The 72,089-nt window shown below is 40.2% G+C and overlaps 4 protein-coding genes across 4 annotated transcripts; 1 reads left to right on the plus strand and 3 right to left on the minus strand.

The window, feature by feature from the left end:
- Positions 1-19,322: 19,322 nt before the first annotated feature.
- LOC138895968 (uncharacterized) lies at positions 19,323-19,781 on the minus strand. The gene has a single exon (XM_070180736.1). The coding sequence runs from the start codon at positions 19,779-19,781 to the stop codon at positions 19,323-19,325; it is 459 nt and encodes a 152-aa protein (XP_070036837.1).
- A 183-nt stretch (positions 19,782-19,964) lies between these two features.
- On the minus strand, positions 19,965-20,536 carry LOC138895969 (uncharacterized). Its single transcript, XM_070180737.1, has 2 exons — positions 20,298-20,536; positions 19,965-20,208 (listed from the first exon to the last, which is right to left on the minus strand). Exons 1-2 carry the CDS (start codon positions 20,534-20,536, stop codon positions 19,965-19,967), a joined length of 483 nt encoding a protein of 160 aa, XP_070036838.1.
- A 39-nt stretch (positions 20,537-20,575) lies between these two features.
- LOC138895970 (uncharacterized) lies at positions 20,576-21,547 on the minus strand. The gene has a single exon (XM_070180738.1). It carries the CDS (start codon positions 21,545-21,547, stop codon positions 20,576-20,578), a length of 972 nt encoding a protein of 323 aa, XP_070036839.1.
- A 22,610-nt stretch (positions 21,548-44,157) lies between these two features.
- LOC138895971 (uncharacterized) lies at positions 44,158-44,517 on the plus strand. The gene has a single exon (XM_070180739.1). The coding sequence runs from the start codon at positions 44,158-44,160 to the stop codon at positions 44,515-44,517; it is 360 nt and encodes a 119-aa protein (XP_070036840.1).
- Positions 44,518-72,089: the final 27,572 nt, after the last annotated feature.

The following is a 72,089-nucleotide window of genomic DNA, read 5'->3' on the forward strand; positions in this document are numbered from 1 at the left end:
GGTTGACATGTCCGAAGGATATTGCAAATGTGCTAATAGATCTCCTTGTGAGATACCCAGATGGTGCACTCTAAAATAGTACGGCTAAATATGAGTACTACAAAGATAGGCACTGGAAGCCTTGAAGGGATAAATATTATCTTAGTGTGGCTCCCGTCCCTAGTGGAGAGAGAATTTTAGGCAACCCGAAGAGCCAGTGGATGGAGAAAGGGGAGCTAAAAGCAAAAGAATGTCTTGTTGAAGCTCTCAGAATAATGTGATAGACAAAAATATTAGCAGAAAAATAAGAAGAGAGTTAGTGAAGCATTATGAGTAAGATGTAATACATAGATGACAACGGTAGATAAAAAAGATGACAGTATTACAGAGTCTATAGTCAATTGAAGGAAAAGACGAGAGGTGACAGGCCTTGAGACAACAAAAGAGTATAGGCCAAAACAATGGAGTGAAATTCAGTTGTACTTGACGAATAAAACATGTGTCTGAAATAAAGTTGAACCAAAATACTAAAAAGCCCATAAAAATATTTGTATTACCAAAAGTACCCTTCGTCGTACCATTCTATAGTTAAAGATAAAAAAGAAGTTGTGTTTCATTAATTTTATCATAAATATAAAATAACTGATCTTATTATCTAATATAATAATACTTTTCTTTTCATTGTTTACAATATAAAAGAAAAATAATTATATTAAATCAAATAACCCAAATTAAATTTGATGTGGCAGCAAAACAACTTGTTTATATATATATATATATATATATATATATATATATATATATATATATATATATATATATATATATATATATTACACAGTCGAATTAGTTATGTGCCAAATTAATTTCAATCAATATTGTTAGTGTATAAGGTAAAATATGATATGACACGTGGCTGACTAAACGGAGGACACATGGAATCCGAGATGGGATGGCTAAGGACCGAGCACAGCCACTCTGCTTGTCACCGGAAAGGATAACGTTCATGAAGGTGTATTAAATGCTCTGCGCCCGGTGGCATTTACTAAGGAATATTCTGCAGCATTAAGAGCGACGGTCCATTACAGAGAATTTGGCACCGTTTACATCTTCATCAATGACCCTCATAATTGGCATTAAAGGAGGGCACGATCCTAGGACCTCTTTCCCTAGGCATAGCTATAAATAGTGAGCTTAGTTACCATTGTAGAGGACACGAATTTTCTGACAAGAACATATACTATGTTCTTACAAAGCTTTATACAATTTCACTTTCTTGCTTTTTGATCTCATCATTGCTGTGTTCGGAAACCGTGTTCACGGAATCACCGTCTTCGCTATTTCATTTACATTCTAAGGCTAAGTATTGTGTATTTCTTCGATTATTGTATTATTTCAGGATTAAATTAGTTCACTTATCTAAAAACCACATATAAATTCAACTGTACTATTTTACGGGTAAACAATTTAGCGCACACTGTGGGGCCTAGACAGTCGTGCAATTAAATTGATCCTTGCCTTTTTTACTAACGTGTTTTGATTATTTTATCTTAGAAAAAATTGCAAAAAATGGCAGATAACACAGTTAACGAAGTACACAACCCTGAAATTCAAGGGGATCAACCTCTTTTCGTGGATTCAATTAGTGACACCCGCAATGAGGGAAATGACGCCACACTAGTGTATGACAGGCAGTACCCTTGACGGGTTCGGGAGATAACTCCCGATAATGCTGACGAGGAGCAAGTAACGGATGCTGTGATGATCCTGCAAGAGCAACAAGCAATCATTCTAGGCCATCTCATGCGACGGGATCATGTTATGACGGAACTAAAGTAGGCGCTATCAGGTGCTTCGAATAATGCAAACAGGCGTGATCCACTTCCTCCCGTTGTTCCCACAGACCAAACAATGCAGAGAGTCGACAACAACACTCCCAGAGGTGAAGTTGGCTCCGATGGGGCTGGGGGGAGCATATAAGGTTTTAACAACGAAAACAACTCATTCAAAGATGAGCTTTTACGGTTCATGGGGGAAGTAAACTCCCGCATGGACTAAATTCCGGGCGCACCACCAGTATTGAAAGGCCCGAACTCGAAGAAGTATGTTCAATTACCGTAAAAGCCAAGTGTGGCACCAGAACTAATTCTGAAGTATTTCAAAATGCCTGAAGTTCCAAAGTATGATGGAACTTCAGACCCACAGGAACATATTACCACCTACACAACGGCGGTGAAAGTAAATGATCTAGCTCTTCACGAAATTGAATATGTGTTGCTAAAGAAATTTGGCGAAACTCTCACGAGGGGAGCCCTAACGTAGTATTCATTACTGCCCGAGCATTCCATAGATTCCTTTGAGATACTCGCGGATTCTTTCATTAAAGCTCACGCCGAGGTCAGAAAGGTACAAGCCTGGAAGGCCGACATATTCAGAATCGCACAAGGAGAATCTGAATTATTATGAGAATTTGTTACCCGATTTCAGAAAGAAAGAATGTTGCTCCCGGCCGTCCCGGATGAATGGGAAGCTGAAGCATTCACCAAAGGATTGAATTCGAGAAGTTCAAATGCTTCCTGGAAGCTGAAGGAGAGCCTGCTTGAGTTTCAAGCAACAACCTGGGCAGATGTTCACAACCAGTACGAGTCAAAGATAAGGATCGAAGATGACCAGGTCGGTTCTACATCATCGGCCAAAGGACGGGAGAAGAACAGAGAAAAATCAAAGGATGACTACGACGCGTATAAGTGGACTTCGAAGGGTTGGTTTTTGCCCTACAAGCATACCAAAAGCCGTGAATAGAAATTTTCGAGCAGCAAACAAGTCCACCGTTGACAGAGGGACTCATCATGGTCAAAACAATAGATCACTTCAAGATGAAGAAACGTCGGGGTCTCGAGATTTTTCTTACCCCAGGTTATCAGAATATAACTTCAATATTAGCATAGTGGAACTGGTATCAGCTAGGAGGAACATTAAAGAGCACGGTTCCCAAGACCTATGAGGTCCGATTCCAGCCAAAGGGATCCCAATTTATGGTGCAAATACCACAGGATAAACAGTCACCGGACAGGGGATTGCCGACATCTTCGGGAGGAGGTGGCAACGCTATTGAATAATGGTCATCTCCGAGAATTCTTGAGTGATCGACTAAGAACAATTACGATCGCAACAAAGACAACGCGGAATCTTCGAAAGCAGGAGAAGAAACCCCACGCCAGACGATCAACATGATCTTTGGGGGGAATGAGATTAACGGGGTCACCTTTTCGGTGGCAAAAAAGATAAAAGTATCAATAACTCAGAGCAAAAGACTCCGGGAGGACGATATCACTTTCACGGAGGAAGACGCAGACGGATTGCTGTTACCACACAATGACGCACTGGTACTCTCTTTAAATGTGTTAGATTTCGAAATTAAGCGTGTTCTAGTAGATCCAGGTAGTTCGGCTAATATCATACAATGGAGAGTATTGGAACAAGCTAAACTCACCGGAAGCATTATTCTGGCAACAAAACTCCTCGCTGGATTCAACCTTGCGAGCGTGACGACCCGGGGAGAGGTCTTGCTGCTCACGAACGCTGAAGGAGTAATGAAAATAACTCTCTTTGAAGTAGTAGATGGTGATATGGATACAACATCATTTTAGGAAGGTCGTGGCTACACGAGATGAAAGTTGTACCTTCGACATATAACCAATTGCTGAAGTTTCCATCGCCCGAAGGAATCAAGCAAATAAGAGGTGACCAACCGGCAGCAAGGGAGATGAATGCAATCTCAGTTTCTAGTAGCAAAGGGAAGGAGCGCACGGCATAGCAATTACAGGAACTGGTGCCTACTCCCGAGTTAGAAGAGGTTATTCCAGAGGCAGAATCGTCAGAACAGTATCAGGTGCCTAGATATTTCTAAGTTCCGGAAGAGGCAGATGCAACGAAATCCATGGCAGAGGAACTAAAGCAAGTGGCATTGTTCGAAGAATTCTTAGAAAGAAAATTTCAATTGGGGATAGGATTGCACCCCGAGCTCAGGTCTGCTTTTATTGAATTCCTTAAAATTAGCGCTGATTGTTTTGCATGGTCGCACGAGGATATAACAGGTATCCCGACGGAAATAGCCTTGTACAAGCTGAGTTTGGATCCCAAAGTACCACCGGTACTACAGAAGAAGCGCCCTATTGCCGAGGCCAGGAATAAATCTGTCAAAGAAAAGGTAACCCGCTTGCTTAAAATTGGTTCGGTCAGAGAGGTAAGATATCCAGACTGGCTAGCCAATGTAGTAGTAGTTCCTAAGAAGAACAATAAATTTTGTATGTGTGTAGACTATAAAGATTTTAATAAGGTGTGCCCGAAATATTCGTTTCCACTTCCAAATATCGATCAAATGATTGATGCCACGACTGGGCACGAGTTGATGAGTTTCCTTGATGCTTATTCCGGGTATAACCAAATTAAGATGAACCCGGAAGATCAAGAAAAGACTTCGTTTAGAACAAATTTTAGTACATATTGTTACAATGTAATGCCCTTCGGGTTGAAAATACCGGAGCCACTTATCAATGGCTCATAAATAAGATGTTTGAAAAGCAAATAGGAATAACTATGGAAGTTTATATAGACGATATGCTCGTTAAGTCTTTGAATATAGGTGACCACCTTAAGCATCTGCAAGAAACATTCGATATCCTGAGGAATCATAACATGAAACTCAACCCCGAAAAGTGCGCGTACGGGGTCAGCTCCGGTAAGTTCCTAGGGTTTCTAGTCTCACAAAGGGGAATTGAGGTAAACCCCGACAAAATCAAGGCCATAGATGATATTCTGGATCAATTATCAAATGTGAAGTAAGTCCAAAGACTCAAAAGAAGGTTAGCAACTTTGAGTAGGTTTATTTCTTGGTCTCAGAAAAGTGTCATCACTTTTTTACATTGCTCAAAAAGAAGAATAATTTCGAATGGACGCCGAAGTGCCAGCAGGCTTTGAAGGACCTGAAGAAATACTTATCAAGCCCTCAATTGCTCTCGAAACTAAAAGAAGGCGAAACATTTCTAGTCTACCTCGTGGTTTTAGAAGTTGCGGTAAGTGCGATTTTAGTCCAGGAGGACGAAGGTACGCAATTTCCTATTTATTATGTTAGAAAATTTTTAACGGGAGCAGAAACTCGCTACCCACATTTGGAAAAACTGGCCTTATCTCTCGTAGTCACCGCTCGAAAGCTGAGGCTCTATTTTCAATGCCACCCAATAGCTGTGGTGACTACTTTCCCTTTGCGGAACATCCTTCATAAACCCGAGTTTCTCGGGCAGATTGGCCAAATGGGCCGTCTAAATGAGTGAATTCGACATAGAATATAAACCGAGGATTACAATTAAGTCACAAGTCTTGGCTGACTTTGTGGCCGATTTTCGTCCGGGACTGCTGCCTCTGGCAACCAACGAGACAGTAATGGTGTCGGAATCGACATCAGGGATTTGGACCTTATTTACGGATGGAGCCTCGAACGTAAAAGGGTTCGGACTCAGAATAATTTTAATCACGCCTTCGGGGGAAACCTTAAGGCAAGCCATCAACACGATCCCTTTAACTAATAATGAAGCAGAGTATGAAGCTTTGATTGCAGGGCTCGAATTGGCCCGGGGACATGATTCCGAGGTTATCGAAATCAAATGTGACTCACAGCTAGTGGTAAATCAGGTATACAGGATCTTTGATACCAAAGAAGAACGTATGCAACAATACGTGGTAAAGGTCCAGGCTCTTTTGGCACGATTCCGTGAGCGGTCAATCACTCATATCTCAAAAGAGGATAATGCAAAAGCGGATGCATTAGCGAACTTAGGTTCATCAACGGAAATAAAGGGACCAGAGTCTAGAATGGTGGTACAACTGATGAGCTCAGTCCTTGATACGGGTGGTTACTATGAGGTGAATTCGGCTAGTCTGGTCTGGGACTGGAGAAATAAAATAATCAACTACCTCGAGCACGGAAAGTTTCCTGACGATCCCAAAGCATCACGGGCATTACGCACCAAAGCTGTACGTTATAGCTTCAGGAAACTCCAATTGTATAGAAAATCTTTCCAAGGTCTGTTGGACCGATATTTAGGAGCTTCAGAAGCTGACTATATCATGAGAGAAATCCACGAAGGGATATGCGGCAATCCCTCAAGTGTAGAGTCTTTGGTGCTGAAATTGATACGGGCAGGATATTTTTGGCCTCGCATGGAACAGGACGCCAAAGTTTTCGTACGAAAATATGATAAGTGCCAACACTATGCATCACTAGTACTTCAACCGGCATAACCCTTACATTCGGTTTTGTCCTCATGACCGTTCATGAAATGGGGCATGGACATCGTCGGACCGCTGCCACCGGCTCCCGGAAAGGTAATGTTTCTTTTAATTTTGACTGATTATTTTTCTAAATGGGTGGAAGCAGGTTCTTATTAGAAGATCGGAGAACGCGAAGTGGTCGATTTCCTGTGGGAAAATATAATTTGCAGGTTCGGAATACCAAAAGAGATAACATGCGACAATGGGCCACAGTTTATCGGTGCAAAAGTTACAAAGTTCCCCGAAGACTTGAAAATAAAGAGAATCACATATTCGCCTTATCATCCAAGCGCAAACGGTCAAGAGGAGTCGACAAACAAAGTGATCATTCAAAACCTCAAGAAAAGGTTAGAAGAAGCAAAAGGAAAACGACCCGAAGAGTTGCCCAGAGTTTTATGGGCCTACTGAACAACGACCAAATCAAGTACAGTAAAAACTTCTTTTTCCCTCGTGTACAGTGCTGAAGCCCTAATCCCGGTTGAAGTGGGTGAACCCACTGCAGATATTCTCGGACAAATGAAGAATCGAACAACGAAGCAATGCTAATCAGCTAGGAACTGCTTGAGGGACGTAGGGACTTGGCGCATGTGAGAATGGCAGCTCAAAAGAAGAGGATGGAGCGATATTACAATCAAAGAGCCAACTTCCATTTTTTCAAAGTAGGAGACTTGGTTCTAAGGAAAGTAACACAAAATATACGGGAGCTCAACGCGGGAAAGCTAGGATTTCAGCTATCACTGGGAAAGGTTCATACGAGTTGGAGAACCAGAATGGGGACAAATTGCCCAGCAACTGGAACATGGCACGCCTCAAAAGATATTATTGCTGATGAACGACGCTTAAACAGAAAGTATGTGCTGCACTATTTTTCCCTTCGTTCCGTTTTTGTCCCAATTGGGTTTTTCTGGCAAGGTTTTTAACGAGGCAGTGACATAAAGTATACTACAAAGACAACAACAATAAGACCTTTGATAGCAAGGCAAACGAACAAGCTCCCACTCGGGGACAATTAGGTAATCTTTGATTCGATAGTAAATTCCCACTGGAAAGTTAAGTTTGCTACCGAATAGAGGTTACCCGAACGTTCACGGGCATAAACCGCCAGAGGACTGTTAGGTATTCTTTCGCTCGATAGCATGGATTCCTAAGGGAAACAAAATATGTTGCCAAGTGAAGGATTACCTAGCAATTCATTGGTGGGACACTCGAAGATACAAGACTTCCAGTGTTCCAATTCGCATTCTTCGCATTCGAACACTGAGAGGGGGATGATATGAGGATGCGATAACAATGGCTGCCACGTCAACTAGAAATGAAAATCTGGAAACAAAATGCATCATCGGGACTGGGGACTGCGCAACCAGCCCCGTAGAAACAAGTTGTACAAGATGGCCACAAGTAATGGCAATTTCTTTTCTACATAGCAAAATGCTTATGTAATTTCTGAAAATAGAAGAAATAAAATAAAATCCTTTTGCTTTTATCCTGTTTCTTGTCTGAACGATGAGCTAACTTTGTCATTTGAAAGTTAAACAAGTACTTCAAATGTTAGTGCCATAATGAACAGGAGACGTCCTCTTCAAGAGCACCGTAAACATAAGAGGGCCCTCTCTTATCAAAACCCTCATGTTAAAGTCTTGGTTCCGGAAGAATCAATGCCCGGAATCCAAAATTCCATCGGGGAAAAATACACCCGAAGTCGCATATGAAAAGGACGCAAAAAGCAAACTTGCGCAAATATTCATAGAAACCTTCATGTAAATGGGAAACTTGCACAAATATTCATAGAAACCCTCACGTAAAAGGAAAACTTGCGCAAATATTCATAAAAACCCTCGCGTAAAAGGTATAATACTTGGAACCAAAATTTTTCGAAGAAAAGCATCCGAGACTACACATAGTGAAGCGCGAATTGAACAACTTGCGCAGAATACTTGAGCAAATGCAAAAGTTAAAAGCTTGCATGGATATTTAAACAAAAGTAAGACTCAAACGACACTTGAACAAAAGAAATGTCTTTATTTACAAGAACGGGCCAAAACGTTATAAGTATAAAATGGGAAAATAAAGAAAAAGCTAAACTGCAGCGCCTCCAGAATCAGGAGGAAGAGAAGTATCCGCATTGTCGGGAAGAGTAGGTGGTTCCGCCGATGGCTCAATGCTTTCCCCAGTTTGGTCTTCGGCCTCATCGCTTTTCGATCCTTCTTCAGTTTTCAAAAACTCGGAACCGGAATCGGAAGAACCTGGAGCATCAGACTGCGCTGGGAGTCCATTTTTTGCAGCCAACTCAAGCTCTCGGGCCTTAGAAATTTCGGCATCAACATCAATAATACCAGCTTTGGCCTTTTCCAAGGTTTTCTCCTCATGCTATACATGGAATACATTTTTTCAACAATGAGGAAAGCCGCGCGGTGCTTAAGTTCTTAAGTTGAGTGACCTCGGCGGAAAGGTTTTCCCGGGCAGATCTAGCAGATTGGGGGCTGACGTCGAGCTCGCGTACAGTTGAACTAAAGAGCCTATTATGCTCGATAGTTTTCCGGTACTTCTCTTCTAGCTGGGCATGTTTCGCCTCTACGGCAGAAAGCTCTTCACTTTTGGAGTTCAAGGCTGCTTCCAAATTAATCACTCTTTCAGCGGAGGCAGCATCGCGATCTGTTGCAGCAAGAACGACGTTCTGGTCTTCTGCCCATTTGGCCTTGGCCTCATCAAATCTAACCCTCAGCGGCCCAATTTCTTGGCTAAGGGTTATCACTTCTTTCTCACTTTGCTGCAAACGAGCCTCCAAAATAACAACCTCAGCAACTCTGGTTTCCAGTTTCGAGAGGCGGAGAACAGTGTGGTCCCGTTCTGCCAAAAGCTAATCCCATTTATAAGTAAGTTCTTCCTTCTCACGAATCAACCTTTGAAGGCCCTCAGAAGCAAGAAAGTTGGCCTATAAAATAAGAAGAGTTAAAATTTACAATACATTCGTTCAAAGTAGAAGAAATAACAGAGGAAGGAAGGAACGTACCGGTGCGGCGTTATGCATAGCATTGTTCAACAAACACTCTCCCGAGAGTGTCTGAATCTTTTCCCAGTCTTTTTTTGAATCCAAAGGCTTCAGGTAATTAGCAAGTTCCACCGGGCGTGGTAGAGACCGAAAGATTGATGTTCCTCCTCCTTTGTGGATCTTCAGAAGGAGCAGCATAATTTTACCCCAAATTCCCATGAACTAGGGACTGTGGAAGAGGAACACCTTCTTCATGGTCAGGTGCGGCCGATGGAGATGATGTAGCAACCGCTGGTGGAAGAGTAGACGAAGATGGAAATGATGTAGCAGTTGCTGGTGTTGGTGAAGGTAAATATGAAGCTGATAGAGTTGAAGAGTGAGAAGCAACTGCATCAAATGCAATGCTGGTTGTTTGATGCTCGCCAACCAAAGACAGAAAGGACCTGGTACTCAGCGCCGTAGCACCGGTTGCAGAAATTGGGACCCGAAAATGGGAGTTAGCATATTCTACCAAATCACATTCTCCCCAAAGTGACGATACATCGTCTTCAGTTGGTGTAACTATCTCAATAGGTCGATCATCTTGTTGAGATGATGAGGATCATCGCCTTATGTATAAATAAGCTCCCTCATCAACAACTTCTTCATCATCATCAATTATCACGGTGTCTATGACCAGCCTAGAAGGAGGACCAGTCATCATCGCCATCGGAGATGATTCTTGGGTATCAATCTTTGCCCTTTTATTCTTTTCCCCGACTGCGGAGGAGCGTCTTCTCTTTGTTTGTTTATCCTCCAGCCGGGGACTCCGTAAAGAAATATTTGCTCCCGAAACAGGCCCGGAGATACCTGTTCGAGTAAGTGCTTCCTGAAGTAGCCTCGCTGCATCAGTAGGATCAACCAGAACATCCTCCTCGGTGATAGCAATAGAGCCCGCAAGTAGACCTAATTCCGTGAACAAGTCACAAGGGTTCAACTAAGTTCTTCATAAACAAAAATGGAAGCAAGGTAAATTAAAGTTATCATAATTTTTAACCTTCCACCCGTATTTAAGGGACAGTTCTTTCCACGAATGACTTTCAGGCGTTGTGACGTCCAAGATCTTCTAAACCCACCAGTTCAAACCTTCCAGCACCGGTGGGATCTATCGAGTTGTTGAAACATGCAAAGGGTGAAGAGATGATACAGCCATAGAAGAATGTCTAATAAGAGGAATACTATACGAAGAACTTATGAGTGCAGTTCCAAGCAACCAAAAAGAATGAAGCCGTTGTCAGAATGATGTCGTTGGTGGCACCTGCAACGAACCGTTCCATCCACCCACGGTCGTTGTCATCATCCATGCTAGAAAACAAAGCATGGTGGTTACGCTTGCAAAGGTTTATCATTCCCCCGCGGAAGATTTTGGGAGAATAAAGATCATATGAGCTAAGGTTAGCTCCTCTCCAGTTTCTTGGCACAAACGTCGGAGGCAGGTGACCATCCTCCACACTGAAGGACTTACTTATGCTAAACACACCTGGTAGCGAAGGCAAAACTCCGCAATCATGGAATCAAGCTCTCTGCTCAAAGAAAACGCACCCAAAGTAAAGGGATACATGAAAAAGTATGTAAAACCTTCCTTGGGAAGGGTCACTCGCTCCGATAGATCAGGAGCAATGATTTCCAACTCATTGCAGCGGCAATCCTCCTTCACAGCAGGAATACTGGAAAGATGAATAGAAGAAGGGTACCTACTAACAGCCCATGAACGAGGGTTAGCAGTAGGAAATTTCTTTTCAAAATCCTTCGAAGTACTAAGCCTTCTTGGGATGATGGAACCCACTGTTGGAGGAACGAAATCCTCGGTTATATTCTTATTCTTTGAAGAACCAGCACGTTTAGAGGAAGAAACCATTGAAAAAGGAGATGGAAAAGGTTTTGTGTTTGAAGAAAATCAGAAAAGGGATTGAAAACAAGGATGCAAATCAGAAGCTCAATCAATTGTGAAACGCAAAGGAAAAGGAAGTTGTGTATAAGTAAAATTTTGGCGGCTAAATTCATGGCCATGATTACCTCGATAATCGGCAAAAGTTGTGCTGAATCGTGGGATGACGCGTGTTCAGGGCATTAAATGCGGAGAGACGTGCGTCTAATCAACTGTCAGAGACCTTCAGAGGGATTTATAGTAATTCCCGTAAAATAAGGTGTTTCTACCAACTTCTCGGTAACACAAAGTTCTGTCACCGGAAAGCAGGAAAACTATCTATATAGGGTAAAATATGATATGACACGTGGCTGACTAAACGGAGGATACATGGAATCCGAGATGGGATGGCTAAGGACCTAGCACAGCCACTCTACTTGTCACCGGAAAGGATAACGTTCATGAAGGTGTATCAAATGCTCTGCGCCCGGTGGCATTTACTAAGGAATATTCTGCAGCATTAAGAGCGACGGTCTGTTACAGAGAATTTGACACCGTTTACATCTTTATCAATGACCCTCATAATTGGCATTAAAGGAGGGCACGATCCTAGGACCTTTTTCCCTAGGCATAGCTATAAATAGTGAACTTAGTTACCATTATAGAGGACACGGATTTTCTGACAAGAACATATACTATGTTCTTACAAAGCTTTATACAATTTCACTTTCTTGCTTTTTGATCTCATCATTGCTGTGTTCGGAAACCGTGTTCACGGAATCACCGTCTTTGCTATTTCATCTACATTCCAAGGATAAGTATTGTGTATTTCTTCAATTATTGTATTATTTCAGGATCAAATTAGTTCACTTGTCTAAAAATCACGTATAAATTTAATTGTACCGTTTTACGGGTAAACAGTTAGAATTGAAAGCATATATGCTATAATCTTGCCCTAGAATACCTTTCATTAAAGGGTTAAGCAATGACCGGGTAAGTTATGCATGTACCTGTTAATACTTCTTACCTATAAGTATTACTCAGTGAAATCTTCATTCATTTATTAGTAAACTAGCAAGGAACTCAAGCTCGTTTTTTCATTTTAGTAGAAGTTTTTGGTGTACAACTAATTCGTAATTTTTACAGTCATACTAATATGCTACAGTATTTGTCCGTTATGTATCTACTGCTAAATTTAGGCCAACATTGTATACATCAGTATTGATATTAAATTATTAAATTTTATAATTTATCCTATAAATTATTGAGATAAGATACTATACATATTCAGAACATCCATATTGATGCATTGTGCATACTGCCATATCACAAAATTATCATTCCATAAATAAAAGAGCATAATTAAATTTCTATTGATCAAATACTTACATTAATGTACATAAGTGAATTTCTTTTGTCGTCATTGATTACCTTCCGAATTATGATGTCAAGTATTTTCTCGGGTATGTGTGCCAATGCTGGATACATCTGGTTCATTCCTTTCTTTATTTGTCTGGTAATAGTATAAATAATGAAAACAAAAATAAATTATGTGAACATTATACAAGAAATCCATCATATGTTTCCATATTTATGTTAATAATAATTTATTATTCAAAATTTTAAACTTATAGAATATATAGAATTAATATTTTTGGAAACTTCATTAAATATCTCTTATCACATAAAAATTTAGAGATAAAGGTGCTTCCGATTGTTTTTCCAAATCTAGTCTTTCGGAAAATTGAATTGATGCTGAAGAGGCTAAAATGTATTTTTAATTCGTCAACTATGAGTTTGAAAATGTTGTAAAGACATTGTATCTTCGAGGCATTTTCTGTTTATGAAACATCAAATACTATAAGGATTTCAGTCTGTGATAGTATCATATTAAACATTTACGAGAAAGTATCCGAACACCTAAGCATCATGATGCATATGGTGAAGAGATGAAAAGAAAGACATCTTCTAGGGGTCTTTTTGTCACCCCTGAAACTAAAAGAGTAAATCATTCAGTACTAGATAAATGATTAGATGTGATGAATTGATATATTTTTTTTAACAATCCACTAGGCTTTGTGCCTAGGATTAGTTTTTATAAATATGAAATCAGCAAGTACACCATCGGAGGAGACATGAACCTTACCTCCAAACCTATGGTGGATAGCCAATTGATTGTCCAAAAATGACAACCAATTAAATCCTGTACAATAAGTGAAGTTAGACCTATGAGATGGTACTATATGCCTTTCCATATTGGGAAAGCAAATGGACCCCAAGAACAAGAGTAACCAAGGTCAACTATGCAAAAAGATTGGAAGAACTCCTTCGATTTACGGGAGAAACTATATCTAAAGCTTGGACAAACTATCGCCAAATGAAGTGACAAAAAATAAATATACATCCAAGAATGGAGGTTAGTTCTATAACACCAAGAACCTATCTTCATCATAGCTTTAGCATTGCCAGCAAGGAAAGCCAGGTTGAAGAGAAGCATATAGATATCCAAAAGTGGAAAAGCAGTAAGTTGTGTGTATGGTGTCCATGACAGAAGAGGTGGAGCATAACACTGGTGGTTGTGGCTGCATGTTGTAGAGACTCCGATGTGCCCAGGACCAATTCTCAACAATGTGTTCATATAGCATGTGAACCAAAGCACTGAAGAGGCTAAAAGAGATTGCTGAAAATAGTGGCCAGGTGTAATAATTCCTGCATCTATCAGTGTTGTATGACTATGGTGTGTGTGTTTGTATTGCATGATCAGAGGGGTATGTCCAAGAAATTTGATGTACTCCCAACCGACTGAGCATGTGAGATGCTAATATCACACATTGAGAGTGCTTCAAAATTCTTGACCTAGTTAATGTACCTGCAAAATACAACAAACAAGTTAGCATTAAAAGAGCAACATTGCCCCTCTTTCTGGGAAGAATTACTATGACACTACAGTTAGTGATGAAGGGGGGCTGCAGGCTTTGGGCATTACTTCCCTGAGACTCGTTGTTGTGCAAATAAGGCAAGGCTCTTAGGTTCTTTTAGATTCTGAGAGCTGGTGATGGTTGTAGATTGTAGCTGGGGAGAATAGGAATGCTACTGAAAATTGCATGGTGATTTAGTAGTGACTGGTAGCCTGTGTGAGAGCACATGTGAGTTGAGCCCCATAGAGATGGGAGTTGTGGCTTTTTAATCTCTGTGCTATAGTGTCTGTGTTTAGCAGTTGAATATTTGGGAGTTGCCATTCTGTTTCTACCCTATTCTAAGAATAAACTTGGGCACATAATGTTGACTAGCAAGTTCCAACTGCATTGCATTAGGTATGATAGACTATGTGTGCCTGAAGAATGGCATAATTTGCACCCTTGATCAACCCTCAGTAGAATGAGCATTAAAATACTAATACCACACACTGAGTGTAGGTCAAGAGGTGTAGAAGATCATAAGAAATAGTACCTACAAAATAGAAAACAGAGGTGGAACACAATGTTATTGATGTGGTGGCAAAAAAAATGACTCAGAGGCCTTGGTGCCACAAAGTTTTGGACAAAACTCAACTGATGCACTAAATTTTGGAGAAAATATGTATGAAGAATGAGAGGAAAAAGAGATACTGGAACATTGTCGCACACAGACAGCTATACAAGGGGATTTATCTCCTATGTATAGTGGAAGGAAGAAGAAGGAACACATAAGGAAAAAGAGTTGGGATGTTAAGATGAATGAAGGGGTTTCCATTGGACAACTTCCAATGAGAGTAGCAAAGCAAAAAGGGGCAGACCTATCATGCCCCAAACTCGGGGAGCGCGACCGGCACTCAACCGAGAGAACCCGGCCGAGCAAGCCTATTAGATTTTCTTCTACCCAAACTCATCCATTAATAAAGAAGAGATGTACTCCATTAATCATTCACTGAAAAGATTTTATTAACAACTTCCTTTTTCATTCTCATTAACAGCTTCATTCATAATTTCCAAAATATTACGAGTTTATAGAATTAATGAAAAATATGATTTCCAAATACCAACATTTTTAGTTCAATTTTCAACTTCAACCATAACCCACAACCTGTCTACAGAGCCTCTAAATACAATAGAAGAGTGATTTGGAAATGCCAGCAACAAGGCCCCATCTATACCTCAAAATACAATACGTACGAAACAAAAGATACATGTCCCCGAAATGAAGTGGGGCTCACCAAATCAGCTGAAAAGAGTGCACTGCTAATACTGATCAATGCCGCCTGTTATTGAACCACCTGCATCCATTAAAGATGCAGCGCCCCCAGAAAAAGGGACGTTAGTACTGTCGAATAGCACTAGTATGCATAGCTAAAAGTCCTCTTTCAAAATAGAATGCCCACATAAGAAAAGACAACACATAGAAATAACAAGTCATAATTAACAATATCCAAATATTCAGTTAAAACATAATATTTTTCAAAATACGAACTTCATATACAATTTTGGTTGGGAGATCATTAGCACCGATATACCACCATTTTTGTTAGCACGGAGTCTGATCACGCTCGATCGGCTAGGCCATCTCCCCACAAATAATGTGGTTTGACATGTGATGCGAAAGAAAGTTTTTACCAAGAGTAGTACTACCATATGCGCAACATGGCGTCTGAACTCCACCCGATCAGCTAGGCCACCTTCCCACATATGTCGTGGGGGTTGACTTTTCCAATCCACAGAGGTTCCATTTTCATCCCAATTAAGGGGAATAATATCACAATTTTTCAAAGGTTCCAATTTTATCCCAAATAAGGAGAATAATCACAATCCACCCCTACACCGGCACGTGCAGTTTCAGGTGTGGGTCTTATGACCCACCCTTCCTCGATTTTGCTAATGATGCTCCCAAAAATATTTTTGATTTGATTTGCAAACAAAAATATGATAAATACAATTGTACTCACCTGAATATCTTCCACATTGTATAAATTCTCATTAGTATTCCCAGTCATTCACAATGACAATATTTCCTTGGCTCATTAGGCCATTCACAAGATTTTTTATTCCTAGCACGATGGCCGTATTTCATATTCCACACTTTCACCTCTTTCAATTTCAAAGATCACCATCAAGTATCAACATATAAGATATTTCAGAAATCATATACTTCAAATCCATTTGAAATGGAAACTTCAAACACAAATGGTTTCTTCCCAAAGAATGAGGCATACCATCCAACAATAGAAACACACATGAAAATCATAAACAATCAATACATCATTTTTTCTTACAATGCTCTTCCCTAGCAATGACAATGTACCAGTTCAACACATGAGTATATATAACTTGAATCACACTAGATATATTTATAAAGCAAAGCATTAGTTAAAGCAACCACTAATGGGCATGAATTGAGTACAAAAGCTTTTAGGTAATTCTATCTTCGAAGTCATTTTTAAACAATTGAGTCGAGGCTCATTTCACATTCTTTATCGCATCTTCTCAAATCATTTGCACTACTAGACACAATCATAACTTAAATTCTTGGCACGTTGGCCACACTCTATATCCCCATTTAACTTATTTCACTTCCAACTATCTTTATAGATTATCAACAATAAGACATTTCCATATCAAGACTTTAGGTACACATATGAACAATTAAGAGTCTTAAGAATATTGAGATTTCTCACAAAATTTGGCATACTATCTTTCATTGAAACACGACTCAAAGCCATAACCTTTTAATACGCAACCCATACTTTGAAACTTACGAAAACATTATGGAATTCAATTCCAAGAGAGAAAGTTTAGCCAACATACCTCAACCGATCTTCCTTAACTCTAGAATTATCCGGAATTCTTAGCAATCCTAATCTATTTTGAGGCATAACAAAATTGAACCATAATTAGGAAGATATTCATGGTCTCAGCTTATTTGAGCATTTTATTAGACACTAGGTGTGCAAATTTAACCACAAGGTTCATCTACAAGATTTCCTTTACTCCACAACCCAATCCTTACTTATTTTAGCTCAACAATCTTCCCACAATTCTTATTGGTACATGCATGAATTTACTCATCCTATGACCTTGAAGGTTTAGGATTACTTTATGCTGATCAAGTGGTATGGTGTGATGTGTATGCCATTTAGCGACCATGGTGGTTATAATATTTTTTATCTCTATTGTAGAAAGGCTTGGCTAAAAACACTGGCCTTTTCTCAGCAGATTGAGCATCAGGGATGCTAATACCGCACACTGAGAAAGAGCCAGTGAATTAAGTAAGCTGAAACCTGCAAAAAAGAAGATAAAGTTAGTGAGGAGGTCTGTTACTATATCCTTCTCCCAGTGGGTTTGAACATATTTCATTTCTTGCATAAATATGCTCCCATATATGATCACAATAATTTGGACTATTAGGTCTGCTCCCCTAATTTCATTTCTGTCATCCATATCCATGTGAGGAACTGGAGGCCAGTTGTGGTGGAATTTTGATCCTCCTACTCATTTTGTGTCTGAAGGAAGGAGTGCTAATCTTATCCATATAGATCTATCCCCTTATATGAATAGGCAACTCGGTCATGTTGTGGTAATGAGTCATGATAGTTAATTTATGATTGAGTTTGGATAGAGAATCCGCAGGGAAGTTGGCTTCCTTGTAAACATGCGAACGTTTGAACTCCTCACATTGTCTACAAAGTGCCTTGAGGTTTTTCACATTAACTTCAAGGTTCCAAGGAGGTTCTGCTGAATTGTTGAGCCATTGTATGAGCATAGCAGAATCATCTTCCAGACAGATCTGATTAAAACCATTCTCCAGACATTATTGCATTCCCATCACTACTGCTATTGTCTCTGCTAGGTTATTGGTTCCTTCACCTAAAGGCTTAGCTAAAGCATGTATCAAGTTGCCCTCAGAATCCCTGATAATGGCCCCAGCTCCATTCTTTCCTGGATTACTGAGTGCGCTACCATCACTTTTAAGTTTGACAAAGCTACTCTCAGGCTTCTACCATTTCACTTGCAGGATGTTGGCATGAAATTGCAGGTCTTTAACCAAGGGATAAAGATCACTCCATTCAAATGGCCAGGTGATGGTAGGGTAATTAGCTCTGAGGAGAAGGTTGGTATCATATTTAATGGAGAAAAGAACTCTGAGCCTTGAGGATTTCTTTGCTCCATATTTCGCACTACACCTATTGTTCCATAAGTTCCAACAAATAATGATAGGAAGGTATCCAACAGTAATTTGTGTACCTCATTCTTGCTTTTTTGAATCCATCATTTCATCAGGAGCGATTGAAGAGGCATGTCATGTAGGGAAAAACCAGCTAGAGCAGTAAAGACTTTCCAGATGGCTTTAGCAAAATGACCCCTGCTGAATATGTGGTCTACTGACTCTGCATATTATCTGATGCAACGCACACATATAGTGACAATAGGATGTCCAAAAGATATAACTCTATCATCAGTAGGTAGTTTGTTTCTGAGTGCTCTCCAGAGGCAGAATGACCATTTGAAAGGAATCTGTTTATGACATGTCATCTTGTTGGTGAAGAGAACCTCTTTCCTCTTCCTAATTATACCCCAAGAAGAAGCATATATGAAGTTCCCAGAAGTAGTAGGAGTCCATGTTGGTATGTCAGGTTTATGAGGTAGGTAGTTGATGGAAACTTGAAGAATTTCTCTGATTTTTTGTGACGGGGCACAAGTATTGAGCTTCTGAATATTCCAGCTCCCTGAAACCTAAAAATGAGATACATGAATATTTCCAAGTCTACCTCCTTCATTTGTGAAAATTTTCGAAGGACCTGTGCCTAACCAATTATCCCACCAGAAACTGGCTGTTCCAGAATGTAGCCTTCACAGGATGTGAGGTTCAACTTCTTTTTTGTTGATCATCATCTTTTTCTAGGTTTGATATTGTCAAGAATTCCATTTCTTGGATACTGTATATGACCTCTTACAGTACTTATCCCTAAGAAGCTTACTCCATAGGGATTGTTTAGTTCTAAAGGACCACCATTGTTTGAATTCCGTAGACTTGCACACATCAGCAGTTGTTCTAAAGCCAACACCTCCTTCCTCAAGTGGATAGGACATTTTATCCCATGAAGACCAGTGATATATATTTTTATATTTGTCCATACCCCAGAAAAAGTTAGCAGCCTCTCTCAATTTGCTTCATAACAGATTTAGGAGGTGACACAACTGAGAGAAGATAGATGGGTAGAGATTGCAACACATGTTTGATCAGGGTAGCTTTTCCTCCATAGGAGAGCGTTCTACCATGCCATCCTCTAATTCTGCTAACTACCTTGGAAATTAAGTCATTGAAATGTATGATTCTCTTCCTGCCAATGTAGAATGGGCATCCAAGGTAAGTGATTAGAAATTCCCTTCTGGTAAAACATGTAATCTGTTGAATTCTATTGACATTGTACATGAATACACAAGATGGAGTCATGAAGTGATTCTTGACCTTTTTTATTTTCTGCCCTGAGGTGTTTTCATAATCCTCCAAGATCTTCATGATTATCAATAATGACACCCTGCTCCCTGATGTGAAGATGATCACATCATCAACAAAGCTCAGATGATTAAGACCCCTATTCTCCATATAGAACCCATTTAAAAATTGATCATGAGTGAGTTTGTTGAGTATTTGGGCAAGTAGTTCTGCCCCAATAATGAAGAGAGATAGATACAGTGGGTCTCCCTGCTTTAATCCCCTAGTAGACTTGAAGAAGCCATGCCTGAAACTATTAATAACCACAAAAAACCAGTTGTTGGACATGATTCTCTAGATCATGTCAATGAGGAGTTCGTTAAAACCCATTCTCCTAAGCATAAGGCAAGTAAATGCCCAGGACACCCTATCATAAGCTTTTGCCATATCTAGCTTAATGACCACATTAGCTCCAATATTTGGTTTCGTAATTCCTTGGACAATTTCTTGAGCAAGCATAATGTTCTCTGAAATGCTTTTCCATTTGACAAAACCAGACAGATTAGCTGAGATGATGTGTGGCAGTATGGATGCAAGTCTGGTACCAATCAGTTTAGAGATGATTTTGTTGATGAAGTTACTTAGGCTTATGGGTCTAAATTCAGTCAAAGAGTTAGGAAATTCCACCTTGGGTAAAAGAATAAGGCATGCTTGGTCATGTATCTGGGCATCTCACTTCCTCCAAAAAATGCAAGAACCACCTTTAGCAAGTCATTTTTAATCACTTCCCAGCAGGATTGAAAACATTTGCCATTCATCCCATATAGGCCTGCAACACTGGTTGGGCTCATGGAAAAAACAACTTGTTTAAGTTCTTCCATATCAGGATCTCTGGAGAGTTCAGCATTGTCTTCATTAGTGATCATGGTTGGAATAAAATTGAGAAGATCCTCTATAATATGTCCTCAAGGTTCAGTGATGAGTTCTTCAAAATAGTCACAAGCAGCTTCCTCAATAGCTTCATCACCCTGAATCCAATTTCCTTCTTTATCCTTGATTTTGTGGATGAAAAGTTTTTTTCTTCTACCTCTGATCAAACTGTGAAAGTAGCTGGAGTTAGCATTACCTTCTTTGAACCATTGTAGTTGTGTCTTCTGTTTCAGTACCTCCTCTTCATGTTTTAAGTGTTTAATGTACTGAGCTTGAAGTTCAGGTAAGGTAATCCTATTAGTTGGATCATTGGTAGTAGCCCATTTCTCTTCTGCTAACTTAACCTTCTGTTCATACTCCTTTGATTTCTGAAAGATGTCCCCATATTGCTGTCTAGACCATTTACTTAAAGCACTAGACAAGGCTTTATGTTTTTGGTGAAAGACCCACATTGGACTTCCTGTAACCTGCATGCTCCACACCTCTAGAACCAGTGGCATGAAACTTTCATTCTTCACCCAGCAGTTTAAAATCCTGAAGTATTTCTTGGTATTATCTTGTCTCACATGCATTTCCATTAGGAGAGGTGAATGGTCAGAACTTGCTGAAGCCAAATGTGTGACAATAGTAGTAGTAGGGAAAGAGGTTAGCCAGTGATCATTAACAAGACACCTGTCCAATCTCTTCCACACCATAGAACCAGGTCCTCTTCCATTAGACCATGTGTATCTTGGGCCATAAAAACCAAAATCAGTTAAACCACATTCTTCAATCATGCTGATGAAATCAATACTCTTCTTCATTTGGTATGGTATCCCTCCAATCTTCTCACCCATAGAAGTAATGACATTAAAATCTCCAATCACACACCAAGGCACAATGCAAAGAGTAGATTTTAGTTTCAAATTCTCCCATAGAGGAATTCTCAGAGAAAGTTTACATTTTACATATATCACAGAGACGTGAAAGGTATCTCCAGCTTCTACATGCTTTATCTCAATTGTCATTTGTTGTTCATCTTGGTCCAAAAGAGTACTAGTGAACTCCTGATCCTAGAAGATCCATATTTTGTTGCTACTATTGGAAGCAGCTTGGCGCATTGACAACTACATTCTGAAGTAGTCAATATGGATGTTATAAGAATGATTGGTTGACATATTTGGATTATGAAGGAATGGTTCTAGGATAGTAATGAAGGATAATTTGTTGATTTGTTTTAGTATTTTGAGTCTCTCAATAACCCCAGAGGTTCTGATACCTCTGACATTTCAAGTTATTATGCTGCTCATTTAAAGATGATAGGGGATTTGGATTTTGGTGGAACAGAACTACTGGAAGCAACTCTACTTCTGGTGAGTCTGGGTGAGGGTCTCTTTCTTAGTGATCTAGTTTGGGAGGCTAAAACATTGTCTTGTTCAGTTGCACCATTCACAGCTGCAACCAGAAGCTCACAATACTGTTCTTCATCTATCCCTTTGCTAGGATCATCCTCATCATCAGAGTATATGCCTATTTCATCTTCTAATTGTATGGGTCTATACTCATCCTCTTCATGGCCAGGTGTTTCTGTTGGTATAATCTTGCTAAAAGGATCATCCTTATCAGTTGCATCATGTGATACTTCAACAGGGATGACACCTTTGTTGGGTAATAGGGGTTAAGAATGAGGTAGGTTGTCATTCTGATAAGCAGCTAGTGGGACTGTATACCCTGTAGAAGTTAACTGATTGGCTTCCTCAGGCCTTCCTGTGTCTGTTCAGTAATGCTGATTCCTGCATTCTTCTTTATCATAGCTTTTTTTTTCATGTCTAGGTTTGTTATTGGATTTGGGGAGTTGAGTTTGGATATCTGAAGCAACATGACCTTTCCCTTTGATAAACCTCCTCAAAGCCTATTCCTCCTCACTAGAATAGATCACTTCATAGTGTTCCTCGTCATTGGTAACCTCTGAAGCAACTGCATTCCCATGTGTAAGAGTATTGGTAGCAGGGGTTAAAGAGTCAATCCTATGGTCATTCACATGTGTTGAAGCACACCCATGCAAAACATGAGGAAGCCCCCCCTTTGGATCCCCATCCTGCAAGGTTAGAGTGTTCTCCTGACAATTCTTCATTCCTCCATTGACTTCCTCAACAATAATATTAAGGGGTGGGGAGGTGTATGACATTTCTGAATTTTAGAAATATCTCCTTTCTCTAGAGCACTTGGAGGGTCTTTCAAGGTTGTAGTATTTATACCTGATGTTTGGCTCTCTTTATCCTTTTGGTGTTTAGTAGTCTCATTTGCCTGCAACTGTTGTTCTATATTCCTTTTTGGTATGATAGGTTGGAGCTGTTTTTTATTTTGTTGTTATGGCCCTTTGAAGTGTTTCTTCTTTTTGTTTTGCCATTCATTGTTTGGAGAGGTAACACCTGACTTTTGCTGTTCCTGGCCCTTTTGATTACTATCAACTCTAGTTCTTCTATCCTGCTTCTCCTTTTGAATACTCTGATTTTGTGATGAAGTTTGCCCCACATAGAGCTGCGTTTGTTTGGTTTCCTAATTGCCCTCAATCATAGCATTCTCTTTCCTTTTCTTGTTCTCCTCATCCTATATTCTAATTGGGCATGCATGTGAGTTTTGGTCCTGGTGCCTACAATAAAGACAGTAATCTGGGATATTTTCATACTTTACTTCTAATCACTTCCCATCCCCATTTTCATCTTCATCAATTACCAACCACACATGATATGGTTTTGGCTTGGTCAAATCAATCTGCATCTTTATCTTAGCTACACTTCCTTTAGTCTTTTGAAATGAAGCCAGATCCAAATGAAGAGCTTTACCTACTGGAGATAGGAGGACAGTTGATATCTCTATGTAATAAAAATACCAAGGTAATTCTAGAACCACCACCCATATCAGAACAATGGGTGAGTCTTCAGCTGGGTTAAAAGTGGGTGTCCATGCTTCCAACTTCATCATTTGACCTTGGATATACATGAATTGTCTAGTCCATACAGTGACATGATCATATTCATTATCAAGATCAATGTAAACTGTTCTTGCATTAAAATGAGCAATCTTGACACCCCTTTTTAGTTCTGTTTGTGACACAAAGCTTCCCCTAATAGTCTCCATTCTATGCATGGTGTTTGAAAATTTTCCCACCATTGTGAATTTGCATCTTGCAGCTAGTTTGACCATATATTGAAAATAATTGCTGGTTGAACTTGCTTGGTAGTAATTTTAGGAGGGGTAAACTCAATTGGTTCATGTTCAGCTTCATGCCTTGCCCTCAGTTTGGTAACATAAGAATGTTTGATTGTGGGTGGAGGTGGTGCTGGTAAGCTAGATGATTGTTTAGGTTTAGCATTGGTGTCATTTGGTTTTTTATTAGTGGTGGTAGTAGTGGGTGTTTGCTTAGGATAAGGTTGTGATATAGGAGGTTTAGTGTAAGATGGTTTGTCAAAGTTTGAGGAGATCTTAGGAATGGTACTTTTTGTAGTTGCTGGCTGGTGTTTAAGAGGTGCTTGGTCTATGAAAATTAGCTGGGTTCTTCCTTCCAAACTCTGTTGAATAACAGGAGGGGTCTCCTGATTAATGTTGATCAAGGTTGCAAATTTAGGTTCATTACCATTAGCAGGGCCTTCTTTATTGGCATCAGTTGGTCGACCATGCTTAGATTTTAGTTGTTCATCTTAGTTGGCAGATATAACTGAAGCTGAGGGCAATGATACATGAGATTGCTGTGGTTGCTTGGGGATGTTTGAATCAAGTTCCTTTGATGCATTCTTCTCCATTTGCTAGCTTAAAGTGGCCTGTACAATTGGCACACCATACTCCACCAACTGAAGTTCTGTTGGAGGAGACATTACATGATCATCAATTTGGAGTGGTCTTCCTTGGTTTTAGTACTTGACTACTAACTTCAACACCACTTTGGTACAGTTGAATACCACTTTGCTCCTTTGCATTGTTAGTTAAATTGTCAGTGGTATTATATCGAACACCTGGTGCCTGTAAGTCTGCAGATTTGGTCTTTTGAATTGCTGTGACAGTTAGCTCAATAAAGTTGTTGTTTCATAATTTGGTACCAATCTCCTCATCAAGTGGAGTCAATTGGCATTGGTCTTGGCCAATTTGGGTACTTGTAATACCATGCCCGACCCTATGGTGGTCATCGACATTTTTCTTCTCCTCGACCACGAGGGTTCCAGTGGTGGAAGGATCTGAAATTTTGTGGGTCGATGTTATTTGAGTTGGAGAGAAACCTCTATGGCTTGGATGCACTATATTTGGCCCAGAAACAAGTTGCGATTTTGCAGAAAAGCCCAAGCAATTTTTTGCTACAGTATTCACTCCACCTTTTTTGAAATCTGTAGCTGCTGGGGATGAATTGAGGGGGGCGTCCAGTTGGGGTTTATGCGCATTGGAAACACGCTTCTTTTTAGCCTAGTCTGGTGGTTTTCCACCACCGGACGGTGGAGTAGTGTGTATTCCGACATGACAATTTACAGTTCACCAGTGTCTTCTGTACGGAGAGAAAATTTTGATATTTCGGTGGAGTGTTCTTCTGAATTGATGTATTTATTGTTTAAGATCGTGTATTTGGATTATGCTATAGATTCAATGATTTATTGCAGTTATAGAAAATTTATAAATACCAAACCATGGCAATTAATAAATATGATTTTAAAGTTACTCTTTTCATAAAAGGGAATTTTAATGGACACATTGGAACGACTGCTGGGGGTTATGGCGAGGTGCACAACGGTTTTTGTTTTGGGGATAAAAATGGAGGAGGAACTTGACTGTTGAATTTTTCTAAAGCTTTTGATTTGGTAATAGTGAACTCTAGTTTCTAGAAGAGAGAGGATCAATTGTTTACCTTTCAAAGTACGGTGGCCAACACGCAAATTGATTCTCTCCTCCCCAGGAAGTGTGATAGAAGTCTATGCACGGCTTACAAGGTCATCCCAAGTGAGAACCTCGCGACCCAGCATAGGCTTTTGGTGATGGACTTAGAGATCATGTTGAGAAGGAAGAAGAGGGTTGCGTGGGGTTGACCGAAGATTAGTTAGAGTGTCTTGACTAAAAATAAAGCTCAGGAATTGGGGGAGATATTTCTGGCTCTATGGGGGCTTAGAGGAGTAGGGGGATGTGAGTAGTATGTGGACCAGGATGGAAAACTGCATTAGGGAAGCTTCGAAAGAGGTATTAGGTATCTCGAAGTGTTAGTTTGGTTGTGAAAAAGGGGACTGTGATGGAATGAAAATGTTCAAGTAAAAGTAGAAGCCAAGAAAGCGATGTTTCTGAAGTTAGTTGAGAGCACATACGAGAAGAGAAGAGGACGAATAGAGAGTGGTATAAGAAGGCTAAGAAGGAAGCAAAGTTAGCAGTTACGGAAGTTAAGACTGTAGTGTTTTATCATTTTTATGAGGAACTAGGGGACAAAGGCAGGGACAAGAAGCTATTTAGCCTGGCCAAGGTGAGAGAATAGAAGGCTCATGATCTGGACCAAGTGAGGTGCATCAAAGACAAGAGAGGCACATCTTGGAAGAGGCACAAATTAAATGAAGATGGCAAACATACTTCTTTAAACTCCTAAATGAAGAGGGGGACATGAACATGTGATGGGTGATTTGGATCACTCCAAAAGTCGTCGAGTCTTTGGGTATTGTAGGCACATAAATATTAAGCAGGTTGTGGGGGCTATGCATAAGATGAGTCAGGACAAAGCGACCGGTCCATATGAAATTTTGGTGGTACTTTTGAGATATGTGGGTAGGGCAGGCTTGGAGTGGCTGACTGGGTTGTTTAACATCATTTTTAGGATGAAGAAGATGTCCGAAGAAAGAGCTAGAGTATGATGATTCTGTTATACAAGAACAAATGTGATATCCAAAAATTATAACAACTATAGGGGTATTAAGTTGCATAGTCATACTTTAAAAGAATGGGAGAGAGTGGTGGAAGTGAGGGTAAGGAGCACTGTATCTATTTCTGAGAACCAATTTGAATTCATACTGGGATGTTCGACTGCAGAATCTGTCCACCTTGTTAGGAAGTTGATGGAATAGTACAAGGAGAGGAAGAAGGATTTGCATGATATTCTGGTTTACTCTTGCAATAGAGAGGAGTTTGAGCAGCACCTACAGATCGTACTTCAGACTTTGAAGGGTCATCAGCTATATGCCTAGTTTTTGAAGTGTGAGTTCTGGTTAGACTTAGTTGCCTTTTTGGGTCTCTTGGTGCTTGAATTGTCAACAGGTGAAGTATGAACATAAAAAATTGGGTGGGTTAACTCAGAAGTTGGTGATACCGGAGTAGAAATGGGAGCGTATCACTATGGACTTTGTGGTAGGCTTACACGGACCTCAAGGAAGTATGATGTTGTTTAGGTCATTGTGGACCGGTTGACTAATTCCGCAGACTTTATTCCGGTGATGACATGCTATTCTTTAGAGCAATTGGATCATATTTACATTCAGGAGTTTATCCGCCTGCACAGTGTGCCCATTTCTATCATTTCAGACTGAGGTACACAGTTCACTTCATACTTTTGGAGAGCTGTGCAGTGTGAGTTAGGTACGCAGGTCGAGCTGAGTACCACATTTCATTCTCAGACGGACGGACAGTACGACCAGACTACTAAGATTTTGGAGGATATGTTGAGAGTATGCTCTATTGATTTCGGGGGTCAGCGGGACTATTTTCTACCTCTAGAGGAGTTTGCCTACAACAACAACTATCAGTCAAGCATCTATATAGCTCAGTACAAGGCCTCTGATTGGTTGGTTCGATCCCGGTGAGGCTAGATTATTGGGAACAAACTTGGTTCGTGATGCTTTGAAAAAGGTTGAATTGATTCAAGAATGGCTTCGCACAACAGTCTAGGAAAAAATATTATGCGGACCGGAATGTTCGAGATGTGTCTTACATGGAAAGTGAGAAGGTTCTTCTCTAGGTTTTGCATATGAAGGGCATGATGCAATTTGGGAAGAAGGGAAAGTTGATCCCGAGGTTTATTGTCCCATTTGAGATCTTAGAGAGAGTTGGGGAGGTTGCTTATAGGCTTGCATTTCCTCCTAGCCTAGCGGGGTACATCCGATATTCCACGTTTCCATGCTTCAGAAGTACCATGAGAATAGGTCACATGTTTTGCACTTCAGCATGGTGCATCTTGATGAGAATCTAACTTACGAGGAAGAGCCGGTGGCTATTCTAGATTGGCAGGTTCGAAAGTTAAGATCTAAAGATATTCCTTCTGTGAAAGTGCGTAGGAGAGGTCAGCCGATAGAGGAGGTTACTTGGGAGTCCGAGTCTGATATGAGGAGTAGATACATGCACATTTTTACCAGTCCAGGTAAAATTCTATGTCTGTTTGAGGATGAATGTTTCTTTTAGAGATGGAGAATGTAATGACCCAATATGATTTTTTGAGTACTAGCTCCCCTTTCTACATTTTGAGACTTTTCATAGCTCAAATTTGATGATTGATGACTTGCGTGCGTGGTCCATATGGATTTCCGAAGAGTTTATGTGTGAGTTTTAAAGAAAATGTGATTTTTCACTTTGAAAATGGCTAGAGTTGACCATGGTAAACGTTTTTGGTAAACAACCTCGGATCGGTATTTTGATGATTTTGGTAGGTTTGTATGATATTTTGAACTTGTACGCATGTTTGGTTGGGGTCCCAGGTGACCCGAGGCCATTTCAGCGCATTATGTGAAAAATTGGAAAATTGAGTTTTGAACTTGAAAATCTTGAAATTTAGTGATTGATTCGTGATTTTAGGTGTTATTTTGATAATTTGAGCTTGCGATCAATTTTGTATTGTGTTATTACACTTGTGTGAATGTTTGGAATGGAGCTCGAGGGGCTCGAATGAGTTTCGTATGCATTGCGGATAGTTTTGGCATAGCTGATGAATTCTGGTGATGTGTGTCCGCAAGTCTCGCATTTGTGAAGACCTGTTCGCAAATGTGAGCTTTGCTTTTTGATAAACAACCTAAAAATGCATATTTTTTGGTGAACTTTCATCTCATAACTTGTGTGGTTACGGAAGGTTACATGAGTTTTTGTAGTGAATTATGCTCATTACGTGCATTCTTATGTGTAGGAGCAAGTTGGATGAAAGGTGAGCAAAAGAAGTTGATTCGGGATCAAAAGACAAGAAAAGCGCTTTGGTCATTCGCTCTTGCGTGTAGACAATAGAGTGAACGAGCTAGCTAAGTAAAGCTTGCAAAAAACCAGCAAACTAAGCTAAAAAGGCGTGGAAGTGCACAAGAGATTTGGGAGGCAAAGAAAGAGAGAAGTACTTCACTCGTTCACTCTCGCGTGCGCACGAGAGAGTAAACGAGCTAACCTGAAAACTCTATTCCAAAGTTGGCTTGTATTATTTTATGCTAACCCTATCCCATGTAAATAGTCTTTAAACACACTTTTGAAGGGGGGATTCGACCTAAGGAGGCAAGAACACGCAAAGAGCAAGGCGGAGAATTCTTCTACAAGTTTTTCATTTTCTTCTTCATATTTCCATTATTGGCTATGAAATTTGGTATTGTAGTTTTACATACTTATATGAGTAGCTAATTCTATTATCTAGGGTTTTGATGGAACCTTATGTAGAATGAGTTCTTGATACGTTTTGATATAATTGAGTCTTTGAATTTTTTTACTTGTTTAACTACGTGTTTATTTTAGTTAATTGAAGAGCTCTCAATTAACGGTGCCTATTTATTATGTAATGCTTGTAAAAGGGTACATATTTAGGTGGTTGTTGAACAATGTCACTCCTCACGTATATGAGATATCAATACGGCGGGTTTAAAAGCGGGATTAGAGATAACGAAGCTTTGACGTGATTATAGTGAGTGGTGAAAAAGTATGAGCTACCGTAATTCGAGAGAATATGACTAATACATTATTGTAGTTGCTCGAGAGAGAATTATGATAAGTCGAGTGCTCACGATCAGTAGAGAATACTTAGGCAATTACTATAAGAGACGTAGCGGAAAAGACGTCGACAATTAGGGAAATCATAACTCTAGACCTCTGTAATCTTGTCTCCAACCTTTAGTATCTTTAGTTATTAATTTATTACCTTAATTTGTTAGTTAATTAGTTAAACATAAGAATTTTAATATTTCAAACTTAGGAATTGTTCGAACTTGTCTTCTTAGTGATGGTAAACAGTTGTAGCTAAACCTTAGTTCTCTATAGAATTCGACTCTGGACTCTTAGACCGGATTATATTTGCAGCGACCGCTTATCCTTTTTAGGACTAGAGTTGGGTGTGATCAAGTTTTGGCGTCGTTGCCAGGGAACTAACGGTATAGTTATAGCTGTATATATTGTTAGGTTTCAAGTTTTAACTTTTTTTTGTTTTGTTCTTTTTTAAATTTAATTTTATTTTCCTTGTTGATTTGAGAAACATGACATCTTGGAATTATGGGAGTTTAGGTGTTGGTAATTTTACTTTTGATCCTTATACATATTGTGAAGGAAACTACCCGTGGCAAAATTTTCAAAATGTTCTTGAGAGAGAGTTATGTGCACCAACTCAATCTTATTTGTGGAATGTGTATGATGTGTGTGCTGGTTAAGATGGTCACTTTCATGGTTGTGCTTATATTTCTTATCCTCCCCCAACCCCTTACTCTGATGGTTTTATTTTTTCTTGTGAAGTTAATAGGAATAAAGAACCCGGGGATGATAACCTGAAAGAGATTAAGGATATTTTAAAATGCGTCATGGAACAAAATGATGAAATACAACTGCAGATAGAGAGGCAAGAGGCAACTATTCGCAATTTGGAGGCTCAAATGAGTCAACTAGTTAAAGCTTTTAATGCTCAACAGACCAATATTATGGATAGTAACCAAAAAGAGCATGAATTAGATGCAGAAAGTGAGGTGCTAATGAAAGACGTCAGAGTAGAACATCAACAACCTAGCCAACTACAATTTGAGGATGTCGATGTTGAAGTCGTGAGACTAGAGTCAGCCAAGGACATTGAGGATATAAATTTTGTTGACTCTAGTATAATTGATGTTGAGGATGTTGAAAGTCCTGAAATTCATGTGTTTGAGCGCATTGGTCCTCACTCCAAATATTTTTCCATATTGTGTTTGGATGATGATATGAAAATAGAGTCATCCAAGCCAATTGAGGAGTCAAGGGATGAGGAACAAAGTGCCTGCATTCTGACGTTTTTTCGTGCCATAAAGACAGGATAACACATCCCATCTAAAGGCCAAGAAGCGTAGAATATTATATTATTTTCTTGGGCTAGATAGATTTATTCTATCGCCCCAAGAGCATAATCATAATCTTGAATCAAAACTTGGGGTCCGATTCAAAAGTTCGAGGTGGAGGCAAAAAGTGATTCACGTCGTGCAGCGACGTTAAATCAGGCGTTTGTTGGGAGGTAACCCAACTTTATTGATTTCATTACTTTTTAGGTTTTTTAATTTTTTTTTATTGTGTTAATTTTTTAGTATAGGTTTTGATTTTCTAGGAGCATGAGAAGAAATGCCATTGGAAGGAAGCAAAAGAAAGCAAGATGGCTGGAACTAAGTGTGGGATGCCCGCATAAAAGATCAATACCCGGGATAAGTCTGAGTACCCCATGAGCTGCTAATGTTTCGGCCTTTGGCCTACCAGGGAATTTATTTTATCCTCTTGTTATTTATGGTGTGCATTAGGGACAATGCACAGTTTTAAGTGTGAGAGAGAGAAGAATGTCTGGGTAATTTTTTGTGCTATTTAATGTACGTTAAAAAAAATATAAAAAAATAATTAGGTAGAAATAATCCCTCTTGTTTTTTCTTATGGCCGCGGTTCTTTTCCAAGGGATGACTCTTTGAACCGGGCAGTAGTTTTTTTTAGGTAAAATTTTCAAAAGATTTGGACTTTTTCCGACGATGGATTTCTTAGGCCGTTTCCTTTAGGGAGTAAAGTCTAAAGAAAAAAATACAAGAATATTTTCCTTTTCTTTTTAAAAGCGATAATGGAATGAGGAGAACTTGAGTATCTATGCTTTTTGACATGTTTTATGTGGGGACTTAGAGCTGTAACATTTGAGTTGATTATCTTCTTTGTGTTCTATGTGGCCACATGCCTTGAAAATATATATGACTTTCTTTTGACGCTTAAGTTCATTTGTTGTCTCCTGTAATTACTTTCCATGTGTTGAATTAATGAGATGACTGTGCTTATTTGTTTAACTTGAGTGTCGGGTTTGAGCCGTCTGGAGTGAATCATGTGCATTGTGTGATGTAAGGTCTTGATTACATTTAGTGATATCCTGTATTAGTCTAGAACTTGCCCCGTGTGTTAATCGAAGCGAAATAAGTAAGCTTTGTGAGTTTAGAAGATGATGTAGGCGTTTCTTTGATTGTCCATTGAGCTAGTATGCCACTATAAAATTATCCTTAGATAGCTCATTTGAGCCTATAAACCTTTTCTTTGGCACCCACATTACAAGCCGATTCCCTTTTTGTTCTTAATTAGATCTTTTTGAACCCTTACCTCTGAAAGCACTTAAGTCACTAGAAGAGTAAGGTGAGAGTTGGAGTAGCTTTTGAGTGGAACCATAGAAAGGCCTAAAGGTGAACGTATGTTTTGAAAGCTCATTATTCGGGCAATCCAAGTTTGGAGAGTGTTGAAAAAAAAAGAAAAAAAGAGAAAAAAATCAAAGAAAATACAAAAAGAAAAAAAAATATAAAAGACACCTCCTATTCCTCTTACTTCGGGCTAGTGAATGCATAGTTGTGCTTAAAGAAGAAGGACCAAATTATATATGATTTTGTGGCATTGCTTGCATTGGTCATGAAGAGTGTGGACTTAAAAGTTAAGTGTAGTGTATTAATGCGCTTAGGAGGGTTAGTCACTATACCCAAATATATCCTACCCATCTCTTAGCCTATATTACAACCTGGAAAGATCTAATTGATCTTGGACTTCACAAGCTTAGATTAGTAGAGACATACACTACGGGCAAGCTTATGGTACGACCTCGGGATGCACATGAATTGTTTTTTGAGAGTGAGTGAATTCTTTCGATTTGTAAGTCCTTAAATTATACTTGAATACATATTGAGTGTGTGGACTAATTTCTGTCTTTGGTTGTGGTGAGCGCACATGATTTACAAAGGATTGGTAAAGTCCAGGCATATTAAGTTGACACAAGAAGTGAGTCATAGTAGGAAATGTATTGAAGTCATCTTTTGAGGTTAGGATGTCAGAAGAAGCCGCACAAATATTTTAAATAGTCTTGGCATGAGTCTAATTTTGAAGAAAGATGTCAATAGTTCTTATCTTGGGCTCTAAGTGTTGGTATAAACCATTGTCATTGGTAGGATGCTTGAGTATGTTTTGAAAGGTGTTTCTTTCCATTGTATGAGGAACTTGTACGTTTGTATGATATTTTGTACGCATGTTTGTATGATATTTTGGACTAAAAGGGCGTGGAAGGTTTGTATGATATTTTGGACTTGTACTCATATTTTGTTGGGGTCCTAGGTGATCCGAGGCCATTTCAGCGCATTATGTGAAAAATTGGAAAATTGAGTTTTGAACTTGAAAATCTTGAAATTTAGTGATTGATTCGTGATTTTAGGTGTTATTTTGATAATTTGAGCTTGCGATGAAGTTTGTATTGTGTTATTACACTTGTGTGAATGTTTGGAATGGAGCTCGAGGGGCTCGAATGAGTTTTGTATGCGTTGCGGATAGTTTTGGCATAGCTGATGAAATTTGGTGATGTGAGTCCGCAAGTCTCCCATTTGTGAAGACCTGTTCGCAAATGTGTGCTTTGCTTTTTAATAAACAGCTAAAAATGCATATTTTTTGGTGTACTTTCATCTCATAACTTGTGTGGTTACGGAGGTTACATGAGTTTTTGTAGTGAATTATGCTCATTACGTGCATTCTTATGTGTAGGAGCAAGTTGGATGAAAGGTGAGCAAAAGAAGTTGATTCGGGATCAAAAGACAAGAAAAGAGCTTTGGTCGTTCGCTCTTGCGTGTAGACAAGAGAGTGAACGAGCTAGCTAAGGAAAGCTTGCAAAAAACCAGCAAACTAAGCTAAAAAGGCGTGGAAGTGCACAAGAGATTTGGGAGGCAAAGAAAGAGAGAAGTACTTCACTCGTTCACTCTCGCGTGCGCACGAGAGAGTAAACGAGCTAACCTGAAAACTCTGTTCCAAAGTTGGCTTGTATTATTTCGCCTTATGCTAACCTATCCCATGTAAATAGTCTTTAAACACACTTTTAAAGGGGGAATTCGACCTAAGGAGGCAAGAACATGCAAGGAGCAAGGCGGAGATTCTTCTACGAGTTTTTCACTTTCTTCTTCATATTTTCATTATTGGATATGAATTTTGGTATTGTAGTTTTGCATACTTCTATAAGTAGCTAGTTCTGTTATCTAGGGTTTTGATGGAATCTTTTGTAGGATGAATTCTTGATACGTTTTGATATAATTGAGTCTTTGAATTTTTCTACTTGTTCAACTATGTGCTTATTTTAGTTAATTGAAGAGCTCTCACTTAACGGTGCCTATTTATTATGTATTGCTTGAAAAAGAGTACACATTTAGGTGGTTGTTGAACAACGTCACTCCTAACGTATATGAGACATCAATACGTCGGGTTTAAAAATGTGATTAGAGATAACGAAGCTTTGACGTGATAATAGTGAGCGGTGAAAAAGTGCGAGCTAGCGTAATTCGAGAGAATATGACTAGTACAATATTGTAGTTGCTCGAGAGAGAATTATGATAAGTCCAGTGCTCATGATTAATAGAGAATACTTAGGCGATTATTATAAGAGACGTAGCGGGAAGGACGCCGACAATTGGGATAATAATAAATCTAGACCTTTGTAATCTTGTCTCAAACCCTTAGTATCTTTAGTTATTAATTTATTATTTTAATATGTTAGTTAATTAGTTAAACATAAGAATCTTAATATTTCTAACTTATGAATTGTTCAAGCTTATCTTCTTAATGATGGTGAACAGTTGTAGCCAAACCTTAGTTCTCTATGGGATTCGACTTCGGACTCTTAGACCGGATTATATTTGCAGCGACCGCTTATCCTTTTTAGGACTAGAGTTGGACGTGGTCACTTTTACAAAGTTAGGCTCACATTTGCGATTATGGGCTGGAATTGGGAATTTCGCATTTATGTAGAACACGTTGCATTTGCGAGCTTGAGGGACCTCACATTTGCGATTTTGGTGTCGCATTTATGACATTGGAAGGCTCAGTACAGCTTCGCTTTTGTGAAGTTTGATCCGCATTTGCAATGAGAGGAACCTTCGCAAATGCGAAGGGTGAGTCACAATTGCGATAACAGGAAGGCTCATGTACTGGGTTTGCATTTGCGGGCGTCGCAATTGCAAGCTCATTTTATACCATTTTTGAAACCTAGACTCCATATAGGCGATTTTTGGAGAGCAATTTCTTCTGAACTTCATAAGTTAGTAACTTTATCTTGTTTTTATTCAACCTCCATTACTTTTTCATGCATTTCATCATCAAATCTAGGTTTTTAGAATAGCAATTGGGGGTTTTGGATTGAATTTAGGATTTTTGTAAAATCGACATTTAGACCTCAAATTAAGGTCGGATTTTAAAAAAATCACATATTCGGGCTTGGAGGGTGGATTGATAATCGAGATTTGGTCTTAATTTCGGATTTCGACGATGTGGGCTCGGTTGACTTTTTCAATTATGTTATAGATTGAACCTTTATCGTACGGAGTTAGTTTCTAAAGCTTGTTTTGACTTGTTTGAACTATAATTGACTAGATTCGTGTGGTTTGGAGGCTTGTTCCACAATGAAATCTGTGTTGGATTGTTGATTGTGTTTCGTAAAAAGGTATGTGTCGTGATTAACCTTAATTTAAGGGAATTAGGACCTGATTGGTATATTTCCAACATGATTTATGTGTGGGGACGACGTACATGCAAGGTGCCGAGTGTATATGCATTGTCATGGATTCAAGCATGAGGGGCGTGCTACTTAATTGCATGTCTATTTGTTCCATAGTTCTACTTGTTATGTGCTTTACTTGCTACATGTCCTTTCTTGTTAAATATACGCCATCACTTTTTACATGTCTTTATTCGTCACATGCTTCCACTTGTTCATGCCTTTATTTATTTCATGCAACGACTTGATAGATCGTTTTGAGTACTAGCTTCCTTTTCTGTGTTCCAAGACCTCTTATAGCCTTATTTGATGATTTATGACTTGTGTGCATGGTCCGTATTAATTTCCGGATTCTTTATATGTGAGCTTTTAAAGAAAATGTGATTTTTGACTTTAAAAATGATTTGAGTTGACAACGGTCAACGTTTTTGATAAACGACCTTGGATCAATGTTTCGACGATTCCGGTAGGTTCGTATTGATTCTAGACTTATAGGCATGTTTGTTTTGGTCCCAGATGACCCGAGGCCGTTTCGGCGCATTACGTGAAAAGTTGGAAAAAGGAGTTTTGAACGTGAAAATCTTGAGTTTTTATGATCGATTCTTGATATTGATGTTATTTTGATTATTTGAGCTAGAGAGCGAGTTTGTATGATGTAATTACACTTGTGTAAATATCTAAATTGGAGCCTGAGGGGCTCGGATGAGTTTCAGATGTGTTTTGGAACAGCTGAAGATATATGGTGTGGTTAGTCAAATCTCACATTTGCGAGGTTTTGCTCGCAAATGCGAGCATCGCTTTTGCGAGTGATTTATCCCATTTGCGAAGATGGGATGGAGGCTGGCACTTTGCATTTGTGAAGTTTGTATCGCATGTGCAGATATGGGGCTTCGTATTTGCGATGAAGCAGTCACATTTGCGATACTGTGGATTTAGGGGGCAGCTTCACATTTGCGAAGCATTGTTCGCATTTGCGGACTACCCAGGGTTCATATTTGCGAGGGTTTAATCATTTTTGCGATATTGGAGGCTCAAAGACTAGTTCGCAATTGCGACTAGTTGTTCGCTTTTGCGAACGTCGCAATTATGAATAGGAGTTCGCAATTGCGACATCTGTAGCTGGGTAAAATGTTGAAATTTTGTAACTTAGCTCGTTTTACACCATTTTTGAACCCTAGAATCCATAGAGGAGATTTTTGGAGAGAAATTTCTTCCCAAATTCATAGGTTAGTAACTTTAACATTTTTTCAATCAATTTCCATTATATTTTCATGAATTTTGTAATCAAATCTACGAATTTCAAAGTAGAAATTGGGGGTTTGGGGTAGAATTTAGGGATTTTGTAAAAATGAGATTTAGACCCCAAATTATGGTCGAATTTCAAACCAAATCACATATCTGGGCTCGAGGGTGAATGAGTAATCAAGATTTGGTCTTAATTTTGAATTCGACCACGTAGGCCCGGGTTGACTTTTTGTGGACTTTTTCAATTATGATAAAGATTAAACCTTTTTCATTCGTGGGTAGTTTCTAAAGATTGTTTTGATTTGTTTGAATGATATGTGACTAGATTCAATTGGTTTGGAGGCTTGTTCTAAAGGAAATATCATGTTAGATTGTTGATTGTGTTTCAAAAAGAGGGTAGTGTCTTGGTTAACCTTGATTTGTGGGAAATAGGATAGAATCGAGTCTATTTGCTATGTGATCTATATGTTGGGGGCGGCATATATGCAAGGTGACAGGTGTATATACGTTGTCCATACGATAAGCATGCGGGTAGAATTAGCCTTATTTCTGCCATGTTATTTGTGTATTATGTCTTCCATGCTTTAGATAGATTATTTAATTCTTTAACTACTCGTGTTCATGTTATTTTCTATGTTGGGATCATTGAGATATTAGTGTTGAGATCGTTGAATTGTTAATTGGTTGTTCGTGCTAATTGTTTGAAGGTTTTATATGACGAATTGTGTTCAAATTCTAGTGTTGATGTTAAATTTGCTTCCCACCTTGTTTGGTAATGTGTTGTACTTGATTTCTTAGTGAGGAAGAGTAAAATGCACGAAGGGTGTTGCCGTGCTTGTGAGAAAGAGTGATTGTGCACAACGGGTGTTTTCATGCCTTATTTACATATTGATATTATTGCTTGAGTTAACGTGAGGATAAAGCACTAAGGGTGATGCCATGCAATTACTTTTATATTATAATATAAGGATGGGAGTAAAAGCACGAAGGGTGATGTCGTGCACTTGCTTTTATATTATCATGTGAGGATGATAGTAAAAGTATGAAGGGGGATGTCGTGCACTTGCTTTTATATTATCATGTGAGGATGAGAGTAAAAACACGACCCGTGATGCCGTGTAATTTTGTTGATTTCATTGCTCTTTACCTTGACATTTAGAATGTGGACTTGGATTTGTGGTTTCCCTATTTATTATTGAAAGATGTTTACTTAGTAATACTTTTACTTTATGCTTCGTACCCCTTTCTCATGTCCATATCCCGTTGTTTTATTTGATCATTTATTAGTTCTTGATATATAACTGCACAAGTTTATCTTAGGTGTCTTGTCTTAGCCTTGTCACTATCTCGTTGAGGTTAGGCTCGACACTTACTGAGTATATTGGGTCGGTTGTACTCATACTGCACTTCTGCACTACTTGTGCTGATCCGGATATTGGTACCAACAGAATCCCAAGAGGTGCTTAGCGGATACTAGATGGGTGATTGAAGGTAGAGCTGTATTCCGTTCGCAGGCCTTAGAGTCACCTTCCTAATGCTATTGTACTGTTTCCATTTCCTGGACTATGTTGTACTTCTTTGTAAACATTGTATTTAGTATACTATAGAAGCTCATGTACTTGTGACCACATCTTGGGAGGGTTTGCACTATATGTTAGTTTTAGACTTATTATGTTTATTTTTTTACGCTATGTTATTATTCCATTGTTAGTCATTTATTGCAATTCTTTCATATTTTACTATTGTGTGTTGGCTTTCCTAGCAAGCGATGTTCGGCACCATCACGACCCCGGTTGGTTGGGATTTTGGGTCGTGACAAGTTGGTATCAGAGCCCTAGGTTGTATAGGTCTCACGAGTCATCAACAAGCTTAGTAGAGTCTTGAGGATTGGTACAGGGACGTATGTGCTTATCTTCTAGAGGCTATAAGGCTTTAGGAAACTTCCCTTTCTTTCTTTTTCTATCGTGCGACTTTATTCTATCACGGAGTGAAAATCAAACTTCACTTATTCTCTCACAGATGGTGAGCACGCGCACATCATCCGCAACTGATCAGGAGCGGAAGCTCCAGATTGCAGCCACTACAAGGGGTAAGGGTTGGGGCAGAGGTAGAGCTAGAGCTCAACCTAGAGCACGCGTAGAGGCACCTGTTGTCGAGCCTCAGATTAAGCAGGATGAGGAGATCCCTATTTGACTGAGCTAGTAGGGCCAACTCAGGTCCCAGAGGGGTTCATTGCTATCTAGCGCTTTAAAATGCCTTAGTCCGCATGGTTGGACTCATGGAGAGTATGGCTCAGGCCAATGTGTTTCCTGTGGCACCAGCCGTTTCTCAGGCTAGGGGAGGTGCCCAGACTCCTGCTACCCACACTCCAGAGTAGATGGCTCATGGGTATCAGACCCCAACAACTCTACCACTTGGGGCAGTTCAGCTTGTAGTTGCTACACAACCTAGGGACATACCCGCAATGTCAGCTGATGAGCTGAAGAGGTTGTAAAGGTTCACCAATTTGTATCCCCCTCACTATAGTGGTACACTTTCTGAGGACCCACAAGACTTCTTAGATTGTTTCCATGAGATCTTGCACAACATGGATATAGTGGAGTCCAACGGAGTTGATTTCACAGTATTTCAGATGCATGGTTCTGCCAATAGGTGGTGGAAGGTGTATGTGCAGGGCAGGCCAATGGGGTCACCTCCTCTTACATGGGAACAGTTCTCGCAGATGTTCGTAGAGAAGTTTATCCCCTTCACCTAGAGAGAGGAGTGCGTAGTCAGTTTGAGCGCCTTCAGCAGGGTAACATGACTGTTACCCAATATGAGACCAGATTTATGGATTTGTCATGCCATGCAACTATCCTGATCCTTACTGAGAGGAAGAAGGTGCGAAGGTTCATTGATGGTCTTTCATATGGCATCAGACTTTAGATGGAGACTGAAGATGAGATTTCTTTTACTCGGGTAGTGGAGATAGCCAGGAGGATCGAGCGCATCAGAAGCCAGGCTAGAGAGATGACCTCAAACAAGAGGCCCCATCATTTTAGAGGATTCAGTGGTGCCTTGTTTGGAGGTAGGGGCTCCTTTTGTAGAGGCCATCCTATTGAGCCGGGTCAGTCAACTCTACAGGTCTCCCATTGTACTTCAGGCATCCACAGAACTTATGGATCTCATTCTGAGCACCTAGCATACAATGCGCCTCCAACTCCAGTTAGTGCACCTCTAATATAGAGTTACACTTGTGGTTATTCTGGTCGATAGGGATAATTCTAGGGTCAGCAGTCACGTCAGTCGAGGGCTTGTTATACATGTGAGGATATGAGGCATATTGCGAAGTTTTTCCCTTGGTCACAGAGTAGTATGCTACAGTAAGGTACTCGTGCCATAGTTCCGGCACCAATGGCCCCACTACCCGCACAACCTGCTAGAGGCTAGGTCAGAAAGCTCGAGGTGGGGGCAGTCAGTTAGAGGTGAAGACCAGTTAGTGAGAGGTCGTCCCAAGGGTGGAGGCCAGGTTGGTGGGGCACGACCGCGCTGTTATGCATTTCCAGCTAGACCTGAGGTATACTCGTTCGATATTGTTATTACAGGTATTATCTCATTCTATCGTAGAGATGCTTCCGTATTGTTTGATCCGGGTTCTATAAATTCTTATGTGTCTTCATATTTTGTTTCGCATTTGAGTATGCCTCGTGATTCTCTTGATGTTACTTTTTCTATGTCTACACCGGTCGGAGATTCTACAGTAGTAAATCAGGTTTACAGGTCTTGCATTGTTACTATTAATGGCTTTGATACCATAGTTGATCTTTTGTTGCTGAACATGGTGGATTTTGAGGTCATTCTTGGTATGGATTGGTTGTCCCCGTATCACGCTATCTTGGATTGTCATGCCAAGAAATGTGACCTTAGTCATGTCAGGATTGCCTAGATTAGAGTGGAGAGGGACCCTTGGTCACTCCATTAGTAGGGTGGTGTTTACACCCCATATTTTCATATGTAAGAGTACGTTGTAAGACAATTGATATAAGCTCAGAAATGCGAGACCGCGTAGGCAGCTCCCAATGGGACACACTTAGGCGGTGGTTGACCTATTTTACTTTATAAATGATTAGGACGCCTATTTTTTGCTCACTTAGGCGGTGGTCGACTTACTTCATCTCCAAACTTCTCCTAACCCTCCTAAATAGATACCATAAGGGTTTGAAGTGATTCCAAAGTGATTACACCATATTTCAACATCAAAAGTTAGTTCTAGTGAAGAACAATACCTCTTTGAGGTTGTGTTGCCATTGGGGGCTGTTGTAAGGTAAATATAAGTTGGATTTCGGCTTGAAGATACTGTAGGAGGTATGTGTATTGTGTTTTTGCACGTGCTTAAGGTTATATTGATGTTGATTAAGTTAAATGGATGGACTAGACATAAACTAGTGAATACAATTGCTAATTGAAGATGGTTGGAGTTGTGGATTTTTTCCTTATTTATAAATATATGGTATAAGGATGGAATCATTGATGAATGACTTCATTATCATGTTAATGATACTGTTAAGTTAATGTAAGAAGTCTATAAGGGGTGATATGGGTTATACGGATTCCAATCGGAGCTTGCCGCTCATCGTGAAGTAGTTGTGACTTGTTGTTGTTATATGGTGTCTTGTTATTGATATTTATATGTTGCTGGATTTTTCTAGTTGTTGTTGTTGATATATGATATTGGAGGAGCCCCTTATTACAGGGGAGATGCTGCCCAAATTTACATAAACGAGCTACTAGTTTATATTACGGACTTAGCCTTTACTCAATACTGATTTTGAATCTCCTTATGCTATGGTAGATTGAGTTGAGTTGTTTGAAGAATTTCTTGGAAGGTATTAATGATTCAACGGAGTTAAGCTATGTTAAGGCTATCCCTTGTTTCCTTTTGGCATAATCCAAATGATACAACAAAACGAGCAAACACCCAACTTTCAAAAATGACTCTATTCTTAGAAGTACTAGGGTTGCCTATGTTCTTGATTCCCCATATGTACTATTATTATATCATCTATTCATGGGTCTCAAAAAATATGAAGTTGATAAAGTTTACTTCGTGATATTAACCGAAGGCATATTGATCTTATGACATCCCGAGAGATCTTATTGACTTACTTCTTATGCATTGCATTCATTTATAAATGTATATTGAGCCATGAACATATGTCGTTATATACGCATATATTATATGTATATGGGGTATGGGGAAAGGTTATGGCATTATATATGCACCACCACCTGATCAACTGGTATACGTTGATGATTTCGCCCACAGAGGCCGAAATGATATGATGGTATGCCCTTAGAGGTTTGAGGATGTTATGTACGCATATACCTATGCATGATATGACATTTATACGCATATACATAACACTATAAAGGTTTCATAATTCACTGAGCTATTTAGAATTATAGGTTGAGTCCTTTACTCCATGTTTTTTTCATGTCTTTTATATATTACTTTTGATGCCTTACATACTCGGTACTTTATTTATACCGACGTCCCGATAAACAGGTTAACAGTCCTCCTAGTAGGCTATCAGCTTAGCAGAAGGTGTAGATGCACTCCACTTGCTCCGGAGTTGCCTATTTGGTCAGTATGATTTGGACATGTATTGATTGGTATGGCGGGGCCCTGTCCTGACCTTTATGATGTTCATGTACTCTTAGAGGCTTGTAGACTGATATCATGTATATGGATACTTGTATAGACTTGTCGTTCTATGTTTTGAGTGTACAAATGATCATGTCAGCCTTATAGGCACATATGTCACATGTATAAGTTTGTATGCCATATTGGGTCGTCCTATGTCGAGTATTCTCATATGTTTAATTCTAGTTATCTCATGACAACCTTTCCAGATCATTTACCCATGATGGTGTGATACGAAAGATACGTTACATTGGTACTCGGTTGAGTAAGGCACCGGGTGCCCGTCGCGGCCCTCCGATTTGGGTCGTGACAGGTGGTTTCATATTTGAAGGCTCGACGTATGGTCGAGAAGAGGTATTTGGTGTATTTGGCTTATTTCCGAGATTCTATTGCAGAGGTTCCTTTTATAAATTTGGTACCGATTGTGAGTGAGTTTCCTGAGGTATTTCGTACAGATTTGTCGGGTATGCCACCCGACAGGGATATTGACTTTTGCATTGACTTGGTTTCAGACACTCAGTGTATTTCTATTCCACCGAAATATATGGCTCTAGCTGAGTTGAAAGAATTGAAGGATCTTTTGTAAGATTTACTTGACAAGGGATTCATTAGACCTAGTGTTTCACCTTGGAGTATGCCGGTGTTGTTTGTTAAGAAAAAGGACGGATTGATGAGTATGTGCAAAGACTATTGGCAATTGAACAAAGCCACTATCAAGAACAAGTATTCATTGCCTAGGATTAATGATATTTTTACCAGCTTCGGGGTGCTAAGGTATTTTACAAGATTGGTTTGAGATCTGTCTACCATTAGGTGGAGACTAGGGCATCAGATGTCCCTAAGACAACTGTTAGGACTCGTTATGGTAACTGCGAGTTCTTGGTGATGTCATTTGGCTTGACTAATGCCCCAACAACCTTCATGGATTCGATGAACAGAGTGATCAAGCCTTATTTGGATTCCTTCGTGATTGTCTTCATTGATGATATTCTAGTTTACTCTCGTAGTCGAGAGGGGCATGAGTAGCACCTACGGATTGTACTTCAGACTTTGATGGATCGTCAACTATATGCCATATTTTTGAAGTATGAGTTCTTGTTAGACTTAGTTGCCTTTTTGCGTCATGTTGTGCTTTCCAAGGGTATCAAGGTGGACCCTAAGAAGATAGAGGTAGTTCAGAACTGGCCTACACCTACTTCAGTTAAAGAGATTCAGAGCTTCTTGGGTTTGGCAGGTTATCATCGCCCGTTCATGGACGAGTTTTCATCTATCTCAGCCCTATTGACCAATTTGACCCAGAAGGTGCTCTTTTCAGATGGTCCGACGAGTGTTAAGAGAGATTTCATAAGCTCAAGACTACCTTGACTACAGTCCCTGTGTTGGTGTTGCCCACAGGTTCGGGATCTTATATTGTGTATTGTGATGAATCATGTATTGGACTTGGCACGGTATTGATGCAGGATGGTAGGGTAATTTCCTACACGTCTTGTTTGTTGAAGGTCCATGAGAAGATCTACCTTGTGCATGATTTGGAGTTTGTAGTTATTGTTCACGTGCTCAAGATTTAGAGGCACTATGTATACGGCGTTCCATGTGAGGTGTATACCGACCATCGAAGTCTTTAGCATCTATTCAAGCAGAAGAATCTTAATTTGAGGCAGTGAAGATGCTTGGAGTTATTGAAAGACTATGATATCACCATATTATATCATTCGGGCAAGGCTAATATAGTGGTTGATGCCTTGAATAGGAAGGCAGAGAGCATGGGAAGTTTGGCATTCTTACCGGTAATGGAGAGGCCATTAGCGATGGATGTTCAGGCTTTCGCAAACCGATTTGTGAGGTTGGATATTTCGGAGCCTAGAAGGGTTCTTGCTTGTGTTGTTGCCCGGTCATCATTGTTGGAGTGCATTAAGGCTTACCATTTTGATGATCCTCACTTGTTAGTGTTGAAAGATATGGTGCAGCGGGGTGGTGCTAAGAAGGTGGTGATTGGAGATGATGGTGTTATGCGGCCTCAGGGCCAGATTTGTGTTCCGAATGTTGATGGGTTGAGAGAGTTTATCCTTGAGGAGGCTCATAGTTTACGGTTCCATTCACCCAGGTGTCACGAAGATGTATGACTTGAAGCTACACTATTAGTGGCAAAAGATGAAGAAAGACATTGTTGGACATGTATCTCAGTGTTTGAATTATCAACAGGTGAAGTATGAACAACATAAACTAGGTGGGTTGACTTAAATGTTGGTGATACTGGAGTGGAAATGGGAGCGCATCACCATGGACTATTTGGTAGGCTTATAACGGACCTTGAGGAAGTATGATATTTATTGGGTTATTGTGGACCGGTTGACTAATTCCACACACTTCATTCCAGTGTTGACATCCTATTCTTTAGAGTGATTGGCTTAGATTTACATCCTGGAGATTATCCGCCAACATAGTATACCTTTTCTATCATTTCGGACCGGGGCACGCAGTTCATTTTACACTTTTGGAGAGTTGTGCAGCGTGAGACGGGCACGCGGGTTGAGCTGCGTACCGCATTTCATTCTCAGATGGACGGACAGTCTGAGCATACTATTTAGATTTTGGAGGACATGTTGTGGGCATGCTTTATGGATTTCGGGGGTCAGTGGAACAAGTTTCTACCTCTAGCGGAATTCGCTTACAACAATAACTATCAATCGAGTATCCAGATGGCTCCATATAAGGCCTTATATGGGAGGCGATGTCGTTCTCCAGTTAGTTGGTTTGAGCCCTGTTGGGTACATACATGGTTCGTGATGCTTTGGAGAAGGTGAACGTGATTCAGGAGCGACTTCGTACAACTCAGTCCAGGAAAAAGAGTTATGCGGACCGGAAGGTTCAAGATTTGGCTTACATGGAAGGTGAGAAGGTTCTTCTCTGAGTGTCTCCTATGAAGGGCATGATGCGATTTGGGAAGAAGGGCAAGTTGAGCCCGAGGTTTATTGGCCCATTTGAAATCTTTGAGAGAGTATGAGAGGTTGCTTATAGGCCTGCATTGCCTCCTAGCCTAGAGGGGGTACATTCGGTATTTCACGTCTTCATGCTTCGGAAGTATCATGAAGATAAGTCGCATATTTTGGACTTCAGCACAGTGCAGCTTGATGAGAATTTGACCAATGAGGAAGAACCGGTGGCCATTCTAGGCTGGCATGTTTGAAATTTAAGATCTAAGAGTTTTGCTTTTGTGAAAGTGAGTTGGAGAGGTCAACCTATTGAGGAGACTACTTGAGAGTCTGAGTCCTATGTGAGTAGTAGATACCCGCACCTTTTTACCAGTCCATGTACATTTCGATGTCCGTTCAAGGACGAAAGTATCTTTTAGAGGTAGAGAATGTAACGACCCGATAGGTCATTTTGAGTACTTGATCCTTTTTCTTTGTTCCAAGACCTCGCATATCCTTATTTGATGATTTATGACTTATGTGCGTGGTCTGTGTTAATTTCTGGAAAGTTTATATGTGAGATTTTGAAGAAAATGTGATTTTTAACTTTAAAAATGACTAGAGTTGTTCACTGTTGGCGTTTTTGGTAAACGACCTCAGATTGATATTTTGACGATTTCAGTAGGTTCGTATGATGATTTTGGACTTGTACGCATGTTTGGTTGGGGTCCCGGGTGACCTGAGGCCATTTCGGCACGTTATGTAAAAAGTTGGAAAATGAGTTTTGAACTTGAAAATGTTGAGTTTTTATGATAGATTCTTTATATTTGATGTTATTTTGTTAATTTGAGATAGAGAGCGAGTTTGTATGATGTTATTACACTTGTGTGAATGTACGGATTATAGCCCGAGGGGCTCAGTTGAGTTTCAGAAGTGTTTTGGAACAACTAAAGAACTCTGGTGTGGTTAGTCTGCAAATCTCGCATTTCTGCTTGCAAATGCGAGCATTGCTTTTGCGAGTGATTTCTTGTATTTGTGAAGATGGGATGAGGGCTAGCACATTGCATTTGTGAAATTTTTATCACATATTCATACAGGGTGGCTTCGCATTTGCAATGAAGCAGTCACATTTGCGACAGTGTGGATTTAGGGGGCAACTTCACATTTGCCAAGCATTGTTTGCATTTGTGGACTGCCCAGGGTTCGCGTTTGCGAGGATTTAATCACTTTTGCGATATTGGAGGCCCAGAGAATGGTTCGCAATTGCGGCCAGTTGTTCTCTTTTGCGAACATCACAATTACGAACAAGAGTTCACAATTGCAACATCTGTTGCTGGGTAAAATGTTGGGATTTCGGGACTTAGCCTATTTTACACCATTTTTGAACCCTAGACTCCATAGAAGTGATTTTTGGGGAGCAATTTCTTCTCAAATTCATAGATTAGTAATTTTAACTTGTTTTCAATCAATTTTCATTACTTTTACATGAATTTCAATATTAAATCTATGAATTTTAAAGTAGGTATTGGGGATTTTGGATAGAATTTTGGGATTTTGTAAAATTAAGATTTAGACCCCAAATTGAGGTCAGATTTTGAAACAAATCAGATATTCCGACTCGGGGGTGAATGGGTAATTGTGATTTGGTCATAATTTTAAATTTTGACCACATGGGCCCGAGTTTACTTTTTATTGACTTTTTCAATCATGATTAGGATTGAACCTTGTTTTGAATTATTTGAACGATATTTGACTAGATTCGATTGATTTGGAGGCTTGTTCTAATGGAAAAATCGTGTTGGATTGTTGATTGTATTTCAAAAATATGTAAGTTTTTTGGTTAACCTTGATTTGAGGAAAATATGGTAGAATCGAGTCTATTTGCTGTGTGATCTATGTGTTGGGAACAATGTATATGCAAGGTGACAGGTGTATATGCGTTGGCCATGGATAAGCATGAGGGTAGAATTAGCCTTATTTGTGTATTATATTTTTCATGCTTTAGATAGATTGTTTAATTCTTAATTACTCGTGTTAATGTTATTTTCTATGTTGGGATCATTGAATTGTTGATTGGTTGTTGGTGCTAATTGTTGGAAGGTTTTCATATGATGAATTGTGTTCAACTTCTATTGTTGATGTTGAATTTTATTCCCACCTTGCTAGGTAATGTTTTATATTTAATTGCTTGGTGAGGAAGAGAAAAATGCACGAAGGGTGTTGCCGCGCTTGTGAGGAAGAGTGATTGCACACGAAGGGTGTTTTCGTGCCTTATTTACATATTGATATTATTGCTTGAGTTAACATGAGGATAAAGCATGGAAGGTGATGCCATGCAATTGCTTTTATATTATAATGTGATGATGAGAATAAAAGCATGAAGGGTGATGTCATGCACTTTCTTTTATATTATTATATGAGGATGAGAGTAAAAGCACAGAGTAAAAGCATGAAGGATGATACCGTGAACTTGCTTTTATATTATCATGTGAGGATGAGTTTAAAAGCATGAAGGGTGATGCCTTGCAATTTTGTTCATTTCATTGCTCTTTACCTTGACATTTGGAATGAATTTAAAAGCATGAATGTGTTTAAAAGCATGAATGTGAGGATTAGTTTAAAAGCATGAATGTGAAATTGGCCTTTTGGTTTCGCTATTTATTATTGAAAGTGATTTACTTAGTGATACTTTACTTTATGTTTCCGTCTGTTACCCCTTTCTCATGTTCCTATCCCGTTGATATATTTGATTCTTTATCTGTTATTTTGATACTTCTTGATATATAACTGCACAGGTTTTGTCACGCCCTGACTTTGGAGAGCGCGACCGGTGCTCAACCGAGATATCCATGTCAAGCAAGCCTACTTGATGCCTTCTACCCGACCGTACCCATAAACAAAGTGAAGATGTATTCCATTAACTAGACAATGAGGAGATCGCATGAATAACACAAACTTCATTACCACTAGTTACTTCATTTACAATTTCCAAAAATATATTACATTACACATTAATAGTTTGGAAGTGGAAACGTATGATACAAATACAACACCTTTAGTTTAAATTTCCCAAAACCAAGATACGACCCACACTATGTCTACGGAGCCTCTAATGTATATACAAGAGTAGTATGATGATGCCAACATCAAGGCTCCGGCTATACCTCAAAACACTATACATAGAGGACAAAAGGTACAAGACCCCAAAATGCAATGGGGCTCACCAAGTCAGCCGAGAAGAGGGTGTACTGCTATCACTGATCAATGCCGCCTGCTGTGGAACCACCTGCATCCATTAATGATGCAGGGACCCAACAAAAGGGACGTTAGTACATATGGAATAGTACTAGTATGTAAGACTAAACACCCTCTTAATAGAACGAGTAACAGTAAAATGAGAAGGAAACATGGAATCAATGAGAGCCTCAAACAACATTAAAGTGTCAAGTTAAGAGAAGACAAATTTTCAAGTAAATTCCAATATTTCTAAGTTGGGAGATCTTTAGTACCGATATACCACTGTGTTATTAGCAAGGAGTCCGATCTCGGCCCGATCGGCTAAGCCATCTCACCCCGAGACATCCAATCACAATATCACCATGTGCGCGATATGACGTTCGATCTCGGCCCGATCGGCTAAACCGTCTCACCACAATGCCTTGTGGATCGACATCACCTTCCGCTAGAAATCATATCATCCCAATTAAGGGGAGCAATCTCAACACATCAATCTCATCCCATTTAAAGGGAAATAATCTTAACACGTAAATACGGGGATTTACCCCTCAATCACTCCTACACCGGCACGTGTAGTTTTGGGGTTAGGTTATTTTAACCTACCCTTCATCGGTGACTAAACGATACTCCCAAAACATTTATTATAAAAAAGAGTTACAGTTCGTTTCATAATCTGTCACACATCTTTTCATTTCATTGGCACTAGTGGCCACAAGTGTAATTTCGTTTTTGGCACGTCAGCCGTATTTCATATTTCATACACACTCCTTTTACTGTCAGACATCATCATGGTTTATCAACAACAAGCCATTTCTAATCAAGACTTTAAGTACACATATGGGCATTAAGAGTTTTAAGCACATTGAGTTTTCTTTTGCAATTTGTCATAATAACTTTTATTTGAAACACGAATTAAAATCATAACATTTTAATACACAAACCATACTTGAACACATTCCCGAAGGAGATCATAATATGATAGGAGCAATTGAAACATATTTTGAGCATATAATTTCCGACACAATGCTTATTTGGAATAATCGGATTTATTAGGAATAACTCGGGACGTGAGGAATAAGAATCATGGGCCAATCACACTTGAGACTTACGAGAACATCATGGGATTCGATTCTAAAAGAGAGGTTTAGCCAACATACCTCGCTTGAGCTTTCCTTAAATTACTACAATGTTTCAAAAATTCTAGCAACTTTATTCTATCAGAGAGACGACAAAATCGAACCATAATTAGGAAGAGGTTCATGGGTTTAGCCCATTTAAGCATTTTATCAAACCCCAAAGTTCTTCTACAAGATTTCCTTCACCCCACAACCAATTCAACACCAAGAGTTTACCCATATTAGTTCGACAACCTCACATACTACCCCTTATTGGCACATGCATGGCCTACCTCTAACTCTACAACTTATTTTAATTCATAATAATTGCATGAAGGTTTTTAGAACAAAGTATTACCCGGATAGTTGATGGTCTAGTGAGTGATTCCCTTGAATCTTCAAGATTGGGGCAAAAATTGATGAGCAAAGGGGTTGGGGCTTCCTTCTCTCTCTCTCTCTCTAAGATAATACCCTCTCTCCAAAATAGCTGTTTAAACCAACCTAGATGTTGCTGGGTTCTAGGTAAAATCTTACGAGGCCTTACATCCTCCCCCGCTTAGGATCATTCGTCCTCGAATAAGATTAAACTCTGCTATTAGCATCCAATGTGACTCAACTATTACTTCACACACAGCAATTCCAAATTTTGACTAACTCCCTAAATTTCCAAATTTTTTTCCAGAGTCTCCTCTGTAATTGGGCATATCCACTTGTCGTAGAATCCTAAAAACCAGTCCTAACAGCATAACCATAACGCAACAATGTAACACAACATGGAAACAACACCGACCACAATGCCATAAACATTATATTACCAAAAATGAGTATCCTTAACATAAGCTGTACAAGGGAAACATAATTTGTAGAAAGTTAGCTTTTAACATTTTCATAGAACACAACTACATAGCTATTCAAGCAAATGTGGGTACTTCTTCTTCTTCATCTCTTCCTCGGCCTCCCAAGTGGCCTCTTCGACCTGTTGGTTTCTCCATAACACTTTCACTGAGGCAATCTCTTTGTTTCTCAGCTTTCGGACTTGCCTATCAAGAATGGCAACTAGAATCTCTTCATAAGTCAATTCTTCATTAACATCGACAGTCTCAACCAGAACAATAAGTGACGGGTCTCCAATTACCTTCTTCAGCATAGATGCATGAAACACCAGGTGTACAAACAACATCTCTGGTAGTAACTCAAGCCTGTAAGACACCTAACCAATCCTCTGAATGATTCTGTACGGTCCAACATACCTCAGACTCAGTTTCCCTCTCTTCCCAAACCGCATTATACCCTTCATGGGGGAAATCTTCAAGAATACCCAATCATCCTCTTTGAACTCTAAATCCCTACGACACACATCCGAATAGGACTTTTGGCGACTCTGAGTAGTTTTTAACCATTCCTTAGTGACCTTAACCTTTTCCATAGCCTAATACACGAGATCTGGCCCAATCAACCTCGTTTCCCCAATCTCGAACCACCCAATGGGAGATCTACATCTTCTACCATACAGGGCCTCAAACGGTGTCATATGAATGCTAGCGTGGTAAATATTGTTGTACGCAAATTCTATGAGTGGAAAATAATCCTCAAGAACACAAGCGCGCAACATATCCTCAAGCGTCTGAATAGTTCGCTCTGTCTGCCTGTTTGTCTGTGGATGAAAGGCTGTACTAAGATTCACCTGAGTACCCAAATCTTGCTGAAATTTCTTTCAAATATTAGCTGTGAATTGTGTCCCTCGATCTGAGATAATAGAAACTAGAGTGCGGTGCAACCTGACTATTTCCTTGATATACAACTGAGCATATTATTCTGCTGTGTCGGTAGCCTTAACAGGTAAGAAGTGTGCTGACTTCGTGAGTCAGTCCACAATCACTCAAATCGAGTTAAACTTGTGAGGCGTGCGAGGTAGCCCCACCACAAAGTCCATATTGATCATCTCCCATTTCCACATCTGTGCCAACCCACCGGGCCTTTGATGTTCGGCCTTTACTTGTTGACAATTTGGACATTTTGCCACAAAGTCTGCTACATTCCTCTTCATATCCTTCCACCAATAGACTTCATTAAGATCATGGTACATCTTTGTAGATCCTGGGTGCACGGAATACCTGGAAGTGTGAGCCTCGATCATGATTCTTTCCCGGAGGCCATCTACATTAGGAACACATAATCGCCCTAGGTACCTTAGCGTACCATCCTTCATGCCAAGAGAAACATCCATCGTCTTATGTCTATGAATCCCCTCCTTCAACTACATCAACAATGGATCGTCGTATTGCTTCTCCTTGACTTCCACAACAAGCGATGATTCAGCCCTATTTTGCACAATCACCCCTCCCTCACTAGAGTCCACAAGACGAACTCCCAAACTAGCAAACCGATGTACTTCCTTGGCCAACGGCCTTTGATATGCCTCTAAGTTAGCCAAACTACCCATAGATTGTCAGCTAAGAGCATCCTCCACAACATTAGCCTTCCCCGGATGAAAGTCTGCTACATTCCTCTTCATATCCTTCCACCAGTAGACTTCATTAAGATCATGGTACATCTTTGTAGATCCTGGGTGCACGAAATACCTGGAAGTGTGAGCCTCGATCATGATTCTTTCCCGGAGGCCATCTACATTAGGAACACATAATCGCCCTTGGTACCTTAGTGTACCATCCTCCATGCCAAGAGAAACATCCATCGTCTTATGTCTATGAATCCCCTCCTTCAACTGCATCAACTATGGATCATCGTATTGCTTCTCCTTGACTTCCACAACAAGCGATGATTCAGCCATATTTTGCACAATCACCCCTCCCTCACTAGAGTCCACAAGATGAACTCCCAAACTAGCAAACTGATGAACTTCCTTGTCCAACGGCCTTTGATATGCCTCTAAGTGAGCCAAACTACCCATAGATTTTCGGCTAAGAGCATCCGCCACAACATTAGCCTTCCCCGGATGATATAGAATATCGATGTTGTAATCTTTAAGTAACTCAAGCCATCTTCTCTGCCTCAGATTCAATTCCTTCTACTTGAAAATATACTGAAGGCTCTTGTGGTCTGTGAATATATCCACATGGACCCCATACAAATAAGGAAGCCAAATCTTCAATGCAAAAACCACCGCCGCAAGCTCTAAGTCATGTGTTGGATAGTTCTTCTCATGATTCTTGAGTTGCCTAGAAGCATAAGCAATCACCTTTCCATGTTGCATCAATACACATCCAAGTTCGATCCTTAAGCATCACAATATAGCGCAAACCCATCTGTACCCTCTGGTAAGGTCAACACCGGTGCTGTAGTCAATCTTGATTTCAACTCCTAGAAGCTCTTTTTGCAAGCGTCTGACCAATGGAATTTAACCACCTTCTGCATCAACTTAGTCATTGGAGAGGCAAGAGTAGAGAACCCCTCCACAAACCTCCTGTAATACCCTACTAAGCCCAAGAAACTGCTAATCTCTATTGGAGTTGTAGGTCTAGGCCAATTTTTCACAACTGTGATCTTCTGAGGATCAACCTTAATTCCTTCAATAGAGATGACATGACCCAAGAATGTGACATATTCGAGCCAAAATTCACATTTTGAAAACTTTACATACAACTTGTGCTGATACAGAGTTTGCAAAACTGCCCTGAGATGATAGGCATGGTCCTCCTGACTTCGTGAATATACAAAAATGTCATCAATGAACACTATCACAAAGGAGTCGAGGAAAAGCTTGAAGATAGGATTCATAAGATCCATGAAAGCTACCAGGGCATTTGTTAGCCGAAAAGACATCACCATAAATTCAAAGTGCCCATACCGGGTCCTGAAAGCTATTTTCAGAATATCCTGCTCCTTAATCTTCAATTGGTGATAACCCGACCTTAAGTTAATCTTGGAGAAATAATTAGCACCCTGCAACTGATCAAACAAGTCATCTATCCTTGGTCATGGGTACTTATTCTTGATTGTGACCTTGTTGAGATGCCGATAGCCAATACACATTCTCAGTGATCCATCTTTCTTTCTTACAAAGAGAACCGATGCGCCCCAAGGCGACACACTCGGCTGGATAAAACCCTTCTCTAATAAATCTTTCAATTATTCCTTTAGTAACTTCAATTCCACTGGTGCCATTCTGTAGGGTGGAATGGATATAGGCTGCGTGCCTAGCATCACATCGATCCCAAAATCAATCTCCCAGTTTGGTGGGATCTTAGGTAGCTCATCAGGAAAAACCTCCAAAAATTCATTCACAACTGGTACAGACTCAAGTGTAGGTGCCTCATCATCGGTGTCCGTAACCCGGACCAAATGGTAAATACACCCCTTGTTGATCATCTTCATGGCCTAAGGTAAGAAATAAACCTACCCTTCGACACTACATCATCCCCCTTCTACTCAATAACTGGCTCATTTGGAAATTCAAACTTAACGGTTCTGGTTCGCCAATCAAGTTTGGCAAAACATGAATAAAGCCAGTCCATCCCCATTATTACATCAAAATCAACCATCCCCAATTCAATGAGATTGGCCATGGTGTCCCGACCATGCACCGTGACAACACAATCCCTATAAACCCACGCGGACTTAATAGACTCACCAACCAAAGTAGATACAGAGAATGGCTCATGAAGCTGTTCTGGTTCTATCCCAAATTCCATAGCAACATAAGGAGTGACATATGACAATGTGGAACCAGGATCTATGAGAGCATAAACATCATTGGATTGAACAATCAAAATACCTGTGACAATATCTGGAGAAGCCTCAGAACTCTGGCGACCCCTCATAGCATAGAACCGGCTGGGTCCTCCCGAACTCTGTGCACCATCCCTAGCTGCACCACACTCTGCGGGTGCTGGAGTGCCTCGAGCTGGAGGAGGTACTGCGGATGAAATAGTTGCAGAACTGGCTGGCTATGCCGTACCTCTGCCCACACTCTGGTGGGATGAACGGCAATCCCTCTAAATGTGACCCCTAATACCGCACCCGTAGCATATGGGCTGGTTCATGAAGCAAGCCCCGAAATGCATCTTCCCACACCTAGGGCTTGGGGGCCTCCGCTGCTATTGGAATCTCCCTCCAGGCCGACCCTGTTGGTAGGATCCCCTATTGCCCTCTGACTGGACCTTGCTGGCAGTGTACCAACTGAAGACTGAACAAAGGACTGGGATGGACCTAACGACCCTCCCCTAAATGTTGACCTACCACCACCACCACCACTGGAAGAACCACCAAAGTTGCCCGCAGACCGAGCCTTATTGCTACTCTCTCGCTCCCTTCTATTCTTCAATTTGAGGGTCTCCGTGGCTTGAGCAAATGCCACCATCTTCCCATAGTTAATATTAGAATTCAAGGCACATATAGCGGCCTCATTAATAACCAAGGGGCTGAGGCCCTGAACAAACCGGCACACTCTTGCCTCTATAGTGGGAAACATGTAAATGGCATACTTAGACAGGCGCGCGAATCTCATATTGTACTCCCACATACTCATGCTACCTTGCTTCTAGCTCTCAAACTCTGTGGCATGGGTCGCCTTAGTCTCGTCAGGAAAGAAATGGTCAATGAAGGCGTCGACAAACTCACTCCACCTCGTCGGAGGGCTCCCCTCCTCACGGGACTCCTCCTACATCTCAAATCAAGAATAGGCCACCTCTTTCAGGTGGTAGGAGGCCAACTCCACTGCCTATATCTCGGTAGCTCGCATAACTCTGAGAGTTTTGTGCATCTCATCAATAAAGTCCTGGGGTCCTCCTTAGGATCAGTACCTGTGAACACTGGAGGATACAACTAAAGAAACCTATTCACCCTGGAATGAGCAGAATCCCCTGGCTGACTGGAAGAAGTAGGTGCAACATTCAATCTCCTGGCATAAGAAGCCACTATCTGAGCCAACATCTGTATGGCTCCCCTAAGGTCCCCATCAGAAACACCGGGACTGGAAACTAGGGCTGGAGGTGGAACCAGAGTATCTACTGAAGGTGGAATAGCTGCGCCCTCGGTGGAAGTAGGGATTGGTGCAGTCTGAGCAGGAGTAGCAGAATCAGGCGATGCAGTAGTAGTTGGGGGAATATCCTTACCCCTCGGGTGCTCACCAGCATCATCAGGTATAGGATCAACTGCTACTCCTGGGGTAGCATTGGCTATATGGCCATTTCTTGCCTTCTTGCCTTCTTCCTAGGCACCATATACTGAAAATTAGATCAATGCACGAGTTAAAGGAGGAACAGTCGTACAATTTGCTCTATTGCACGTTCTAGATCATCAAAGAAGGGTGATATTCCTAAATTCCCAAGTAGCCTCCTAATTATAGATGTAGTCGACAACACACCGATAAAGACTCTACTAGACACGGCTCCGAGATTTCCTAGGACACTTTAAAACCTTAGGCTCTGATGCCAAGCTTATCATGCCCCGACCTTGGGGAGCACGACCGGCGCACAACCGAGATATCCCAGTCAAGAAAGCCTACTTGATGCCTTCTACCTGACCGTACCCATGAACAAAGTGAAGATGTATTCCATTAACTAGACAATGAGGAGATCGCATGAATAACAAAAACTTCATTACCACTAGTTACTTCATTTATAATTTCCAAAAATATATTACATTATACATTACTAGTTTGGAAGTGGAAACATGTGATACAAATACAACACCTTTAGTTTAACTTTCCCAAAACCAAGATACAACCCACACTATATCTACGGAGCCTCTAATGGATACACAAGAGTAGTATGATGATGCCGGCGATAAGGCTCCGGCTATACCTCAAAATACTATACATAGAGGACAAAAGGTACAAGACCCCGAAATGAAAAAGGGCTCACCAAGTCAGCTAAGAAGAGGGTGTACTACTATCAGTGATCAACGTCGCCTGCTATGGAATCACCTACATCCATTAAGGATACAGCGCCCAGGCAAAAGGGACGTTAGTACATATGAAATAGTATTAGTATGTAAGACTAAAAAACCTCTCAATAGAATAAGTAACAGCAAAATGAGAAGGAAACATGGAATCAATGAGAGCCTCAAACAACATTAAAGTATCAAGTTAAGAGAAGATAAATGTTCAAGTAAATTCCAATATTTCTAAATTGGGAGATCTTTAGTACCGATATACCACATATTTATTAGAACGGAGTCCGATCTCGGCCCGATCGGCTAAGCCATCTCACCCCGAGACATCCAATCACAACACCACCATGTGCGCGGTATGACGTCCGATCTCAGCCCGATTGGCTAAGCTGTGTCACCACAATGCCATGCGGATCGACATCACTTTCTGCTAGCAATCATCTCATCCTAATTAAGGAGACCAATCTCAACACATCAATCTCATCCCATTTAAGGGGGAATAATCTCAACACGTCAATACAGGGATTTACCCCTCAATCACTCCTACACCGGCATGTGTAGTTTTGGGGTTAGGTTATTTCAACCTACCCTTCCTCGTTGACTAAACGATACTCCCAAAACATTTATTATAAAAAGGAGTTACAGTTCGTTTTATAATCTTTCACACATCTTTTGATTTCATTGGAACTAGTGGTATTAAGTGTAATTTCGTTCTTGGAACGCCGACCGTATTTCATAATTCATACACACTCCTTTCATTGTCAGACATCATCATGGATTATCAACAACAAGCCATTTACAGGGACTTCGAAGGCACATTTTGCTAGGTTCAACTTCAAATTGTACTTTCGAAGTCGATCGAAAAACCTTTTCAGGTCTGCTATATGGTCTGAACTTCTTTTGGATTTGATGATGACATCATCCACGCACACCTCTATTTCCTTGTGTATCATATTGTGGAAGATAGTCATCATGGCCCTCATATAGGTGGCCCCAACGTTCTTCAAACTAAACGGCATCATTTTGTAACAATATATTCCCCATGGTGTGATAAATCGATCTTTTCGGCATCCTCTTCGTCCATCCAAATCTGATAATATTCTGCGAAGCAATCCATGAAGTATTGGAGTTCATGCTTGGCGCAGTTCTTGATTAGTATGTGTATGTTAGGCAACATGAAATCATACTTCGGATTTGCTCTGTTCAGATCTCGGTAATCGACACATACTCTAACTTTCCCATCTTTCTTCGGAACCGGCACAATATTGGCTAACTAGGTCGGGTATTCGACCACTCGAAGAACCTTGGATTTGATTTGCTTGGTGACCTCCTCTTTTATCTTCAGACTCATATCTGGCTTGAACTTTCTGAGCTTCTACTTTACCGGTGGACACATGGGATTGGTAGGTAGCTTGTGAGCTACTATGGATATGCTTAACCCAGTCATATCATCGTAGGACCATGCGAAAATATCCTTATATTCCTTTAGGAACCTGATATACTCTTCCTTCTCTGACGGTGATAGATGAATGCTTATGCGATCTTCTTTGACTATTTTAGCATCCCCTAAGTTAATGGCCTCAGTTTCGTCCAAATTAGACTTCAGTTTGTTTTCAAAATTTTCTACTTCTTTGACAATTTCCTCAGGTATTATTTCATCTTCCAATTCTTCCGAATCACTGTCCTTATGTTGCATTGTCTCATTACATGTCATAGCCGTAGGTTCATCGGGATATGTATTAATTACGCTGAAAAGAATGTAGAAAGATAATAATAAATACGAAAAGCAATAATGCATTAATAAAGCTTAAAGCTGTCAACAAGTACGACTCGATGGCTTGAGTAATTATTCCAAAATAAAATACTGAAAATGTCTTAAATTCTCAAAATAATGTAAAAACAAGTCATGCTAATTTTGCCAGGCTACCTAGGTACTCGGCGAGCCCGGGATGGTGTAGCGGTCCAGTTCTTGAGAACAGCTCCTTCTCCCACTGTCTGAATGGTAAGGTCTTCCTCCTCCTCCTCAACAACAACAATTACATCATAGTCCATGTCTTCTTCGTCCAGAAATAGCCTCCTCATACCGACAAAAATCCCATATTTCTCGGATCCCCACATTATGTCAGCCTGACGGAATGTCTGGTGTAGAGGTGGTATGGGTTGTTCCAGCGGATAATAATGGGTGCGTCATAGCGGTATCCAATCCTGATGTTCTTCTACGGTATATTCATACCCGAGTCTAAAGGTCATGCCATGATACTGTGGTTGTATGGGTTTAGTGATCCCCTGAAGCTTTTTGACAAGACCTTTGCCTGTTTCATATCCCGTCCACAAAAATATGCTTTCTATCTTATTGCTCCACCATCGATCCTTTTCAGTTGCGTTCACCCACTCAATGCAGTGATATGTTTCTCCGCCTAACTACCTCCCATTTTTTATGACTGGAACAGTCTGGCTGGTGTAGATAGGGTTGCTTTTGTCTCCATGAATGATCACCTCCTGATGATTCCACTCAAACTTTACCACCTGGTGCACAGTAGAAGCCACTGCCCCCACTGCATGTATCCATGGTCGTCCCAACAACAAGTTATAAGTACCAGATATATCTAGCACTTGGATTTCGACATCAAACCAAGTCGGACCCATTTGTAGATCAAAGTTGATTTCTCCGACAATGGCTCTCTGAGATCCGTCGAATGCCTTCACATTCATGCTTCCCATCCGTATCTTGTGCAGGCCTTTACCTAATCTTTTTAGAGTGGTCAACGGGCATATATTCCGGCTCGATCCTCCATCTATCAGGACCTGGCGATGAACTTGTCCTCAAATTGCACTATGATGTGCAATGCCTTGTTGTGACTCAACCCTTTTGGCGATAACTCATCTTCATGGAAAGTAATTTTGTGACTCTCCAGTACCTGTCCAACCATTTTAGCCATCTCTCCACTAGTTATTCCAGCGAGTACATAAGCTTCACTTAACACTTTCATCAAGGCATTCTTGTGTGCGTCTGAGTTTTGCAACAGTGATAAGATGGATATCTGAGCTGGAGTCATGTTCTGATGGTCAACAACAGAGTATTCCCTTGCTTGTATCTTCCTCCAAAGATCGTCAGTGCCTGTTTCAACAACAGTCGGCTTAGATGCAGCTTCTTTGCTCATTCCCCCCAGATTCTCAGGTGTGTAAACTCTGCCAGTTCTAGTTATATCTTGTGCGACACCCGTTTCTTCCATCTTGGCTTTTCCGTTTCTTCTCGCTTCCGCAACATAATCCTATGGGACGACATCAGACTTGTAAGACGGTGTGAGAGCTACCATTACAGTGAAGGGTGTAGTTACCTCGATCTCAAATGGTGTCTGGGTTTGTACGACGACTAGCGTGAGGGTGACCGAAGATATTTTAGGAGTGACTCCCTCCCGAATGAGTCCGATGGACCTTTCTTGATCCCATTACTCATCAATTTCTATCACGTTCACCCCCTCACCCCTATGATTCGGGAGAGGGTTATTGCGGACATTTGGTGCTGCCTTCTTTTGCTTGTATAACCTTAGTGTCGATCAGTGTCTGAATCTTGTCTTTTAACATACATCACTCTTCAATGGTATGACCTTTCATGCCTAAATGATAGGCATAAGTTTTTTTGGGATTGATCCACTGGGAAGGGTTCTCAACAGCAACAATAGGAATAGAGGTGACGTAACCAGCGGTCTTCAGTCTCTCATACAGTTGGGCTAGGGTTCAGCAATTGGGGTGTATTGTCTAGGAGTTCTACGGTCAAAATTTGGGTAGTTTTGGCGGGCGTGTGGAGGTGAATGGTAATATGCAGGTTGAGTGTCATAGGTATGGTAGGTGGTGGCAGGGTATTGGTATTTTGGGGGTGAGGGTTGATATGCGAGTGGAGGTGTTTGGTATGTGAGGGGAGACTTAGGGCCCTAGCTATCATCACAACACCCACTTCTTTTTTCTTTGAGATACCTCCTAATTGCAAGATTTTATTTGTGGCTTGCAGTGCCTCAAAATTGGTCACCATTCCACTCTTGATTCCTTCTTCTATCCTTTCTCCTAACTTGATGATGTCTGAGAACTTGTGATTCTCGATGACCATCAACCTTTCATAATACTGTGGATCTTGAGCTCTAACAAAGAACTTGTTCATTTGTTCTTCTTCAAGTGTTGTCCTTACCTTTGCGGCCTCTGATTTCCAGCGAGTAGCATACTCACGGAAGGTTTCTGTCGGTTTCTTCTTGAGGTTTTGGATATAGAAAATGTCTGGTGCATTTTCTGTGCTGAACCGGAATTGTTCCATGAAATCTAATGCCATACTTATGCAATTTGCCCACTTCTTCGGGTTTTGACTGATATACCAAGACAAGGCGTCTCCTATAAGACATCGCATGAACAGTTTCATGCGGATTTGTTCATTCTTACCCTCTCCTACAAGCTTGTCGCAGTAGGTTCTTAGATGTACCTTCGGATCACCAGTTCCATCAAACATCTCGAACTTGGGAGGTTTGTAGCCTTCCGGAAGTTCTACATCTGGCTGAATACACAAATCTTCATAGTTTAAACCTTCAACGCCTTTCCCACCTTCAACACTCTAGACTCTCCCTGTAAGTTTCTTGAGTTCCTCTGCCATGTTTCGAATGAGCAGGTCCTTCTGAGTCAGTTCATGTATTTATAGGGTTAGATGTGGGGTATGGGATAAGGTTTCCACATATATCGGGTTGTTTTGATGAGTTCCTGGAACTTGGATATATGGATATTCGTTGATTGAGTTTTGGGGATCGAGAGTGGATTGTGGTGCATTTTGGGGAGTGCGATGAGTAGTGGTTTGTGAGTATTGAGTTGGGTGATGGAGGTGTTGTTGAGGGGTTTGCACTAATGGTGGGTTGAGGTTTCGGGGAGGTGCAGGATTATGATACTGGTGTGGTGCGGGAGGATTCAGAGCTATAGGTGATGGATTCTAGTTTTGTGCGTTTTGTGGTGGTGTTTGGTTTTGGGTAGTTGGGTTTTGCTGGTTGATGTTAGGAACATTAAGAGAAAGGGAAAGGTTTGCCGGATTTCGGTTCAAGCTCACCCTGTAGCTCCAGGATTTTCTGCTCCAAACGTAAGACCAACTCATTCTGCCCTGGGGTGCTTCTACCATCTGAAGTTTCAACATTCTCTACCGCGGTAGCGTTATCTTTCCGAATACCACTTATGTCATCCATCTTCGCTTTTGCCCTTGCCTTTGCTTTTTATGTTGCTAGGTGGAAGAGGAAGTGGAGGACCTCTGGATCTAGTGTGGTATGCTGATGATGCCAGTATGCACGAACCAACCTTTGGGAATGAGAATAAATAAGAAAATAAAAACAAAAGGTAACCAAGTCGGTAAGGTCGGCGTGATAGATAGTAGTACATATGGCCTGCGTGATACCTGTCTGGCTCAATAGTTTCTCCTTCCACGATGATATTTTGGTTCCACATGTGTTGTGCTTTGAACTTAAATGGGATGATATCTCCCTTGAAATCTTCCTTGTATTGAACCATGTTGGAAACCCGAGGTATGACTTGTTTTCTTCTAGCTTGCTTCATTACCCTTATAGGAGCGTAAAGGTAGATGTCTCGCAGCCCGATCAATACCAAGTGAGTAGTTTCTTTTGATCTGATGATGAACTCACTACTAGGAAACAATTCAAACATCCAATGCACTTGCTCGTCCGTCAGATTGTTGAATAAACATACCCAGCTTACAACATTTCCAAGCTTTGCAAATCTGTTTGGAACGAATGTCATTTTCTTTGGGTGATGGTTGGCTATGTAGTCGTTCAGTGGCCTTCGCAGAAGCTCTTGTTGATACTCTTCCCTCTGAAAGTGTTCCAACAACCAAACTTGTAGCAATAGATTACAACCCTCAAAGTGTCTGAACCCCTGCTTGCATCGATCTAGAGCACGATACATTTCAGCTAAGATCATGGGGATGATAGTGTAAGTCTGTCCTTCGATGCCATCCATTAAGGTCCTGGAAACCATGGATAAGCGGGTATGAATCCTTCCTCCTTGCATCAGAAAGATCAACAATCCCAAGAAGCAGACAATGAAAACATAAACCTGGCAGTGCACCCATCCCAAAGAGGTAATGGCTAGTTCGTCATGATGAAGGCGATATGATTTGCTATGTCCATAACGCTCGTAGAGAAACTCAAAAGGGATGTATGATTTCTTTAGACAAAGCAGTTCATCATTATTCTTAAAACTCAACATTTTCAGAAAACCATAGGGAGTGCAATTTTCTGGCACCAGTAGTCCCGGACTATCCCATGGTAACTTGGCGAAACCCCCTATTTCTTCTAGGAGAGGAGTCATTTATATATTTCCAAATAGATAAAAACAACTCTCTTCTCATCCCAGAACATGGTAGCAGCCTCAATCAGTTCTCTGTTTGGTTGAATGTTCAGCAAAGGCGGGATATTTTGGACCATACCTAACTTGAGGACTTCATGCTTCATTTTTTGCAAACAAATAAAGGTTAGCCTTTTCCCCTTCCATATTCGACTACTTACGCAATAATGATCAATATGTTGGCACATTTTCTCCAAGTAATGCACATAATATGATAGTGTCCTTTGGGATTATGGAAATCCCATCGGACTTTGGACAAGGTTTATCTAAGCGGGTTGTCATGTCACTGACGCCTCAATCCGTACTAGGTTCAGCATGATGCATGTATATTTCAAATTAGATTAGGGTTTCTAGGAGGGTCTAGACTGGTACTCTCAAGTGGACAACTTGAGAGGGAAAGGCACGGGACTGTCGACTGCACCGCTGATGGACTAGTCTACTGCAAATAAGCCTTTCCGATTTAAAAGGATGAATTCAGAAAAGTGCAGACACTCATCAAGCGTCGCTATGTTGATAATGAGCACGAGTGAAGTATGATGTGGAGCATGCTTTATGCAGAAATAGTAACACGTTGCCAAGTATTTGCATGATAAAAGCGCATAAAACAGTAAATAACACGGTAAAGATGAAAAAGAAGAGAAAAGAAAAGAAGGACAAAAGAAAGAAGTCGGTTTAACTCATGAAAATGTGCGTGAATGTAATGAAGCAAATAAGGAAATAGGGACGGGAGAGTCATGATATAACAATTTTAGACAAGATGAAAGGAGCGAGAGAGGGCGTACCTGTCATAGCAATAAAGGGAAATAAGGGAAACGATGTGCATGTCATAGTAATTTAGACAAATAAAGGGAAATAATCCACATTAGTCAAATGCGTTATGGTAAGAGCCTAAGTATATCCCCAGCGGAGTCACCATGTTGTCGCGCCCTGTTTTCTCTCAAAAGCGGGTTTCGACGTGTGACAACTCTTTTAAATGGGTATTAAAAGAGAAGAGTCGCCACCTAACGATTTTAAGGTGCGTTAGGGCATCTATTTGCAAATAACTCTGTTTGACTAGTTAACGCTACCAAAGATTAGGTAATGGCTCAAATTACCTCAAAGAGAAGGTGTTAGTCCCTCTTCGAGGTCCATAATTGTGGGTCCCGGCTAAAATTTATACTATGTGGATTAGATAATTAAGCTAGGTGATTAAATAAGCAAAGAAAGATGTAGAAGTTGAAAACTCTGTTATAACATAAAAATAAATTATATGACTAATGATACAAGTCTTAAAAAATCATAAAGAGTACAATTGCGTCAATCTATGACTAAGTGTGAACCAGCAAGTATATAAAAGGATAGGGAGGGGGTCCTAAATTCTTTAGCCTAAAGAATCACCCTGTGCAACATAAATAATACTTCGCAACTCTCTTGAGGTAGGAGTTGCTCATATTATTCAGCGGGCACATGTTATCATCTTCTGCTACCTAATTACTATGTTGAAGTTATTACTTAGAGGCGCTCTAATTCAATTCTAAACTGTAACCTATGCATAAACTACTCGTCCCATGCCTCTGGTCCAGTAGGCTTGGACCTACTATTAGGTAGTTCTAGACCTCACTTAGGTTGCTCAAAATAATAAAACTAGGTGACATTCAAAACAGATAGGACTGCACACAATTGCAATGAAAGGTTCAAGTTGACCTCCATACATAAGCACAAAAGCATGCGATCAGATTCTTATATTAGGCAGTAGACAATTTTAGAATTAAGACTTAGAGTCATTAAGTCCTATAGGGATGGTCTCTAGGTGATTCTGAATTTCAGCATCGTGCAAACAACATTGTTATTTTTGAATTCGCAGATTATAGGTATTACAAACCTATACGCATGATCTCTAAATTGTTTATGCAATGAGGCCATAAAACTGTTAGAAAGCTCAAAATTAATAGTGCTGATTTTATAGATATGCGTCTTAAGCAGGCGACATTGTCCTATAGGCATGATTTCTAATAGTTGCATAATTAGGAAGTGAAACAATTTTGAGAGTCCAGCATTAACAACGTTTATTTCATAAACAACTTTTCTAGCGAGTGAGAGTATCATATAGGCAGGATTCCTAACATTTGACAATTAGACTTGATTTTATAACACTTCAACCCTATAGGCATGTCATCTAAGTAGGATAGTACAAAAGTAACATGAAGCAGTTGACCAATTATTAAACCTCATAGTCATGGTATCTAGATTAGCGAAAATATTGCATTATTGTATCCTATAGGCATATTATCTAAAAGTGTTGAATAGTAGACATGGAAACAAGTATAGCATATTTGACAAGTTAAGTGAAGTGTATGTGCATGATTCCTATAGGCATGGTTCCTATTAGTATGCAACAAATAGGGCATGCTAGATGTAATAGAAAATAGAACAAATAGACCCTATAGGCATGCCTTCTACCCTTTCGTGCAAGTATTAGAATACCCCAACCCCTTTTATTAACTCCCCATCATTCGTTATACAAATTACTACAGCTTAAAATGGAATAACTACATGCCTAATCATAAATGTAAAATAACCCAGCGGTGCATTTGTGCCTTCAAATGGCTATACAATTCTGATACGCCCATATCCCAGGCGCAGATAGTGTGCTCGAAATCACAGTACCAAGAACCAGATTCAGCAGTCATGCCCAACAACAAAACAATTCTCTTGCACATCCATTACAAGTTATAGATTAATAAAGCACGAATGGCAACTCATACAAACCCCAAATAATTAAGATAACTCAAATTCTAAGGTAGAGCACATGCTCATTTGGACCCTAATACCACAACTAACAAAAGCAAGAATTCTACACGTCCCAGGGGTAAGACACACTTGAATATCACATAAGCACATATAAGATGTAGAGAGTCTGCAGAACACATAGATTGGACATATACAGGGGTTTTCAGATAAACAAACAAGCTCAAGGTAACAAGTTTCTTGGGATACACATGATTTGATTGCAGGAATCTAGCACACAAGAATCCACAAACAGAGGAGTTAAGCATGAGAGTTCAAAGAAAGCAGGGTCATTAATTAATTTCCAGAAGGTTAACAAGTAGCAATGACATGCTCGAGAGACAAAGACCAACGGTGAACTTTACAAGAAAATATTAGCATAAGCATGTTGGGTAAAACATAACTTTGATTTGTAAGTCAGTTTGTGACAAGCAGAAAGTATTTATAAGAAAACCTATTAAGAAATTAAAGGTCAACAATATTGAAAACTCTGCACAACAGCTAATTAGTAGGCATGTATCTAATTCTGAGAATGCAAGTCTATAGCAAGTTCCATTGTACATACCAAGGATAACAATAGGCATGAAACTGAGAAAACTAGCACTAGCAAGCATGGCCAATAGAACAGTGTTGTGGCAACCAAAATGGTAGTAACACATGCAACTATAGTACAATGTTGAGGCTTGCAAGTAGCATAGAAATATACAGTATGAAAGGTTCAGGATTCACATAGGCATGATCATTTTAAGAAAGTGAGCAAGTTGAAAGTTGTATGTATGAGTGACTTAGCATGAAGAGGGAAGAATACATTTGGATCAATTTCTGGGCAAATATGAATTACTAGTAAGTTTTAACACAAGAATCCAAAGCAGAGTATGAAGATACACTCACACCAGGCATTGATGAGGTTTAACATTCGAACCATGAAAACATACAAAGAGCGGGAATTACTTTAGTTAACTACTCATGATTCTAAGAGTAGAATCAAAATAGAATTACGACATTAAAACTACATAGAGACATTAATGCAAAAAAGGATTGAAAACAAAGGTAGCACAATAGAAGGATCACAAAAGTTCAAGTAACATTTAAGAGGGCCAGAGCTTTATTGCACCTAGAAAAGAACAAGCTACCCATCTAGAAGCTTTGGACTTAGGTAATATTAGAACACGCAAAATGGTAGAAGAAACCTCATCGAGACTGACAGTCATTAGAATATGTGATAAGCATACAACATTAGAAATTTCATAAACAACAGGAAAATTGAGCCAAACAATAGTGGCACACACAATTCACATAAGCATCATCATATAGGAGGGAAGTAATTTAAATTATAAAGGTAAAGAACACTAACCAGTTGCAAAGATAAACGAGCAAAAGAGTGAGGAACTTAGAATATCAGTAGTGATTCAGCAGTAGCAATTGAAGGAAGATAGTGAAACCTCAAATCCCCAATGCTTCAGAGTTCACAAGAGCCTCGAGAAGGGCTCCGAGCAGTGCTTGCACCGGAGGAGTTCGTTTAATAGTATTATGGCCTTGGCTTTCAGCCGGCTAAAAATTCAACAGTTTCAGAAAATATTCGAGTGTAACAGAGTAAGTGAATGAGTGAAAGAGAAGAATTATGAGAGTAATAGCAGTAAAAATAATGAGGTCCGTCCAAAGAGAAAATTGGGGAGGGGTTATATAGTGGTAGAAATTGAACAATCAAACATGGAAAATAATCAATCAAACACGAATAAGGAAAGAAAATATCACATGCAATCAATAATAGAACCGGTAAAGGAGAAATCAAAATTTCAAACCCTAGTTGAGTCCAATGGCCATGAATCTGGTCAAAAATGCAAGAATCATTCATTGTAGAGTATATATATAGATGAAACATCGGCCAGATCTTCACAAAATTAGAGCCAAATCAGGCTCGTCTTGAAAGGTAGCATTTACCAAAGTTAGGTAAATACTAAGTAACACCATGCACGCATGAGTAGTAGCAGAATAAGGCAAGAGAATCACGAAAGGATTCCATATTGGGGCCGAATTTAGAGAGGATTTAGAGATACGGCGGCTAGGGTTTGTAAAGAAGAAGAGAGGAATAGAGAGAGTAGAGTGGCTGAAGTGGGGAATGGGCCTCTAGGGTTACTAGGAAATGATATATGGAAAGGGGTCGGCTTAATTTGGGCCATTGATCATTTGAGATCAACGGCCAAGATTGAAAGGGGAGCGGGGCGGGTTAAAGTCGGGTCTGTAATGACCGACCGGTCATTTTAATCTCTAGCGTATCGTTCAGCGGTTTGAGGCCTTGAGTAGCTTCACTTCAGGTATTATGACTTGTACGTGTTGTCGGAATTTGAATTTCGGGAAGTTCGGGATTGATTTGGAAAGAAAGTTCTAATTTCGAAAGCTTTAAGTTGAAAGAATTGACTAAGGTTTGACTTTTGAGTAAACGACCTCGGAATCAGGATTTGAAAGTTCCAATAGATTCGTATGATGATTTCAGACTTGGGCGTGTATTCGGGTTGAGTATCGGATCATCCGGGAGCATTTCGGTACTTATTATGGAAGGTTGGCATTTTGAAGGTTTAAGAATTTCTTAAGTTTGGTTTGAAGTGGATTTTGATGTTATCGATGTACGTTTGGGGTTCTGAGCCTTGGAATAGCTTCGTTATATCATTTATGACTCGTGTGTCAAATTTGAAGTCATTCCAGATTAATTTAATACGTTTTGGCACAATATATAGAATTTGAAAATTTGAAAATTTATAAGTTTGATTCGAGGCGCGATTCATGATTTTTGATATTGTTTGATGTGGTTTAAGGCTTAGGCTAAGTTTGTATTATATTTTGGATGTGTTGGTATATTTGGTCAAGGTCCCGGGGCCTCGGGTGGATTCCGGATGGTTAACAGATCGAATTTTGGACTTAAGGAAAAGCTTGAGGATTCTGGTTGCTGGTGCAACCACTTCTGTGGAAGCTACATCATAGAAGCGGCATCGCAGAAGTGAGGCGGTGGACCACACAAGCGGCTAGAAGTGAGCTGGGAAGAGGCCACAGGTGCGAAGGAATTCCCGCACCTGCGTGACTGCAGAAGCGGCCCAGGGTCGCAGAAGCAGTAGGGAGCGAGGCAGGATGGAGGCGCAGGTGCGAGGTTTGTACCGCACCTGTGAGACCGCAGAAGTGGATTCTTGGTCGCAGGTGTGACTCCGCAAAAACAGAGTCTGGTCCACAGTTGCGAAGGCAGGGGGCTGAAAGGGGACCGCAAAAGCGGTATTTTGGCCTCAGAAGCGGTCAGGTGGCCGCAGAAGCGAGAGGTCGCTAGGCAGTGTGCTCTTTTAAGAACGGGATTTGGCCCATTTTCTTCCATTTTCACTTGGTTGGGGCACTTTTGGAGAGCATCAATGGAAATTTTCATCAAGCAACACAAGGTAAGTGACTCCCACCTATTAAAAGTTAAATACATGGTTTGTGTATTGATTAAAACATGGAAATTAGTAGAAACTTGGGATTTTGGTAGAAAACCTAGAATTTGGTATTTTTAGATTTTGACCACGAAATTGGACATGGAATTTGGAATAAGTTATATATTTTAGTTCGTAGTGTATGGGTAATGTTTATCTTCCTAAATTTTCGGAATCCAGGAATGTGGGCCCGAGAGTTGTCTTTGTTGGCTTTTGAGCGGAGTTGGGAATCATTTTAAATTGTTAGATTATACGTACTGGGGTATATTTTGATTGGTTTGCACATTGTTTGACTAGTTTTGAAGAGACGGGCATTGGGTTGAGGTGTTTGAGTGGCATTGGAGCCGGTTATGAAACTTCGGAGCGAGGTAAGTCTCTTATCTAACCTTGTGAGGGGGAAACTACCCCTAGGTGATATTTATTGTTATGTGCAACTAATTGTGGGTACTACGTACGCACGAGGTGGCGAGATTCCGTACGTAGCTAAAGCATGTTTATGTCCAGGTAGACTTAGGATTTTATCATGTATAATTGAATTATTTGAACTCGTTCTGCTGGCTTAATTAAAATGAAATTGATTTAGATATAAATATATGTATACTAGGCCAAGCCTTAACACTTTGAGTTGTGCGCGAGTTATTTGAGAAACGGTAAAGATTATATTCATTTTGTGCCCATGTACGGTATTGTAAACACGTGCCTCATAATTCGGTAACTTCCTTCCTTTTCTTGTGGAGTGGGCCAAATGCCTCGACAGTATATAGATGCATCTATGGTTTGTGCTGCTCAACCCTCGGCAGTGTACATATTATTCTGGATCGGGCCGAATGACCTCGGCAGAATCGTGCGTTATATCGCTAGTAGTCTGAATATTCACGAGCTAATCTCTCCACTGATGCCCAGTATTTATATGGTATTCCTTATTTATTAGATAATGACACTTGACATTTTCTGAGCTGTTAAGGTAGAATACAAGATTTAGAAATATTGCTTTAAAAGAAGTAATTGGAAGATTATGTAACTTACAGATTTACCCTATCATTGTCGTATGCTTCATATCTGCTCATGTTTTATTACATTGTTTTATTGGACCTTTAGTAAGTATCGATATCGACCCCTCGTCATTACTTCTCCGGGGTTAGGCTAGATACTTACAGGGTATGCGTTGATTTACGTACTCATGCTTCACTTCTGCACTAAATGTGCAGGATCTGACAGGTTCATTTGATGATCACCTTGGTGCGTAGGAGCACTTGTTGAGGAGACTTTATGTGAGCTGCATTCCAGGATACGCATCGTAGTCCATCGAGCCTCCATTGTACTGTTTATTTTATTCTATCTTACTACATTCAGGATAGATATTGTATTATTATTGTACTCTTTAGAAAATGCTCATGCACTTGTGACATCGGGTTTTGGGGGTTCTTACTGGTTGTTCGTTATTTTAGTTCAAGTAATTATTATCTTTTTACCCTGTAAATTCCATTTTATACTATTTAAGTAATGGAGATTTTGATCTCGAAAGTAATAAAATGAGTAAATAAATTGATAAATTAACGTTGGCTTGCCTGACGGACAAGCCGACTGTGGCGTTAGGCGCCATCACGACCTATAGTGGATTTTGGGTCGTGACAGCTTGGTATCAGAGCGTTAGGTTCACTTAGGTCTCGCGAGTCATGGGCAAGTCTAGTAGAGTCTTGCGGATCGGTGTGAAGATGTCTGTACTTATCTTCGAGAGGCTACAGGGCTGTTAAGAGCACTCCCCTTCTTGATTTCCTCATCATGCGGTTTGATTCCATTGAGGCTTGTGCCTTTATTTCCTTCCTACTCAATCTTATGTGACGTGAAGCGCTTGTTATCAATTAGACGTTCAGGAGTTGTATTAGTACTACAGATGTGGTGTAGGATATGTTTCCCTGCGTGTTCGGGCAGGCTATTATCGTCGCCTTACAGAAGGGTGTTCTATCATTTCAGTTCAGTATCTATATTTTCTATGGTTTTGAGGCTATGCACAGGTTTCTATGATGTTCATGAGTTGTTACCGCATGATTTAGAGGTTCAATATTTAATTCCAGCAGAGGAAAGGCAATCGGACTATGGATGTTCATGTTTTGGTTAATGGAGTAAGGTATTCTCGAGCATTGTGGAATTTTCATTGTGATGCGGTGTCGTCATCCTTATCTGAATGCATTACGGCTCGCCGATGTTATGGTCTTCTTTGATTTTGCCTTCGGGGCAGAGTGTTATGAAATGGTACTTGAGGGGCGGTTGTCGGAGATAGCGGTGTGCAACAGTTCAGAATCGAATAGGTATTTCTAATGTTGATGGCTCGAGAAAGATGATCTTCTAGGAGGTTTAGAGTTGGTAGTAATTCATTAGTTCCGGTGCTACAGGTATGGATTTGATTTGAGGCAACATTTGGGCAGCGAAGTATGAGAAAGGACATGGTGGTAGGTGTCTCGCAGCAGATGAATTACTAGCAGGTCAAGTATGAGAAGCGGAGGTCGAGAAATTGCTTAAAGGAGATGGTTTGACCGAAGTGGGAGTGGCAGAGTAGCATAGGGATTCTGTGGTTGGATAGACACGTACCTTGAGGAAGATTTGAGCGATTTGGGAGGCATGGTAGAAATTGACTAGCTCCATGAATTATAATTGGAATGGTGGTTACCGTATGAAGAAAGATTGAATATGGCAGAAAGGAGTTTGCTTGAAATAAAGAGGGGTGTGAAGATTTGATTATCGTTTTGGATGCAACATGGCTTTCAGTTTGGAAGGTATTGTTGAACTTTCAGTTGATGTCAATGGGTAAGGAACAGACTTATACAACCGGTGGGCGAGCATGGGCTCAGGAGAATTTACTGATTACGTGGTAGTTGTACCCAGTGCAGCGTCGTTGGAAGATATCGGTAAGGAATTTCACAGATGGGTTATCTCCTGCGAGCAGGTTAGCGGTTGCGTGACTTTGATAAAGTTTCTACGA

The sequence above is a fragment of the Nicotiana tomentosiformis genome, chromosome 7, assembly GCF_000390325.3.
Source record: "Nicotiana tomentosiformis chromosome 7, ASM39032v3, whole genome shotgun sequence".
Taxonomy (NCBI): domain Eukaryota; kingdom Viridiplantae; phylum Streptophyta; class Magnoliopsida; order Solanales; family Solanaceae; genus Nicotiana; species Nicotiana tomentosiformis.

Excerpts from the sequence above, each read along its gene's own strand:
- LOC138895968 (XM_070180736.1), bottom strand. The coding sequence starts at position 19,781 with ATGGAGAATAGGGGTCTTAATCATCTGAGCTTTGTTGATGATGTGATC.
- LOC138895969 (XM_070180737.1), bottom strand. The coding sequence starts at position 20,536 with ATGATCACTAATGAAGACAATGCTGAACTCTCCAGAGATCCTGATATG. Across the intron at positions 20,209-20,297 it reads GCCTTATTCTTTTACCCAAG|ACTTGCATCCATACTGCCAC; the intron begins GTGGAATTTCCT and ends GATTGGTACCAG.
- LOC138895970 (XM_070180738.1), bottom strand. The coding sequence starts at position 21,547 with ATGACAATTGAGATAAAGCATGTAGAAGCTGGAGATACCTTTCACGTC.
- LOC138895971 (XM_070180739.1), top strand. The coding sequence starts at position 44,158 with ATGGGAAGTTTGGCATTCTTACCGGTAATGGAGAGGCCATTAGCGATG.